General features: G+C 33.2%; 5 protein-coding genes across 5 annotated transcripts in view; 3 read left to right on the top strand and 2 right to left on the bottom strand.

The window, feature by feature from the left end:
* Nucleotides 1–17,607: 17,607 nt before the first annotated feature.
* LOC111396141 (UDP-glycosyltransferase 74B1-like) lies at nt 17,608–19,331 on the top strand. The gene is made up of 2 exons (XM_023022454.1): nt 17,608–18,355; nt 18,498–19,331. The coding sequence occupies exons 1-2, from the start codon at nt 17,699–17,701 to the stop codon at nt 19,221–19,223; spliced, it is 1,383 nt and encodes a 460-aa protein (XP_022878222.1). The 5' UTR covers nt 17,608–17,698; the 3' UTR covers nt 19,224–19,331.
* Nucleotides 19,332–35,117: 15,786 nt separating this feature from the next.
* On the top strand, nt 35,118–35,618 carry LOC111395268. The gene has a single exon (XM_023021253.1). The coding sequence runs from the start codon at nt 35,118–35,120 to the stop codon at nt 35,616–35,618; it is 501 nt and encodes a 166-aa protein (XP_022877021.1).
* An 11,324-nt stretch (nt 35,619–46,942) lies between these two features.
* On the top strand, nt 46,943–49,232 carry LOC111396140 (protein PLASTID REDOX INSENSITIVE 2, chloroplastic-like). Its single transcript, XM_023022453.1, has 3 exons — nt 46,943–47,250; nt 47,346–47,441; nt 48,670–49,232. Exons 1-3 carry the CDS (start codon nt 47,011–47,013, stop codon nt 48,853–48,855), a joined length of 522 nt encoding a protein of 173 aa, XP_022878221.1. The 5' UTR covers nt 46,943–47,010; the 3' UTR covers nt 48,856–49,232.
* Nucleotides 49,233–49,594: 362 nt separating this feature from the next.
* On the bottom strand, nt 49,595–58,640 carry LOC111396139. Its single transcript, XM_023022452.1, has 9 exons — nt 58,443–58,640; nt 57,457–57,823; nt 56,209–56,367; nt 55,295–55,378; nt 50,935–51,027; nt 50,707–50,850; nt 50,280–50,387; nt 50,031–50,082; nt 49,595–49,814 (listed from the first exon to the last, which is right to left on the bottom strand). The coding sequence occupies exons 2-9, from the start codon at nt 57,796–57,798 to the stop codon at nt 49,774–49,776; spliced, it is 1,023 nt and encodes a 340-aa protein (XP_022878220.1). The 5' UTR covers nt 57,799–57,823; nt 58,443–58,640; the 3' UTR covers nt 49,595–49,773.
* A 6,471-nt stretch (nt 58,641–65,111) lies between these two features.
* Nucleotides 65,112–72,089, bottom strand: part of LOC111396138 — a 10,703-nt gene continuing 3,725 nt past the window's right edge. Inside the window, exons 2-4 of the mRNA XM_023022451.1 lie at nt 66,702–66,909; nt 65,531–65,959; nt 65,112–65,405 (exon numbers count right to left, since the gene is read on the bottom strand). Coding sequence (XP_022878219.1) covers nt 65,318–65,405; nt 65,531–65,959; nt 66,702–66,909 — 725 coding nt within the window. The 3' untranslated portion in view covers nt 65,112–65,317. The remainder of the gene's footprint in view (nt 65,406–65,530; nt 65,960–66,701; nt 66,910–72,089) is intronic.

The raw sequence follows: 72,089 nt of genomic DNA, 5'->3' as shown, positions 1-72,089 counted from the left end.
TTAATTACAAAATTGATTATACCATATATTGTAATGGATTGCATTACTTGGTGTTTAGCTTAAGCTTAGCACTTACGCAATTTCGTATGGTGATGAGTTACTTAAGGATTTCAAGGAAATATTTCAATTGTGACCAACAAAATCATCTCCAATATACTTTTTAAAAGTAGAAAATTTCCTTCAAATCATTCACCATATATTCTTTAATATTAACAAATATCTTCAAATCACTATTTTCAACATGTAATCTAAGATGCACGGAAACAGAAATATGGTAATCGAAAATGTTGTTTCTTGAATAAATGATACGCTAAATAAAGAGAATAGCATGAAACCGACATAATTAGGAAGTGCGATATGAATGTGATAAGCGAAAGATCATCATTTTTTTTTATTTTTAAAATTTAAATGACGCTAAGTTTTGTTGTCAAATCTAAAAAAGGAATGAATTCTGTTGTCTTGTGCAATATTAATGATAGAATTATGCTATTAACATCAATTTAGATGATGCTAAGTGATAGTAGGCTATGTTTGAGTCATATTTTTTTCAAAAAAAATATATTTTTAAATGGTGATTTGATATCATTTCAACTACATATTCTTCAATAAAATAATATTACATTTAAATTTAAAATTTTTCTTTATTTTTTAATCACACATTTTTCATCATACAATTTTAAAATACATTCTTAGAAATATAATGGAGCTCAAACAAGGGCTTACTCTTAATAATAAAGTTGTACTGCCACCTAGATATGTGTTTTTACACCAGTGGTGTTAAATAGCATTACGCTTAAAAATAAGGTTGTAATGTATAATCCTATCCATACCAGGTGGCACATGTTTAAAATCGTTGATAAACAATTTATAGTTAAATAGATAGAAACGAATGATGAATAAACTATTAATATTTTGTGAGTAAAATTAGTGGCCTATTAGCTCATAAAACATGAACCAAATATAGACTAATCAATGGTGTTTGTGATGACAGTCGGAGTCCACTAGGCCCTTGCAGTTGATGGTGTTTGTGGTGTGGTGGTGTATTGAAGTTACTGGTGTTTTGTGGTGGTGTGATTGTGCAGTGATTTTGGGTGGTGGTAGCGCCTTTAGTTGTGGTTTATCAGGCTACAATGATAGTTTTCATGGTGGTATGGTTGTGGTGGTATTGATCGTCGTGGTTTTGGGTGGTGGGTGTTTGTTTTGAGATGGCAGACATGGTGGTGTTGCCCGTTGTCTTGTGACAATGATGTTGGCTTTGGCGACAGTGGTCACAAATGGCAGTGGTGGTTACACATTAATTGGTTAATTGTGACCAATAAATTGGTTAATGTGTGACAAATAAGCAATTCATGGTTAATGAAATAGATAAATTGTAATCAATAAATAACTCGTGACTTAAAAATTTGTTAATTTATGATAAATAATTTAATAATTTGTAAAGGTATAATAAATTGTGACTTATAAAATTTGTGATTATGATCAATAAATAAAATGTGAAGTATAATTTTTTTTTTGATTTGTGAGCGATGAACAAATTGTGACCTATAAATTTTTTTATTTGTGACCGTGAAATAATTTATAACATTTAAGACTTTTTATTTGTGATCAAATTATTAAGAATTGTGACCTTAATATATTTAATTTATAAAATATATTTAATTAGTTATCTCATAAATAAATTTTAATTAATATATGATTTTTGAAATTTTAAACCTTGTTTCTTAATTTTGAAATGAGTGATACTTATCTATTAGATAAAAAAATTTCCCCTTCTTTAATTCAAGACCGCATCTGAATTTTAACCTTGATTATTTAAGAGCCCAATAAGGTACAGCCCCATCCAATATTTGTGGGTTATTGGGCTTCAATGTTCTCCTAGACGTAAACTAGGAGAATGACACTAAAATTTGGAACAATTATATTAGTGAAAATTAGAACAAGCAAACCATGTTTTTATATTTTTCATTTTCACAAATTAAGATATAAATTTTACTTTTCATAAATAAGGTATTTATTATTAAAAAATATTTAAAAACTATTTTTAGAATTTGATTTTTATTTTTCCAGAATCTCATCAATGGTGGTAGTGTTATCTGATTTTTAATTTTTAAAATTCAAATTAAAAAATTAATATCAAGGTTATGACTTTCAAAATGACAATGTGTGATGTGGCATTAAATTTTTTTAGACTTCATCTTCTACACGAAGGTTGTGACAAATATGTACAAATGAATGTATTGTCTGGTATATCTCGTCTTCAAATATGTGTGAAATTTGACATTTAATGTTACCTTGAATATCTTTGTCTTCGCAATTGTGTCAACTTCATAAAAAGTACAGCCAAACAAGTGAAATTCAGTAATTGTAGCATATAATTTATCTAGAATATGGAAAAGTCGTGTATTTGATTCTTTGTTAAGAGTTGGGACCCATAATAGACTGAACATTGAGTTGCAAATTGTTATTTGTGAACGAAATCCAACCGAGGAAAATATTAATCAATGGAGTACAAATTTGTGCTTATGTTATTCGACACAAACGTATGAATGGAGAGAGTATGATTGCCTCACTTAATTTTAGGGTTAGTATGGTGAGAGTGCATATATAGGGGTTGTTCGAGTTCCATTTTTGTCGAAAAATGCATTTTGCAAATAGTGTTATGATAGAGAATGTATGATTATAAACTAAAAAAAAAAAAAAAATGGATTCACGTGTAGTATTATTTTACTAAAAAATGTTGTTAAATCACTGTTCAAAAATACATTTTGATGACACACGCACGTATATAAATATATAACATCATTATTACATAACCACCAATTTCACTCGCATTCTTATTTTATATAATTCTATCATCATCATCATCAATTTTTTTTAAAAAAATTGTGAATGTTGACTTGTTTTATGCAATACATAATTCACTGACTTCTCTATGCCTTCTTCTTCTTTCTTCACTTTTATAATACGTTATCAGCACGATAACTTAATTTTTCATAATTTAGTGAATGTAATAATTTTTTTACAAGTATAATCATGTATCACGTGTACTAAAATCAATTTGGTGAAATGTGAGTTATTTTTATATACATGCGAAACAAAATCAATTGTGTGTACGTGTCTTTCCTGTCTTCCATAATTCTGTGTATATCAATTTGTAGTATCTTGCTGTAAGCTTTGTTATAAACATCTTGATGTTTAATCTCCTTGGATACCGTGCTTGAAATGAAAAAAAGAAAAAAAATTATCCACAGATAACACGTATTTTCTGCCAAAATTTGCCTGTAAAATTGTACGTGTAATCAGTTCCACCAATGTAATTTATATCAATTTGTGCCACCATAGTTGCCATCATTGTCTGCCACCTTCAAATTTGTCCAAATTGGTTTTCATTTCCATGGACACGTTTTTCTATGTCATTAATTTATCATTGTGTCGTACCTTTATTCAAAATTTTGGTTAATTGAATGTATATTTTATAATTTATAATTTGAATTACAAAACAATCTGTTCAAATTATTTACTGCAAACCGTGCCGTGTTTTGGATCTGCTTTGTTACTAACGTTTTCAATACCATCATGAATTGTTCACTGTATGCTAGATGTATAACATAAGCCCTATTTGCATATTTATTTTTTATCGTTTGAATAATTATCATGTTCTCTTGCACATATTATAATTTATTAATTTTGTACCTATGAACATGTTTTAAAAAAAAAAAAAAAAAAAAAAAAACAGCCGTGTTTTGGATCTGCTTTGTTACTAACGTTTTCAATACCATCATGAATTGTTCACTGTATGCTAGATGTATAACATAAGCCCTATTTGCATATTTATTTTTTATCGTTTGAATTATTATCATGTTCTCTTGCACATATTATAATTTATTAATTTTGTACCTATGAACATGTTTTAAAAAAAAAAAAAAAAAAAAAAAACCAACCTTAAGGGTCCCCCAGGGCCCTGCCCCTAGAGCATCGTGAGAGAGGTTAATCGCGGGATGTGTTCCAACAGGTTAGGGAACAAGAGTTGCATGTACACTGGTATCCATAAAGAGTCCCAATTCATATTTCAAGAATCGAACCTTCACGCTACGACTGTCAGCAAGGCTGAGTATACCTCACCCTTGTCCTTTGCACCACTACGATATGCCCCGGAGACACCTACAAACTTGTCTATTATAAATAATTTGTTGTTGCTCTTGAAGTAGCACGACATTGTAATTTATATTCTTGAATAATATTATTTGCTCATAAAGAGCATAAATTATATTTCAATATTTTAGAGGAATATTGACATATTGTTCTTAAAGAAGTAGTAGTAAAATACGTGCTCCTGAAAGTAGCACATGTTTCAAAAAATATATTATTTTAAATTATTATTTATTCTTAAAAGAAAACACATAACTTATGTCATGATTAACTATTATGTGATGTCTAATCATATTCTTTGAAAGTAATTGTATCTTCTCTTGCTTTATTTTTTAGTTAATCAAATGACAAACATCACAAAATTTGAATTTGCTGCACTTGATATCTCTGACAAAAAACTATCTATCAAGGGTACTTGACGTTGAAATCCATTTTGTCTCAAAAGGTTTGTGAGAGACAATAAGAGAAGGAAACAAAGAATCCTTGTAGGATCGTGCAAAAGCACCCATATTCTTTCGCCATTATCTTCACGATGGACTAAAAATTGAATATCTCACTGAGAAAGATTCACAGTTTCTTTGGAAAAAATTAACTAAAAGATTTGATCATTAAAGGATTATAGTTTTTTTCAAAGCCCGCTATGAGTGGACGCACATTCATTTGCAAGACTTTAAAACTGTTAGTGAGTATAATTCTGAACTGTTCAGAATATGTTCAAAACTGACATTGTGTGGAGAAAAATCTCTGATGAAGACATGTTGGAGAAAACATTTTCTACCTTTACGCCACGAATGTGCTTCTGTAGCAGCAATATCGCAAGCGTGGTTTCAAAAAGTACTCGAAATTTATATCTTACCTATTTGTTGCTGAACAAAATAATGAGCTGCTGATGAAAAATCATAGGTTACATCCAACTGGTTCTGTACCATTGCCTGAAGCAAATGATACTGTATTGTCTGAAGCAAATGCAATATCATGACAAGGACAAGGACGTGGAGTGTGGACGTGGACGTGAACATGGACATAGATTTGGACGTGGACACAAACGTGTACGCGGAGTAAATCATGTACAAAATAATCAACAGAGTAATCAATAACAAAATAACAATTTTAAAAGGCACAAAATAAACGAAAGTAGCGCACCTAAAATGGTACACGAAGAAAGTTGCTTTGGATGTGAAATGAAAGGACGTTGGACACGTACCTGTTGCTGTAAAACACCTTGTAGATCTCTATTAAAAATCAATTAAGGAAAAGAGAAAAGTAGAGACAAATTTTGTTGATTATGATGATCCAATTGATGTGACTTATTTGGATGTCTTCGATTTCATTGCTAATCCAAATGAAAATATTGACCGTTTTATTGTGGGTGGTGTGATGGAAGATGTAAATCAGTATTTTTTTTTTTTATACGTTTCTAGTATTTTTCTTTATTTTAGAAATTTATTTTGAAATATATTTTTACTTTTCACAAAAATTTTGAACTTTATTATGCATCATTAATTTTACAAATGTTCATTATATTATCATTTTGAATTTAAATTCAAGTTTATATATATATATATATATATATATATATATATATATATATATATATTGTTATATTGATATATTCATGATGTATTGTTAAGACACTTACTTGATTGATAGTGCAACTACACATACTATTTTTCAAGACAAAAAATATTTATTGGACTTAACATTGAAAGAAAATAATGTTAATACAATATCATGTGCATCAAATATCGTTGAAGGCTCCGAAAATACTTGTATTATTGACAATGCACTTTATTCTAGGAAATTTAAAAGAAATTTGCTTAATTTTAAAGATATCCGCTGCAATAAATATCATATTGAGACGATACAAGAAAATAATATTGAATATCTTAGCATAACTTTTTTTGTATCTAATCAGAAGCGAATAAAAGAAAAATTTTATGCACTCCCATCTGACATGTATTATATATTTATAAAAATGGTTGAATCAAATAATGTCACGAATCAGAAGTTCCTTGACCCGAAAAAATTTATACTTTGGCATGATCGTTTTAGACATCCAGGAGCTATAATGATGCGTTGTTTATTTGTTCGTTGACTCAAAAAATTTTATACTTTGGCATGATCGCCTTGGACATTCAGGAACTATAATGATGTGTCGAATAATAAACAACTTAAATGGATATCCTTTAAAGAACTAGAAAATTCTTTTATTAAATAATTATCTATGTGTAGCTTGTTCGCAAGACATGCTAGTTATTAAACCTTCAACTACAAAGGTCAATATTACACAAAAGTAAAATAGAAAAGAAAAAGTTCCTCTTTAATTTTTCATATTTTTTCATTTTTTACAATATTTTCATTCTTTAAAAGATTTGGAACGTACCTAAACAATACGGACATCCAAATACATTGCAATAATTTATGTCCATATTAATTCTATAAATTTAATTGTACAATCCTCTAAAAGTTATAATTCAATTTCAATTCTTATTTTCAAGTCATCGAAGGGACCTAATGGGATACAATTGATTTAACCTCCAATTAATTAATTGTTGTACCGGTCAACTCTTGACCATTTAAGAGCAATTAATTATTTTCTACTATAACAACGAACGATTGAAATTGCACTCTTAATTCAATTGAAATTAGTGAAGCCTTTCAATAATTAATTCCTTTTGACACGTCGTTAACATTTTTTGCCCAGTCAATAGTTAAAATAATTATAAGCGACTATTTTGATTAGTTAGTCACTTTTTAAGTATTTATATAAAATATCACAATTTCCATTTTTCACATTTGCAATTTATTGTGATCACATTAAAACATTGAGTTTAATAATCTTATTGTTGAACTATTGAGCTCAGATTAAATTGTCCATTAGAAATATACTTGTGTTAACAATGTATATAAAAATGGGTGACAAATTCCATGTTATGAAAATATATTTGTTAATTTGTTCATTTTATTTCTCAAAGTAACAAAATATTGATTTTGCAATTAATCTCATTCTTTGTTACCTCAAAGATCTTGAATTAATAATTAACATTCATAATCTATTCAAGATTCAGATGAATTTTTTACTATGAATAACATTTAATTCTCCATTATCATTGCAGTATTAAACGATACTTGATCCTATCCAATAATCTTTACTACTGAAGTCTAGACAAACCTTAATAAAAATAATACAACTTTAACAAAATAAAGTGTCCGACTTTATTTAGTAGGCGCAAAAAATTATTTCTGATCACTTCTAAAAATTGAATATATTTGTACTTAATAACTTAGGTACTCCGTGATCATGGGGCATTTAATTATTTGCTCAAATATTAATGTAACATATAAATCAAATGTCATAAATTAATATTTATTTGTTCAAAAAATAATGTTGAATAATATATGTGGACATATATTCAATAGTTGACACAATCAATTCAACAAATGTGTACTCGTATTTTCATCTTACAGTGAGCAATGCTCATAAATTTGTGAAAGACAACAAAATAATTGAATGACTACATTTTTTTCTTTTTACAAATGGTTCAAAAATGTACAACCAACATATGTCTGTCAATTTTCAACATTTTTCTAATCTTATTATGAAAGACCTTATCATTTTGATATTTTCACCTGAATACGTGACATTTTAAAACTAAAAAGTTAGCGGTTTTGAGAAGTATATCCACACGAAATGTGTAAATTTTTCATTATAGACTTACAATATCTTTAGTAAGTTCATAGTTTCGCGTGATTTGAATTCCAAAGATAAGTAACATGGAAGTTAGAAGTTTAGGATATTTAGTTGTTTTAGCAACAAGTATGAAAGAAAAAATTGGAAATCAAACAAAATGATGAAAATAAATTATTAATATACTGAATGCGACTCTAAATAAAAATTGTATAACAACGCAAGGAACATAAATCATAATCATTTCGAAGGATTATGAAAGATTTTTGAACCACGAATAAACTATATTTCATGAAAATTAAGGTAACATTTTGATGAAAACAATGTTAATACTACACGACATTCACATGTGCCACAAAAATGATACAAGCAATATGATGTAAGATATCTTTCGTGAGCTTCCAACCACATGTCGATTTTGATATTCCTCCTTTCATCTTCGAACCACATGTTGATTTTGATTTTTGATTTTTTCATTTATCAACTTCGAACTACATGTTGAGTTTTGATTTTTCTTCACATTAAAGGTGTAATTTAAATAAATATCTGTATTCTCTAACAAATCAAACTATTAAACAAAATAAATGAGTATCAATTCTGCTCCCTTACTTCGTCATCAACTTAGCTGTCAAGCAATAAAGTTTGCCACCACATTCGACATTGTCAAATCCATCCGCGCTTCCATTGTGGTGGCGGAGCCTATCTCCGAAGGCTTCGACAATGGAGTCTTTGCTGAAGAAAAGAAAGAAGATACCTCTATCAACTCATTCAGACTAATTAGATCAAGAATGTTATTACAAATTGTGAGGATATGGTTCAGCTAACACTATCAACTTGTGACTTGATGGTATTGATGTTGACACAATAAGGTCTTCCCACGTTTTTGGCAGAGGCATGGTCTTTCCTTCTTATGTAGACTTACCCTCTACCATTTTAAAAAGGTGCAGCTCTCGGTTTCTTTTCTCCCAGCAGAGAGGAGCTCTCGGTTGGTTTAGCAAAGGGTTGTGATTCTTCATTGGTTTTCCCCTCTCTCTTGGAAGGTAATTAGCAAGTCATGGAAGGCTGTTCCTGAGCCTGAAAAACACCCATAAATCGAAGAAGAAGCTGCTGAAACGATGAAGGAAAACTGCAGAAATTTCCGGCCGAACACAGGTTGTATTTTTCCATCCCCTTTTTCATTGTTTTGCCTTGAATCTTGTCTATGGGTTGATGTTTTGGTTGATTGAACTCCTAGGATCCCCAACAAACTGGTATCAGAGCTAGGAGGAGTGATATTAGTCCAAAATCGATCAAAAACCAGCAAGGAATCGCCATTACCATTTTTTAACCGAATATGAAAAACTTGATTTCCGGCCAACCTATTGACTTTCCGGCGAAATGAACCATGGAACCATGACCAGCAGGAGGAGGCGCACCCTGTGGTGGGGCGCGTGACCGGCGGCGGCGCGTGGCCGGACCTCCGGCGAGCTCTTTTCGGGCAGTTTACTTATTTTGACGTCCTGAACGCACTGATGTCGTTTGTTTTCTGTTTCAGATTTTACAGAAAAAGTTGGACGATTTTGCCCCTACCTTGACGTCTACGGCAATTTGGTTCAGAAATTTGTTGGTATATTTACTGTTTGTCAACAGTAGTTTGGTAAGATTATTCCAAACTCTCCGTTAGGTTAGGTTTGGTATCCTTACCGGTTTATGCATGGTTATTGCTTGGTTGCTTATTTGTGAATTCTATTGATTAAATTCTTGTGATTAATTTGTAACCTGGAAGCATATTTACCTGCTTTATATACCTGTGTTTCGTGAACGGATTATTTCACTGTTATGCTTCATTTATAAAAAATTGTTTTTAAACTCGGTACTCAGTTTTATATTAATCATCTGGAAAAGAATTTTTCAAAACCTTTTTTGTTGTGTCCACGAGTAGAGGCCACTCTTTTATAGAATCTATAATGGGTTCGAGGGTCGAATTATCGCAATTCGATGGAAAGGGGGATTACTCGATATGGAAACAGAAAACGAGGGCCATTTTGATCCAACAGAGAGTTGCTAAAGCTCTTGATGATCCCGCTACATTTTCTGATGAGTTAAAAGCTAAAACAACTGAAATTGAAGACATGAATGAAATTGCTTACAGTTATATAATTTTGCATCTATCTAACAATATTGTGAGACAAGTTGATAGTGCTAAAACTGCTAGAGCTTTGTGGATTGCTTTAGATGCCCTGTTCTTAACTAAAACTTTACCTAACAAAATATACCTGTTGGAGAAGTTGTTTAGTTTTAAGATGGACCCGGGGAAGGATGTCGAGGGGAATTTGAGTGACTTTAGCATAATTGTTAAGAGTCTAGCTCATAATGATAAAACATTTGATGATGAGGATTTAGCTGTCATATTGCTAAACTCTTTGCCCGAATCTTACAGAGAAATGAAAAATGCCATAAAGTATGGTAGGGACACTCTCACTCAAGCTATTGTTTCTGATGCTTTAAAATCAAGAGAACTTGAATTAAAAAGAGAGAACAGAATTCATTCTCGTGAAGAGAGTCTATTTGTTAGGGGAAGATCTGAAAAGAAAACAATAATTCTCAAAATGTGATTGGAGTTGGTGACATAGCCATCAGGATGTACGATGGGGCCGTCACGCAACTTAGAAATGTTAGATATGTCCTAAATTTAAAGAGGAACCTCATTTCCTTAGGTTCTCTGGAAGATGAGGGATATACGTTCAAGTCTGGTAACAAGATTTTGAAAATTATGAAGGGTTCTCTTATAGTTATGAAGGGGCCCAAGAGGAATGGGCTGTACTATCTTGAGGGTAGAACTGAAATACCATTTGATTCTAGCCTTCTTGCTGTGAGTAAAGACAAAACTGAACTTTGGCATAACAGAATGGGTCACATTGGGTTTAAAGGTCTAAAATCTTTAAGTAATCAGAAATTACTTGGAAAAGATGACATTGAAACTATGGAATTCTGTGAAACTTGTGTTTTGGGTAAGTCTCATAAGGTGAGCTTTGAAGCTAGCTCTCATAGGACCAGCAGACCATTGGACTATGTCCATGCTGATCTATGGGGCTCGGAGAAGCACTCCACATTTGGTGGGAGCAAGTACTTCTTGTCCTTAGTGGATGATTACTCAAGAAATGTTTCGATTCATCCTTTGAAGGCTAAGTCGGAAACTTTTGGAAAATTCAGGATTTGGTTAAAGTCTGTTGAGAATCAGTTAGATAAGAAACTTAAAACGTTAAAAACTGATAATGGGCTTGAATTCTGTAATAGAGAATTTGACAATTTCTGTAAGCAGAAAGGTATAACAAGACACAGAACTGTTAAATACACACCTGAACAAAATGGGATCGCTGAAAGAATGAACAGGACCATAATGAACAAAGTTAGGTGTATGTTGATTAGCTCTGACCTTGCGAAAGGTTTTTGGGCTGAAGCTGCAAGTACTGCAGCTTATCTGATTAATAGGTCTCCGTCCAGCAGTATAGGGTTTAAGACCCCACAGGAGTTGTGGACGGGAGAGCCTCCAAATCTGGAACACTTGAGGGTGTTTGGATGTACTGCATATGCACATCAATCTGAAGGGAAACTTGAGCCCAGGGCTGTCAAGTGTGTGATGTTAGGGTATCCCGAGGGTGTGAAGGGCTATAGGTTATGGGTTTTAGGGTTCCAAGGCATTAATATTATTAACAGCAGGAATGTAGTCTTTAATGAATCTGAGATGCCATGTCTAAAACAGCAAACCGAAGAAACTAACAAATCTGAAACTGAGAAGAGTATTCAGACTGAGGTGAAGCTGACTAGGCTAAATTCACCTACACCTGGGAATGACGAAAATGACCCTATACATCATGAAAATGAAAATGAAATTGAAATTGAACCTGAACCTGAACCTGAACCTGAACCTGAAGAGGTGACTAAACTTCAAGATAACATTGAACCAGTTGAAGTTGAACATTTTAATGATCAGCCACCTAATCAAGATTATCAGCTTACTAGGGATCGGGGGAGGAGGCAGATCAGGCCAAATCCTAGATATGAATCCCCAAACTTGACTGATTTTGCCTTAGTTTCAGGTGAAGCCCTTGAACAGATAGAACCTGCTAGTTATGAAGAAGCTGTTAATGGAAAATGTTCTGAAAATTGGCTAAAAGCTATGCGGGAAGAAATGGAATCTCTAATGGAGAATAAAACTTGGAAGTTAGTTAACAAACCTAAGGATCATAGGATAGTTCAATGTAAGTGGATTTACAAATTGAAAGAAGGAAATAATCCTAGTGATCCTCCTAGGTATAAGGCCAGATTAGTGGCGAAAGGGTTCACTCAAAAGGAGGGGGTTGATTACAATGAGATATTCTCTCCTGTGATAAAGTACAAAACAATCAGACTGGTTCTTGCATTGGTTGTTCAGTACAATACTTGTTGCTGTATGTAGATGACATGCTTCTAGCAAGTTCAAGTAAGACTGAAATCACTAAGATGAAGAACCTTTTAAAATCAGAATTTGATATGAAAGATTTGGGGAGTGCTAAGAAGATTTTGGGGATGGTTATAAAGAGAGATAGGGCTGAAAATAGACTAGTCATTTCCCAAGAAGCCTATCTAAACAAAGTCATAACCAAATTTGGTATGAATGGATCAAAATCTGTGAACGTTCCCTTAGCAGCTCATATGAATCTTTCTGGTGCACAATCTCCTAAGACTGAGGAGGAATTTAGAGAAATGAGGAACATAGCCTACGCTAATGCTATAGGTTCCGTCATGTTCTCTATGATAACAACCAGGCCTGACTTAGCCTATGCTATAAGCTTTTTGAGTAGATTTATGTCAAACCCAGGAAAGCCTCATTGGGCAGGTTTGAAATGGTTGTTAAGGTACATTGTTGGTACATTAAATCTGGGTCTAGTGTATGAAAAGAGATCTGAAAAACTTACTCTAAAGGGATATGTAGACTCTGATTTTGCTGGTGACAAGGATAGCAGAAAGTCTACCACAGCGTACTTTTTTACACTAGGTGACAATTGTATAACATGGAAGTCACAGAAATCTGGATCTAGTGTATGAAAAGAGATCTGAAAAACTTACTCTAAAGGGGTATGTAGACTCTGATTTTGCTGGTGACAAGGATAGCAGAAAGTCTACCACAGCGTACTTTTTTACACTAGGTAACAATTGTATAACATGGAAGTCACAGCTGCAGCCTTTAGTTACTTTGTCAAGTACTGAGGCAGAATATGTTGTCATAACTGAGGCGGCTAAAGAATGTACTTAGTTAAAAGGAATTTTAAAAGAATTGAACTTCATGCATGATACACCTGTTATGTTTACTGATAGTCAAAGTGCTTTATTGCTTTGTGAAAATCCTGTTTACCATGAAAGAACTAAACATATTGAGGTAAAGTATCATTTTATACGTGAGAAATTGTCTCAAGGTGAAGTTAATCTTGTTAAAATTCACACTGATAGGAATCCCTCTGATATGGGAACAAAAATTCTACCTGCAAGTAAATTTAGATTGTGCTTATCTTTATTACACATTGACACTGGTTAATTTTCTTGCACGTGGTGGGCGATGATGATGAACAGTTCTTCCATGTGCAAATTCGCAACCAAGAGAGAGTGTTAGGAGAACCAAGATGAAGAATGTGAGGATATGGTTCACCTAACACTATCAACTTGTGACTTGATGGTATTGATGTTGACACAATAAGGTCTTCCCACGTTTTTGGCAGAGGCATGGTCTTTCCTTCTTATGTAGACTTACCCTCTACCATTTTAAAAAGGTGCAGCTCTCGGTTTCTTTTCTCCCAGCAGAGAGGAGCTCTCGGTTGGTTTAGCAAAGGGTTATGGTTCTTCATTGGTTTTCCCCTCTCTCTTGGAAGGTAATTAGCAAGTCATGGAAGGCTGTTCCTGAGCCTGAAAAACACCCATAAATCGAAGAAGAAGCTGCTGAAACGATGAAGGAAAACTGCAGAAATTTCCAGCCGAACACAGGTTGTATTTTTCCATCCCCTTTTTCATTGTTTTGCCTTGAATCTTGTCTATGGGTTGATGTTTTGGTTGATTGAACTCCTAGGATCCCCAACACAAATCATTGAAAAATACTAAAAATCTGATTTTCTAGTTAATTGTATAATTTACGATTCGCTATTGCCATGGGCTCTTGATGTTGCTAAGGAACATGGGAATTATACCTTGATTTATTCTATTTTTTTTGTTGATAATATGTTAAGAATTGATATACTAAACAATAAATTTAATTTCATTGAGTTTCATCATTTAATTAATCGATGTGCCATAGTATATGATTCAATTTAAAAACTCCTCATCATTGTTTGGAAACTTTAAACCTTTTGATTTTTCCTACAAATCAATCTGAAGACTGAATTACTCTAATGTGACTCAATTTAAGGATAGGAAACAAAAGAATAGGCAAAGTTTAAATACAAACAATTTTGTATGAATAATGGATGACGCATGTGGTGCTATCGTCACTCTCTTTACGTCTGCAATTGTTGTCATCTGCATATGAACATTGCATGGTCACATTCACACCTTGTTATTCATTTTCAACTTGTCTTAGATAAATAGGATAATTAGCACAAAACATTTCTAAAGGTTCAAGACGATAGGGATGATTTAGGCAATGGAGACAATTGATAGAGATATTTTGTTTAGCGAAGGAATTGAAGGAATGAGACGGAAATGATCAACTCTACGAGAAAATTATGTGCAATAAGTTTGACATTAATTTCCTTTTTATGCCATCTTTTACTCATTAATATATTTATTGAAAAATTAAAATAAATCATGTTTGAATTTATGTACAAAGATAAGATCACGTTTGAAGTTGTTTATTGGCGGTTTAAATTGTAAATAGATGAAAATAAATTATGAATAAGTGGAAAGTATTTATATGTATGAGATATAGAGGGTAACCAAACATGAGTAATTTATGATTCAAATTCTCTTCCACGATGGTTTTTCAATTTAATTAAATGAAAATTTTGGGAACTTCAATTTCAACACAAAAAGCAACTCTTGAACAAGAATGAAGACTTTAGCCTCGGTATTGCTTGCTTCTATTGCCTTTTTGTTCGTCCAATCCTGCCACCAATCAATACAAAGGGACATTTTTTTTTTTGAATAATGCTAGTGGTACATCATGGTATCCAACATGGTGTACAAAATAAACACACGACACCTCGGTATTGGCCGAGGTGCCGTGGGCCCCGATGTGGCAGGCACCTCGACCAATGCCGAGGTGCCGTGTGTCCGTTTTGGACACCATGTTGGATACCATGGTGTACCACAAGCATAATCCCTTTTTTTTTTTTTTTTTTTTCTCTCTTATGACATCTTTTCTTATCAAGCCTGTCGTTGGGAGGGCTTCTAAGCAAAAAGATGACCGTTGGCAACAAATTTATTACCGTTGCTAGCCAACATTTTTGACCCATCCTCTCAAACACGGTCATAATTGCAATTTTAATCAGGCTAGAAAAATTTGTACCAGACAGTCCTCGATAAAATGAATATCTTAGGTTTGGATTTTCAAGCTGACATATTTTGAAGAAAAAGAGGAAACAGGAAATTTTTTTGGCTCAAATTATTTAAATTAGAACGAAAATTTGCCATTTTTTTCAAAATACATTTTTCTCTTTTTTCTTTTCCATCACACATTTTTTATTAAAATAATATTACACATAAATAAAAAACTTTTCCTTATTTCTCAACCACACATTTCACATCAATTTACTATTTTAAAATACATTTTTACATTAAAATACCTATCAAACACCCTCAAAGTCATGAAAACAAACATGACACATATGGCTAGGACAACAAAATAATTGAATGGCTACAATCCTTTTTTTTTTTTTTTTTTTTTTTGGCGAGTCAATTCAAACATGCACCACATACCAACATATATCTAGAAATTTGCTATCACTTTGATATTTTCACCTGAATACGTGCCGTTTTCAAACTATGAAATAGCGGTTTTGAAAATTATATCCGCGCAGAATGTGTAAAATTAATGAATGATATAGAGGGTATTTGGGATTGATTTTTCACCCCGAAAAATTGATTTTTTAAGTGTTATTTCATTATTTCAGCCGTAAAGTTTGACTTCTTTCTCACATGTGACCCCCATTTTTCTCCTAACGGTCAAAAAAATTAATTCTCAAAATCACTCTTGAACGGGGCCATAGACTTATAATATCTTTAGAAAATTTATAGATTCGCATTATTTGAATTCCAGTGATAAGTAGTATCAAATATGGAAGTTAAAAATTGCAGAAATAAAATGGTATGTGTTCAAGATTATTTTAGGATTGAGCTGTTTTAGAGTTTTTTAAAAAGAATTTATGTAGTTGAGATGTTGAGATGCACCTGCTTATAATCCTCAATAGAAACAATTTTTTTAAAAAAAATAAAAATAAAAATAGGAAATCAAACAAAATAACGAAAAAAACGTGACTTTGAAAACAAAATTGTATTCATGTGAAAACGTGACTTGAAAGCGAAGTTGTATTTATGTGAATCAAAATATTTTCCGAGGATTATGAAATAGTTTTGAACCAAAATAAACCGTATTTCTATTAAGAAATATAGGATTATTTATTATTTATTAACGGTAGAATAGTCATTTTTAGTTTTCTTTGTTTAACTTATATATATTCTCTTTGTATTTAGGTTAAGTCATCTTTTAGCATTCAATTAATTACGTAGTATCAATGAAACCCTAACCTCCTCCTTTTTCTACTTTATTTTCTTTGGATTGTTCAACAATTTCATGTCATGAAAATTCAGGTTATATTTTGTTGAAAACAATGTCTGATTCTTCGAGAGATTCACATGTGACACAACCAAAAAAAATAAAATGATGTAAGCAATGTGATGTAAGATATCTTTCATCAGCTATGAACCACATGTTGTCTTTAGATTTTCTTCTCTAATCATCTTCAAACCACATGTTGATTTTGGATTTTTATTCTTATTTATTGACTTCAAACCACATGTCTCTGGTTTGGACTTTCTTCCCATTGAAAACATAATTTCAATAAGCATAATGTCTAATGTACAGCCCTGTTTAATATCAATTTAGATGATAATACTAATGATATTAAGGGGGTTGTATTTAATTGAGATTGTGATGAATTTTAAATATCATTCTAAATTTAGGTGTTTTCAATTGAGATTTTAGTGAAATTTAATGAAATTCTTTAAAAATTTATGTATCATCGATATCTAGTGGATTTATAAAAGATTTCATTATTAGAAGAATTTTAAATAATTTGGATGGATTTCAAACTTAAAAATAAATATAACCAAATTTTTTTGAAAGTCCACCTTATTTGATGAGATTCTTATAAAATTTGTAAAAATCTATTCAAATCCACGAAATTCATTAGAATTTATAATCTTTTAAAATTCATTAAAATTTAAGTTGACAACACCTCGCAAATTATTGGTTCAATTAAATATATAGAATCATAACTCATTTACCTATGATATGTTGTTGACACCTAAATTAAATTAATGGTGTTCAATACCACCAGTGTTAAATGAGTAATGCTACGTTGCCCCACCGGAATTGCAATTTTAGTCTAGGTTACGTTAGATGATATGTTAAATAAAAGGTAGAATTAAATGATCTATTTAATTCCACATATTATTTAATGGTACATTAAGATCATCTAAATTGGAGCATTAATCAAAATTATGTCAAAGATATCAATATTGTGGTGGAGGAAAGAGAGAGCTTTTGCTCCTATTTATATAGCCGTTCCATCAAACGAATTTGATTCATTCATCACTTTCAGTTTTATATTATAACTAGAAACAACATTTCAAAAAATGGAAGCTGCAGGCAATGAAAAATCTATGAAAATTCCTCATGTAATAGCGGTTCCATATCCAAGCCAAGGCCACATAAACCCTCTTCTGCAATTTGCAAAACGCCTCGCCGCAAAAGGCGTCAAAGCCACATTCGCCACCACATTCTACACCGTCAAATCTATCCACGCCACCAATGTGGTAGTGGAGCCTATCTCCGACGGCTTCGACGATGGAGGCTTTGCTGAAGCGAAGAAAGAAGATATCTACCTCAACTCATTCAGAGAAAATGGCTCAAGAACTTTATCACAAATCATTGAAAAATACGAAAAAACTGATTTTCCAGTCAATTGTATAATCTATGATTCGTTTTTGCCATGGGCTCTTGATGTGGCTAAGGAACATGGGATTTATGGAGCTTCGTTTTTCACCAACTCAGCCGCGGTTTGTGCCGTGTTCAGCCACATACACGACGGCTCGTTGACTCTACCAGTGGTGATTAAAGACAAGCCGTTGATTTTGCCTGGATTGCAACCATTGAGCGACTGCGATGTGCCGCGGTTCATCAGGGCACCGGAAAGCTATCCTGCTTATTTGGCTATGAAAATGAGTCAATTCTCAAACTTGGAGAAGGCTGATTATGTGTTTGCTAACACTTTCGAAGAATTAGAAGGCCAGGTGAGGCTGCAGTTTTTAAGTTACTTATTTTGTCAACCATGATTTTCAAAACTACATTTTTACTTGCAAAATTTTGTATAATTAGACAATAATTTATAGATTCTATTAACTTTTGAATTGTTTACTTTTCTTCTTGAAAAAGGAGGCAAAAAGTGTTTCAAACATCTGGCCTGCAAAGTTAATAGGTCCAATGGTGCCATCAGCATACTTGGACAGCAGAATTGAAGAAGACAAAAGCTACGGAGCCAGTTTATGGAAGCCCCTAAGTGAAAATTGCGTTACATGGCTCAAAAACAAGCCAAACGAATCAGTGATCTACATTTCCTTTGGTAGCATGGTTTCATTAACATCAAAACAGATGGAGGAAATGGCAAGTGCATTAATGTGCATGAATTCGTATTTCCTATGGGTCGTAAGAGAAACCGAACGCAATAAATTGCCCGCCGGATTCTTCGACTTGACCAAAGGAAAGGGTTTGGTCGTGTCATGGTGCAACCAACTCGAAATGCTAGCACACCGAGCCATTGGTTGCTTCGTGACGCATTGTGGATGGAACTCGACAATTGAAGGGTTGTGCCTTGGCGTGCCTATGGTGGGAATGCCACAATGGTCGGACCAGATGCCCGATGCTAAGTACATTGAGGATGTATGGAGGGTCGGGGTTCGGGTGAAGGAGGACGAATTCGGAATTGTGAAAAGAGAAGAGCTCTTGCATTGTTTAAAACAAGTTATGGAAGGAGAGAGAGGTGAGGAGATCAAGAGGAATGCAAGAAAATGGAGAGAATTGGCCAAGGAAGCAATTGATGAAGGTGGTACCTCAGATAAGTGCATCAATGATTTCGTAGGGAAGTTAAAGAGTGGCGACTAATTTTTTGTCTTTAATAATGTTAAATATTATTTAGGCTTCCCATTATTTCCTCGCTAAAATGAAAAATATGATTATTATTCATCATATCAAGTCATTATATTTAACTTTTTATCTTAGCTCACAATGGCGATATTTTTTATTCTAATTTTTATAATAATGTGGTTCCAACGGGGGCTTAATCTATCGTATCAATAATATGGAAAGTCAATATTATGTTTGTCATGATCATATCATTAGCATTTTTTACACAAATCGTCCCAATTATTTCAATTTTTATATTTTCATTTTCGGATTCATCAAATGCAAACGGTCCCTGCTATTCTTTTCCTTGTTAAAACCTTGTAAAATGACGAATTTACTCTTCTTTTTAAACAAACAAGAGAGAGAGAGAGAGAGAGAGAGAGAGAGAGAGAGAGAGAGAGAGAGAGCGCGCAAATGAATCGATGCCAAAGTCTTAAATCTTTTTAAAAAGTACAAATGAGTACCACTTAAAACAGTTAGATAAATAAATAAATAAATAAATAATATATATATATATATATATATATATATATATATATCCTCCAATCAACTCCACCTATATACCCTCCCCTCGAATTCCATGCCACCATAGCCATTAGGGGTGGGCGCGAGTCGATTCGGTTCGGTTTTAAGGATAATCGAATCGAACCAAAATTTTCGGGTATCTAGTAAATGGAACCGTCGGGTCCAAATATAATTATGGAACGGTTCGGGTTCAGTTCCGTTCGGTTCGATTCTGTACTCTAATTAAATTTTTTAACATTTATAACAACATTATATAAATACAACTAATGATACATTCAATGGTTTTGGAATGTCAGAGACTAGTGGACTATCTTGTTCAAATGATCACTACGATCAAAGTTTCGGTCGGCGGAGGTTACAGTTTCGATCGGAGGTCACAGCGTCGGTCGACGATTGTATAGGTTTTGGAATGTTAGTAAGGCTGGGAGAGTGAGTGCGAGAGTCGAGACAACGTTATGCACTTTAGTGTAGGTGTTTAGGGTTACTTAGTGAATTGGATCTTGTTGAGCTAAGAAATTAAACAATGAAATGGGTAATTGGGCCAAAAATTAAAAAAATTAGAAATAAAACAAATTATTGGGCCAAAAATTTGGATTTAGAAATTTTTAATTTGTTTAGAAACATTAAAATTAAAATAATTTGATTTATTCAATATAAAAAAAAATTAGAAAGATTCGGTTCTTATTCGATTTTTCGGTTCTTGGTCTAGAAGCGAGAACCGAACCATACCCGTCGGTTCTCAATTCAGATACTCGTTCGGGTATTTAATTTGACAAGAACCGTCGGGTTCAGTTCGGTTCGGTTCGGTCGGTTCGGGAGATTTGCCCAGCCCTAATAGCCACCTTCCAACTGTTGGATAAATAGGTTGAGTGGTTGACATTGGCATGAAATTTGAGTGGGACCCTATTGGTTATTTTGAAAGTTCAAGATTGATTTGTGTTATTTCCGTTAGAATATCGAAATTGTCTATTTATTTTCCAAAAATAAGGTTGGGATGAAAGAGAAATTGGAGCTCAAAGTGTGCCTTTTATGTATTGAAGAGAAACCAATTAAGGTTTGTCCCTCGTAGGAAAATTATGAAAAGCAAATACTACTTTATATAGGATTGCACTTTGAAAATGTGTCATTATGTATAGCATATAGGCTCTCTACGTGGAGAGCAGGAGGGCATATCGAACTGAAATAGGCTTCGGACCTGCAAATTGACCTCTTAGGAGAACTTATTATATACGAATTAATGGCATTCATGGGGGTTAAGCTTATATGTTCAACCTTTTTTCTACAATTCTAGACAAGAACAAGAAATACAGTATACAGTTTCTACATAGTCATACAATCCCTTGTTCTGTCTGGTATTTTTTTGGTGATATTGTTCTGACACAAGTTCCGTTCGCTTGAGTATCATTGGAGGGCTCAAATTCTATTATTCCTTCGTTGTATCCTAGGAGATAGACGTCCGAATTAAACCTCAAACACTTTCGGTGAGATAACGAATCTATTTTAAGGAAACTGTGGTCACACAGACCTCGGTTCAAATATATTTTTTTTCTTGTTTTTGACTAATTAGTTTCATTCAATTTGTTTTATTGAAATTTAATCTACTATATTTTGGCTAACTAGATTAATTTGTTCAGTTTATTGTAATTTAATATGCTATATTTTGAGTAGTATTCAAGTTCACTACACATATTATATATGCAAATTCGGTATTTAAGTTCATTGCATATACGATAAGTTGCATATATGGTTTGGGTCAATCTAGTAAGTTGTATATATGGTATGCGTCAATCCGATAAGTTGCACATATGATATACGTTAATCCGGCAAATTGCAAATTTGGTATATGTCCATCCGATATTTGTTAGCCTGGTATTCATTCACTAATATTTAATCCAACACCGACTACCACCACGGGAAAACTGCACATAAATCTCACATCTGTTATATTCGAATCCCCAACCCTAACATGTGTGTGTCTCTGGTCGGCATGGACCTTGTGGCTACAGCAATTTCCAAAAAGACAAGAATTCGAGGGATATGGTTAGCTCACAAAAATAACAAGGACAATTATTAATGAGGTTGTCCTCGGATAGAGAATACTAAGGAAGGAAAGGCGCAAACGTCATTTTCTAAAGCGGAATCAAACAGTATGAATAGTGAAATTGTGGTACTTGATGGCTTGCACATGTTTCATGTGAGAATATAGATAAAGTAAGGCACTATTTGTTGGAATAAGAAAGTAGAATTTTCGAAAAATTAAACAATTTCTTTTATCATCTAGATATTCAGTTATGCGTTGTATCAAAAATAAAGGATTCGAATGTTTGCCTAAATTCAATGGTTCATTCGTAAATTAATTTTGAATGACGAACTTTTAGCTTTTTGGATAACGAGTTTCTAGTTTTTTAATTCCAAAAACTTAATGTTCCAAACATCCATGTATTTTATGGTATTTTTCAAAGTTGATACAATACCAATAAGTGAACACCTTCTTTTAATTAAATCTAGAAACCACTTCTTAGACTGAACAATTGAATGAAGTAAGAAAATAATATTCTCTCTCTAAATTTGAACACTATGAAATTCTTACATTATATTTTGTTATAGTATAGGATCTCTATATACCATCTAGTCTTTGTTTATAGAAATAAAATGGTATCAATCCATATACGATAAGAATTCCACATTCAAATTAGAGTTTTAATTAAAATCCAAATAGGAGTTTTAATTAATATCTAAATCCAATTAGTTTATATTAAATTACATGTGTAGTCCTAGAATTTCATTTACAATTACAATTAAGTTTACCACTTTCATAGTAATTATAATTTAAGTCCTAAATTTTATAGTATTACAATTAAACCAAAAACTTTTATAATAATTCTAATTAAGTTTCAATAATTTACAGAGCTACAACAGGCACCTGATTGGATATATATTATCCAATCTCCATTAAATCCTGACTAGTCGATTCTAGTTCATCTAATATAATTATTAGTCTTTATTTTTCACTAAATGCAAAAAAATTGCACTCTTAGATTATATAAAATCACAAAAGCTAATGGTTCTATAATACTTTCTTCTAACCTATCTTATATTTACTTTATTTTCATTCGAGATTCAATATTAGGTAAAAGCATAAATGATTGTTTTGCCCTCTAATTATTCTTATTGACTTGATCATCATTCTCCTCAACGGTCCTGTGATCTAATTACTTATATTGACGTTTAGCTATCGCTAAATACTAACCTCAGATGTTAACCATTCAACATAAAATATATAAATAGTCGCTCCACCTATCTTTCAGAGCGATAATTCCTAACACTATTTTATATTTTCTACTTCGTTCATTTTCAAACTCTCAGTTCACCAAAATATTTGACCAATGAAATTGATCTCATCCATAGGCTATTCAAATAGCCATTAAACTCATGAAAAAATATCCATGACACTGTCAAGGAATTAAGATGAAATACTCGACGATCAAGTAAAATTTAATTCTTTGTAAGATCACACAATAGAATTAATCTTGACAGGTGGTCCATTTAATATACTCAAAGTATGCTAGTGTCACTTCTAACTATTTATATGATAAAGATAAATCACAAACCCGAATAATGTATCGGTCAACACTACAATCTTTCAGTATAATGTGTTAACCCTTATATATTGATTGTGAACAATTATTTATGATCAAAATATAAATTATGTAACACTATACTTTTTGACGTAAGCACCCGCTTATATTATCACAAGTGATTATCTGCATTTTAATTCAAATGCTCAATAATAATAAGTGCAATAAATAAATAAAATTACAATTGATTTATAATAAATTATTATTTTAACATTAAAAATATAGTATATGAACAAATACAATATTGTTATCATAAACTAGTTCAGAGCTGAAATCACCTCAGAATTTTGAATCCCCTCTTAATTGGAAAGGTATTTGAAATCCTACCACAGGCAGAAGGGTTGCATTGGGGATTATGGCTTGTGCTAAATGTTTGAAATAATTGGATTACGATCGCAGTAAATAAACATTCAAGGATGAAGGTTTCTCCAAGCCTAGTTTTCAATGTTTCTGATGTGTGCGCGCGTCTGTGTCGAGGAGGAATTATTAATGTTTATTGAAGACTAATCGGAAGTGACTTGTCAAAATATGAATAGAAACTATAGAGAGAAAGACTAACACCTTCTTCAAGAACTAAGGCGGGAAAGACTAGTATTTTCCATCAAGTGTGAATGCCTGGGAATTCTTTCCGTAGAATTTGTAATCATTGGAAAGAGACATGGAGTTATGTCCAAATCAACCTTCTGGTTGAAAACCAATAATTTTGGGAAGTTATCAATCATCCTCTCATCTTTCCCAAACATAACTACCACCACCGGCTAACGCGAGTTAGGGATAAAGAAAAGTCGAATAGATTTTGTGGTATTGGTGGTTCGCCTAAGGTGGTGGCCGCATGGAAGGGGTTAAGCAAGGGTAGGTGGGGTTAGTTGTAGAAGAAAGGGATTTTTTAACTTTTACATCTTTTAAAATTATTTTAAGTTGGACTCAATTGCATTTTATGAAAAGATTTGAGACTTTGACTGCAATTATTTCATTTTTTTTTTTTACATTTTTATTTTAAACTTCTTTTTTAAATTATTTTAAGTGGGGCTTGTTTGTGCTTTCGAAGTGAAATCATGGCTGCAATTTTATTTATTTATTTTATTTAAAGAGGATAGTAAAACGATCATTTTACAGGACTTTAATATATAAAATGGAAGACATGAACGATTAGCACAAAGTTTGATGATGAATTTGAGGGTTAGAAAACACTTTGCACTAAACATACCAATGATATGGACCTGTCTCAATCATCCTTCAATAAACTATAGCATCAACAAGAGAAGCTGCATCCCGTAGGGAAAGAGCCCCGTAGGCCCTTCGGGAAAGATTTTAAATTGTTCAAACTTTCAAATTTATTGTTTCTTAATTTTAAGTGGAAGTTTTCGTCTAATGTTATAGCCTCTTTAAATTTAAATTGATAAAAATTAAAATCAAATAATGTCTACAATTTAAAACAAACAAAACAAAAAACAAAAAACAAAAGAAAAGAAAAGAATAGAATAGTAACCACTACTCGGTCCCCACCACCCAACCAACTCTCTTGGCCATTTCACACTCCTATAGACGACTAACACCTTGTTTGCTCCAATCCCATCATCCTCGTTTGGGTTTCCGTGATCAACGCCAACCAACTACTTCAATCTCATTGGTTTTATGTAGGAGTGTTAAGTGGGTGAGCAGCAATTTGGCCATGTGAGCTATGTTAGGAATTTACCTATACATGTATTACGGGATTTAAAATATATTTCAATTTATTTCAAGGATCGTCTTTATGTTTAGATCGAAATTATAATTAGAATTATACTTTTAGTAAATTCTTCAAACTCCTTTAAGAATCCTAATCAATAACAATCACAATCTTTACTCACTTGGTCAAAGATTTTTATATCAACTTAAGTGAATGAAATATAAATAATAATTTCTTACTAACTAAAAGTGACGAATTCTCTATTGATCATTCAAAATCATCATATGATTTTTGATATATCCAAATGATATTGTATTAACAACTCTTGATTGAGCAACATCTAATATCGCCAATACATGATGATCCTCATATAATACTATAATAACCTCAAGTCGAATGATCAATTTCATTACTGAATGTTCGAGATTAATCATAGATATTGATAGTTATTCATGTGAAATCTCTATACTGAGTCTCCAATATTTTGTTCTCTTCACGAAATATCTAAGCGTCCATTTAAATGTCACTACAATTTTAACTTGTTAGATCAGCTACGTACTTTATAAGTGAAAAATGCCATGCGTGCTCCTTGTTGGTATATTCATAATAACGATATTCGTATCTCGTTATTACCTATGATCGTGAATAATCTAAGATTGCGTCTTATATAATTTATATCTGACAATCACAACTCCTTGTGAGTAACAAGTTACCAAAACTAGAACTACATACTCTATTAATTTAATTTATCATAATAATTACAATTCAATTAAGTAATAGATCTACCTTATCTAAAATGCAAATGTTATATATTAAAAGTAATTACACCCAAAATTGATTGAACCAACGGTACAACACTTACAAACTTCACTTATGTATCTAATAGAATAAGAGTTTACATGACGATCATGTTAATACAGCAATAACTTTTTGTCAATGGATCTCCAATATTATCACTTATGGAAACTCATTCTTTCTATGATCTTTTTAATGAGATTATACCGCCTTAACACATGTTTGAATTTTTGATGAGATCTTAGTTCTTTCACTTGAACGATGACTCTATTTTTATCACAATATAGAGGTTTGTAATCAACAATATTGGGAACTACTCCAAGTTCAATAATGAACTTCTAGATCTAGACCACAACTCTTGTTGCTTCTAAAGCAACAATGTATTAGACTTTTGTTATTGAATCTGGGTCGTTTCCTATTCAGAACATTTTCAACTAATCGCTTCATTATTAAGGGTAAACATATATCCCGATTCAAACTTACTATCATCCTAATCTAGCTGGAAGTTAGTGTTAGTGTATCAATGAACTCTCAGTTCATATTCTGCATATAGTATCATCTTGACACTACACACACACACAACACACATATATTAGGATGAGTCAAACAATCTTCTAAATCTTTTTATAAAGATTAAGATGTTTCTTCCATATCTTTCATGGAGAAAATCTTTGAAAATCATGCTTTCACCCATTGAAGCATAGAGATGTAATTTTCCATTAATAATATATCATATACACATATTATTAAGAATACAATGAAACCCTTACTTGTCTTCTTGTAAACATACGATCCATCTTCATTTTTTATAAAATCAAACTTTTTTATTGTTTCATCAATAAAAATATTTCAGCTCTTAGAGGCTTGTTTCAGTTCAAATATGGATCGGTCAAGTTTACATCTTGTTATCATCTTGAATTCAAAACCCTAGAGTTGTGTCGTGTATAATTCATCTAGCAAGTATGCATTAAGGGATACAATTTTAACATCCATTTTACCTTATCTCATAGTCATGATATGCAACTATTGTAAGAAAAATTCAAATGGACTTAAGGATGGGTACATGTGAAAAGATTTCATAAAAGTCAACTCCTTGTCTTTTTTGTAACCTTTTGTTATAAGCCTAGCTTCGTATGCGTGGATGTTTCCATCCTTGTCGATCTTTTTCTTATAAAAACCATTTGTAGCCTATGGGTTTTATCACTTTAGGTAGGTCGATCAAAGTCCAAACCTTGTTTACATCGAGTTCATTTTAGATACCTTGACTTTCTACCATTTCTTTGAATCAACGCTTGACTTTGTTTCTATGTAATGATTGGATTCATCATTCGTGATTAATAATGATTGATTAGTATTCGTGAATTTAAACCTTCTAGGAGGTCAAATGATCTTACTAGACTTACATGGATCAGAGCGTCTTTAGGAGTGTTTACCTTTTTATCAATAGTTTGTCCCTTAGCAAATGTGGGAAAGACTCAAGTTCATCTAATTTGTCACCTATTTTTGTAGACTCTTGAATCTTTTCAAGTTCTAATTTACTCCAACTGTCATCTCTTATAATGATCTCTTTCACTAGGAAGATGGCATGTCTTGAAACAAAGACTTTTTTCTCAATAAAATTGTAGAATTGACATCAACTTGTCTCTCTTAAATATCTTACAAATATGTAATTATCAAACTTAGACTTTAGATTATTCGATTCGGTGCACTTCACATAAGCGTTGCAAGTCCAAACTTTTATTTAAGACAAGTTGGGCCTTCTACCTTTTCCATAACTCGTATGGAGTTTTGTCATTTGATTTAGATTAAACACAATTTAGTGTGTAGCATAAGACCGTCAATGCATGACCTAAAAATAATTTTGGAAGGTTTGCATAGCACATCATTGATCATATCATATTGTTGTGGTATATGTAGCGAAGTTTACTGCGATAGAATCTGATTCTCCTTTAGATAATCTAATAGTTCTCATTTAAGATATTCTCTATCTTGATCAAATCTTAGTCTGAGAATATCTTTATTTATTTGTTTCTTTACTTCAAGTTTTAATTCTTTGAACTTTTTAAGAGTATCATGCTTGAATTTCATCAAGTATATATAACCATATCTAGAATGTTCATCGATAAAAGTGATAAAATAAGAGAAATCTCTTCTAGCAGTAACTGACATTAGCCCACATATATCAGTGTTTATTAAGCCTATAATTGTGCAGCTCTTTTTCCTTTTCCAGTAAAAGGAGGTTTGGTAATCTTGTCGAGCAAGCATGATTCGATTGTCAAATGATTCGAAATCAGTTGACCCTAAATATTCATCTCTATGTAATTTTAAAATGTATTTTTGATTTATGTGACTTAGTCATACAATGTCAGATATAGGTATTATTTAGATTGTCGCTTTTATACCGTTTGTCTTTTGTACTCACAATACAAGACTTTGTGTGTTTTTGTAATTTCCCATGATCATAAAATATTTTATCAAGATAAAAGGAACAATAACTACCCTTAGTATTAATTGAAAAATAATTCATATCAGAACATTAAATTGAAATAATATTTTTCATACTGACGGGAAAAAAATAACGTTTCTCTAATTCTAATACTAGGCCTGAAGGCAATGATAAAAAGTATATTCCTAAACATAATATAGCAACCCTTGCTCCATTTCAAAGCGTAGTTCAACTTTTCCCTTCCAATGGTCAACTTCTCTCTAATTTATGAATATTTATACAAATATGAGATTCATATCCAATATCTAATTTTCAAGAAGTTAATGAAGTAGAATATTAACCTCAATAAAAAAGATACCTGAAATAGAAGATTTAGAAAACCTTTTACCTTTCAAGCTCGCAAGGTTAGTCTTGTAGTTCCTTTTCCAACAACCTTTCACTTCGCAATGATAACAAGGGTCATTAGACTTTGTATGGTACCATCTTTACTTGGACTGCCTTCTTGTTTATCTTAACCTTCTTAGATGTTTTCTCAAAGCCTCTTTCAGACTTTCTCTTAGTGCCTTTAAAAGAATTGACGACCAAAACTTGCCCACTACCTACACTTGATATTAGGCTAAACAGTCTTAAGGGTAATCAACAACTTGGGGAGAGAACACTCTAGTTTATTTCATGTTAATATTCATGATAAATTGTGAATAGCTATTTGTTAGAGATTGTAGAATCAAGTCAATACTTAATTCATGATCTATGACTGGATACAATTAAGTAATTTCTCAATGAAGCATTCATCTTCAATATATGAGTATTGACTCAAGATCCTTATCATATGTTTCACTAGTATAGTTGTTTGAAAGTCTCATATCTTTTTGCATGTGATTGCTCATCATACAACTCATTGAGATAAAAAATCATATTATTAGCAACTCTAGTAATATAGTAGTAAACATCACACATGTTACAATACCATCGTCATCATTGTGTTTATTCTAAGAAGTCATCTCTTCCTCAGTAAAATACTCAATTGGTGTATCTAAAAAGGGCCACTCAAGAACATAATCAATTTTCTCATGCTTCAGAATAATTCTCAAATTGCGATGCTAATTAAGAAACTTCGGCCCAATCAATTTGTTGGCATCTAGCATGCCTATTAAATTCATATGGTTACTAATGATTAAAAGCTTTAAATGGCGAAAAGTAAAGAATTAACATATATAAAAAATGTATCAATTAATTTAACCCTTTTTTTGTTAAATTAATTGTGCTCATACTATTTAATTTAAAATTTGACCATCTGACATAAATTTACAGTAAACTTACTTGACTCCTAGTGGGTTAAGATCATATTTGATATGTTAAGACTTTTAGTATACTCAACAATCCTTAATAAAATATTTGATAGATACTATTAGAATTGTATCTCCACACAACTTTTGAATCTTTAAAATGACAACTCTTTGTCTTCACACATATCATGTATTAGCACTACAACAAAAGTAACTTTTTTAAACATTCATTTAGGACGTGCATATTAAGCATGTTGTAAAATAGACTATTTATGAAATGCTTTAAATGTATGTGTAAGAATTCAATTACTTGAAGTATTTATGACATACATTTATGGCATGTCATAAATAATCTATATTTACGGCATGCCTTATATGTAAGCATTAAAATGTTACAATTGATAACGTATATTCTTGCATGTTGTAAAATGTTTTCATGATTAAATATGTGGGATTTTTTCTCACAACAGAATTTTTTTCCCTTAATTTTTTCTTTTCTTTTTTCCTTTTCCTTCTTTATTTTCTTTTTTTTTTCCATTTTTTCTTCTATTTTCCAATTCTTTTTCTCTATCTTTTCTTTCTTCCCACTTTTCCACTTTCCCACGTTTTTTTCTCTCTCCTTTTCTTTTCTTTTCGTTTATTTCTTCTCATCTCCGTTAATCGATTCTCGTTTCAAATTTGAGCGGGAGGCATCATAATTAATCATCTGTTCATTGCAGTCCAAACTCTTTTCTCTTTTTGCCAAAAATCTTTTCTTCCCCTTCTCCACTGAATTGATCTCCATTACAATTTTCTTGAAATCAGACTACAAACCTGCATTTGTTGATTTTGGTGTTGGGTCAGGAGCCTTTTTGATCTATGGGCAAAGGGACTGGAATAAATCCATGGCCATGAAAGTGATTTCTTGATTTACTCAAGGTATTAGTATATTTCTTTGATTATATTTCGAAAATAACAATTAACAATCTCTGTTTACCCTATTTCAAAGCAACGCTTGTTTACGTGAATACTGATTAACTGCAGTTTCTTGTTCCAAATTCTAATTTAGTACATGAAATTTTGTATTTCTCCTGAAACTTTGATGATTGAGTATGATGATTGATTTCATTCTGATTAATCATTGGTTAGATTCTTGAATCTCGACGTTTAGGGATGCTTATATTTTATGAATGTTTTATTTGATATTTTCTTTGTTTCTTGGGTACAGAATTTGAGTTTCAACAATGCCGTAAAAAGTATGCTTAATGCACGTCTTTTATGGTACTCGTTACATGCCATGATGAATATAGTTTTAGCCCTACGCCGTAAACATACTATAAAAAGTAAATTTTGTATGCATCTAAAATTTATCTTCTTGAGTGTACTCAATAAATGATATATTTTAGTTAAGTTGAACCCATCATTAAAAAATATCAAATGTTTCATAATCTCATGGTTCACTATAATGATAGAAGTTAAATTATAAACCTAACTTAATATTTTTTTATAAAAGACCGGTTTAACGTGAAAATAAACATACATATGATAGTGTTTTTTTTTTAAAAGACCGGTTTAATAGAATCTGGAATTCTTTAATTTTTGCCTTCAAATTCGAACCTAAGCGATGAATTCTTTATTCTTCAATGTATCTTCTCTCTTTTTTCTCTCTAAAGTAGGCTTTCAATATCATAAGAATTAGGTCTCCTACGTTTTGGCCGGCTCTTGGTATAAATAAGGTGCCAAAAATTACACACCAAGAGTTTTCAAAACAAAATAAGGAAACGGAATTTTTTTACCATAGTTGAATCATGTGTACGCATGGTTCAATTGGTGTGTAAGCATAGTTTGCTTGAATTAACCTCTGAAGTGAAAATTTTCAACCATGCGTACGCAAGGCTTGCAGGCTCATGTGTACACGTGGTTCAATTTTTTGAGACCAATTTGCTTGAACTTTCTAAAGTGTGTGTTTTGATCATTTTCCTAAATTTTCCTTCTGTTGACTTCTCTTCAATTTCAATTGACTTTTGGTGTTTTCTGATCATCGTCTTGCAATTCAACTCAACTTTTGAATTATTACATTTTAGTCCCCAAACTTTAAATTTGCTTCATTTTAGCCCTTTTCCATTTTTTCTTTCAATTCTTCTTTGAAACATGAATTTTTCCTAATAAAAACAATAAATAATAAATTAGTTATTAATCTGTCCAAAAAATAACAAAATATCACCATTTAGGATTCCAAATAAGTATAGAAACTACACTTATCACTATTCAATCATTCTTTTGGTTAGCCTGTTTTCATTTTCCACGCAACACGTATTTTTCCCTTTCGCCAATCCATTTTGGTCACCCCTCATCCGACCTTTTCTATATCTTCATTGCATGTATAGTGCGTTTTTATGCACTTATTTAGTTCACAAATATAATTAAATTATTAGTGAAGTGTTTGATTTGTGGCTTAATTTCGTTTGATTTGTGTATTGTAGGCTATATTGATAGACATGGTGGAATCCACAAGAAAAGATTCGATAAAGGGCTAAAACAAAGCAAAGAGAAAATTTAGGGACCAAAGCACAAATACCCAAAAGATGAACCGAAGGGGGAGTCAAGCAATTGATTAAGCTAAGTACCAATCAGATGGCATAATGGAGTAATGGAATGACAAGAAACAAGAAATTAGGTCAAAATGGAAGAAAATAAAGTTTGAGGACCAAAACAGGAAAAAAATGGAAGTTTGTACTACTATGTGGTCGCATAGTGGTACTAGCCATGCAGTCGCATGACCCATGGCAGGGAATCTAGTGGCCTATTTTTGCTTAACTATGCGGTCGCATAGGTTAAAGCTATGTGGCTGTATAGCTCATTTTCGAGGCAAAATTTTTGGTTTCCTGTTTTCGATGAAATTCTTCTGGAACTTGTTCGGAACGCGAGATAAAAATCTAGAGCAGTCATATTTTAAAAAAAATGCATTGGGAGGCAAGAAAACACATCTTGGAGCGAATTTGAAGTGACAACAACGAAGGATTTTACGAAGATCTTCTTTTTTTCATGATTTTGACATTAGAATACGTTTTGATTATTTTAAATGGTTTATATGCACTTATTTTCTCTACAATTATTGTGCACATAATTTGTGTGAGTTTGTTGACTTGTTCTTGCATTTGAGAGAAGTGAAATAGGTTCGACATGGTATAAATCATTGTAAGGTCCGACAGGGGATAGAGATATACAGCTATTCCCTACTTAAAATCTTTAATTGCTTACAAAATTACAAGCATTCTTTTATATTTGCATCCGTCATAGAAATATAGGCTAGTGTTATATGAGAATAGGTTTAACACTGCTCGAAAGAGGGTGTTGGATAGATTTAGGAGCATTGATTTTTCAAAATTTTATCGTGTCGTCAAATTGTGAGATTAGGGTTAAATTGAACATTGCTCAAAAATTTGTGATCCTAGTGCAATTAACATTTATTGAATACAATCAATTTGCATTCCAAACATCAAATTTAATTCTAGTTCATTAAACCATCATTTTGCATATTTAGTTCATTCAAATCATAAACAATTGCATAAATTAGGGTTTTCTTGAGATTATGGTTTTCTTAGGTTAAAAATTCATTATCGATAATATAGTTTCGGTTAAGGCTATAATAGGTAAAATTGAACTACTCAATCTCTGTGGGACAATATTCGAAACTGTAACTTCCACTTTATTACTTGTTGTGAACCGTACACTTGCGGAAACAAATTGAAATCATTATTTCATGAACAAGTTTTCAGCACCGTTGCTAGGGATTGAGTTTTCGTTTAATCTTATTTACATTGACACTAATTCGAACATTAATCTCTAAATTCTCTTATTTTATTTTCATTACATTTTGTTATTCAAAGTTTTCCAGAATCTAAATGTCATTGTCGATTTTTCTTGTAGAATTTTTTTCTAAGATCTACTGTAGAAGACTTGATTCCAACCGATCCAAAAATAGAAGGAACTTTACATTGAATGCAGTGAGAAACTAGGAAAGCACAGCAACAAATGACTAATTTACAGAATAATCCCATCTTTCAAGCCAATGAAGGAGGGGCAATGGATGAAGGAAATATGCTTGTAGGAGATTTCATGACTCCTCAGATAATTCAAAGCTAGTCAAGCATCGTGTATCCACTGCTTGGGTAGCCTAATTTTCAATTAAAGACCAACATGATACAACTACTTCAAAATGAACATCAATTCTATCGCAGAGCTGAAGAGAACTAACATACGCACGTCTCTCACTTTTTGAAGATGTGTCAACACTTCAGATATCAAGGAATTCTAGATTATGCTATCAAATTAAGGCTGCTCCCATATATACTGCGCAACAAGGCAATAGAATGGCTAGATTCGCAACTAGCCGTCGGCATCACTACATGGAAAGATCTAGCATAGGAATTTTGCACCAAGTTTTTCCCACCTTCCAAAATTGTAAAGCTTAAGCATGACATACCTGTTTTCCATCAAGGCAACTCAGAGAACTTTAATGAAGCCTGGAATAGGTTCAAAAATATGCTGCGAAAGTGTCCACATCATGGGATTAGCAAGGGGCTCTAGGTCCAATATTTCTACATGGGATTACTTCCAGCCTTCAAGAGCAAGTTTGACTATTCATCTAACAGATCACTGTAAAAAAAAAAAATTGATCGAGCACTGAAACTATTTGAGACAATGGCTACTACATCAGCTATATAGACATCAGAAAGAGCAGCTCAGAAAAGGACACTGGGGTTTATGAAGTGGACGCATATTCTGTCTTGTCTGCAATAATTGACTCATTATTTCACAAGGTGGAAAATATGTCACAATCAACTAACACAGCACAGACAAAGAAAGTCAGTTGTGAGGAATGTAGAGCTGAACATGTAATAGCGGAATATCCTATCTTAGTACAAAGAATAGAATGGGCAGATTTTGCTCAATGGGGACAGCGCCAATAGAATAATTAGTATGAGGAAACATACAATCCGAGTTAAAAGAAGCATCCTAATTTTTCTTGGAGCAACCAAAATCAGAACAGGCCACAGCGTCAGTATCAACAGCAAGAGAAAAAGCCACATATGGAAAAGATGTTCAAAAAATTCATGGAAAAGACTAATCAATACATGGAAGACAATAATCAGTTCATGAGAAAAATCGAAGCCACTCTTCAAGATCAAAATGCCGCCATGAAAAATATAGAGACTCAAATGGGATGGATGACAGTTGCTTTGACTAGCAGAGCAATAGGTAGCTTGCCAAGTTATACGGAAATAAACCCAAAAAACATGCGAAGGCAATTACAACTTGAAGTGGGATGTAGCTACTTGAAATACACGACAGAAAGCCAAGTGTAAACAGAGAAATAACACATCCTGCGACAGAAGAGACCGTGGAGCATGACGAGCAGATAAATGAATCTACCTCAATGGAAGGTTTAGGTACATCACATGATAAAGCAACAGCAATCGTCAACCCTCATGAGCCTCCTATTCCATTTCCACAGAGGTAAAGAAGCAGAAGATGGGGAAGCAATATAAGAAGTTTTTTGAAGTTTTCAAGAAGCTCCATATAAACATCCCACTTGCCGAAGCATTAGTCCAGATACCTAGCTACGCAGAGTTCTTGAAGGACATCTTATCAAATAAATGTAAGCTTGGGAAACATGAGACAATTATGCTGACTGTGGAATATAGCGCCAGAATTCAGAAGAAACTTCCACTGAAATTGAAAGATCTAGGGAGTTTCACCGTCCCTTGCACTATTGGTGAAGTATATTTTGAAAAAACTTTATGTGACCTTGGTGCAAGTATAAATTTAATGCCTCTGTCTATATTTAGGAAACTTGGATTGGGAGAGGCCAAGGCTACCATTGTGACATTGCAGTTAGCAGACAAATCCTTGACACATCCACGAGGGATAATTGAAAACGTGCTGATCAAAGTGGAGAAATTCATCTTCCCTGCATATTTTCTCATTTTGGATATGGAGGATGACAAGAATATTCCATTGATATTGGGTTGACCCTTCTTAGCCACAAGCAGAGCTCTGATTGATGTTCATAAGAGATAGTTGATTCTAAGATTGGGAGAAGAGCTGATTTTTTTAAATGTTTTCAAGGCGATGAAGCTACCTACAGAGTCAGAGTTATTTCCAGATCGATGTGATTGACTGGTGGTTCAAAATTCATTCTTGCTACATAATTCATTAAATGCTTACGATCTTGCATTGCACACTCTCAATCAACACATTTCGATTCTGTGGAGATCGAAACATGTGCAAGATTTTTGGATACCAACCTACTTTATACACCCAAAAGGTATTTTGAGGAGCTTGGTACAGGACTAAAAAAACCACTACCATCCATTCAGCAGTCATCTAAATTGGAACTCAATCAATTGTCACCACGTTTCAGATATGACTACTTTGAGGAGTCTTGTACACTCCCGGTCATTATCTCGAACACAGTCAGCGAAGTAAAAGAGGAAAAACTGCTTACAGAGAGAATAAAACAACGATTGGATGGACTATAGTAGATATCAAAGGGATCAGCCCTTCACTGTGTATGCATAATATTTTCATAGAGAAGAATTTCTAGCCAACCATAGAGAGTCAAAGGATGTTGAATCGTAATATGAAGGAAGTGGTCAGAGTAGAGGTATTCAAGCTTCTAGATGCAAAAATCATATATTCGATATCAGATAGTGCATAGACTGGCCCAGTCCAGGTGCTGCCCAAGAAAGATGGAATCATGGTAGTGCCAAATGAGAAGAATGAGCTAATTCCTACCAAAACAGTGATGGGATGGAGGGTTTGCATCGATTACCGCAAACTCAATGCAGCTGTAAGGAAAGATCACTTTTCCCTTTTGTTTATTGATCAGATGCTGGAAAGATTAGCAGGTCACTCACATTGCTGCTTTCTCGATGGGTATTCAGGTTAAAATCAGATACCAGTAGCACCAGATGACCAGGAAAAAACAACTTTCACTTGCCCCTATAGTACCTTTACATACCGAAGGATGCCCTTCGGCCTTTACAATACTCCTGTCACATTGCAAAGATGCATGATGGCAATTTTCTCAGACACGGTAGAAAAGTTTATAGAAATATTCATGGATGATTTCTTGGTCTTTGGGTCTTCGTTTGATGAGTGTTTAGAGCACTTGAATTTGGTCATACGAAGATGTAGGAAAACTAATTTGATATTGAATTGAGAGAAATGCCACTTCATGGTACATGAGGGGATTGTGCTAGGACACCGAGAAAAGGGAATCGAAGTGGATAAAGCAAAGATTCGGATCATTGAAAAGCTACTGCTACCTACATCAGTTAAGGGTATTCGCAGTTTTTTGGGACATACTAGATTTTACTGAAGATTCATCAAGGACTTCTCAAAAATCACTAAGCCACTATGTAACCTATTGATGAAATACGTGTCATTTGAGTTTAATAAGAAATTCCTGATAGCTTTCAACACTTTGAAGTAGAAACTCACGTTAGTGTCGATAATTGTAACACCAGATTGGGAATCACATTTTGAACTAATGTGTGACGCCAGTGATCATGCCGTGTGTGCAGTATTGGGACAGCGAAGAAATAAAGTTTTTCATGTGATTTACTATGCAAGCAGAACACTGAATGATGCTCAAATTAACTATGCAACCATTGAAAATGAGCTATTAGCTATGATATATGCATTTGACAAATTCAAGTCATATCTTGTCGGGTCTAATGTTATAGTCTACATAGATCATGCTACACTGAAATATCTAATGATAAAGAAGGATGCTAAGCCGAGATTGATCCGTTGGGTATTATTGCTGCAAGAATTTGATATCGAAATTCGAGAAAAAAAAGGACAGTTATAATGTGGTAGTAGATCACCTATTGCGATTGGAGCTTGAAGAACTAGAAGAGTCAATGGATATCAATGAGATTCTCAGTGTAGAAGAAGCACCGTGGTATGAAAATATTGTCAACTATTTGGCTAAGTCCATTCTACCACCAGATTACTTAAGTCACAAAAGGAAAAAATTCTTTGCCGAACTGAAAAGCTACTTTTGGGAAGACCCTATTCTCTATAGGTACGGGACAGATCAGATTATAAGGAGATGTGTGCCTGAAGTAGAAGTGCTTGAGATTCTTGAGTATTGCCATTCATCTGCTTAAGCGGGATACTTTGGAGCTTCAAAGATTGCTGCAAAGATTTTACAGTCAGGGTTTTATTGGCCTGCATTGTTCAGAGATGCCTTTGAGTTTGTCAAGAGATGTGATAGTTGTCAATGCACTGGGAATATCTCGAGGAGGAATGAAATGCCACTAAACAATATATTGGAAGTTGAAATATTTGACGTATGGGAAATCGACTTTATGAGACATTTTCCCCCATCGTTCTCAAATTAGTATATCCTGGTCGCTGATGATTATGTGTCTAAGTGGGTGGAAGTAGTTGCACTACTAACCAATGATGCGAAGAGGGTAATTGGGTTTTTGAAGAAATATATTTTCACCCGATATGGCACAACGCAGACGATACTTAGTGACGGGGCAAACATTTCTGCAATTGTCAATTTAAGCAGTTGTTGAGTAAATATGGCATTAAACACCATGTAGCTACCCCATATCATCCACTGACCAGCGGGCAAGTTGAAGTTTCTAATCAACAGTTGAAGAGAATACTTGAACTTACAAGAAATTTATCCTGAAAGAACTTGTCTAAAAAGTTGGATGACGCATTGTGGGCTTATAGAACAACATTTAAGACACTGATAGCATGTCTTCATATCGCCTAGTTTTCGGGAAAGCGTGCTACCTACCACTTGAATTGGAACATCGTGCATACTGGGACATGAAACAATTTAACATGAATTTGAAGGTTGCCAGTCAAAAGCATCTGCTGCAACTAAATGAGTTAGACGAATTTCGGATGGAAGAATTTGAAAATGCTAAACTCTACAAAGAATGAACCAAGAAGTGGCATGACTTATATATTCAGAGGTAAGAGTTTGAAGTAGGGCAGAAAGTACCATTGTACAACTCTAGACTCAAGCTTTTCTCAGGGAAACTAAGATTAAGGTGGTCGGGTCCTTACATTATTGTAAAGGTGCTACCTTACGGGGCTATAGAGATCAATCATGAAACCAAAGGCACATTCACAGTTAATGGGCAAAGGCTGAAGTACTATTGGAAAGGTGAGTTCTCTAGGGAAAAGTCTAACATTAGCCTCGAGACACCAGAATGAAGTAGCCACGGGAAAGTCGAGCTATCAATTATAAACTAGCGCTGGGTAGGAGGCAACCCACTATATCTTTTTAATTATTTTGCTTTTTACATTAGCTTAGGAATTTATTATTATTTTTTTTCATTTCATGTTTGCATTTTTGATAGTTAGGTCATCGATCATCCTTGCATGTCAAAATAGTCTAAGCACTACCCATACAAATCCCTATGCATCAGGCATGAATTGGGATTGATTGAAGTTATTTTGGGTGATTGGGTGTGTCACGCATTTCAAGGCAAAAGTGTGTTTTATAATTTTTTTTAGGTCAAGGAGTGATTTCAAATCAAAAGTTGGTTTTGGCACTAAGTCTATGGCTTGCACGAATTCTATATGGTCTAAAAATGTGTTTTTGAAAAGTTTGGGAACGTTGAGAGGCTGGATCAATTCACCAATTGAAAACCAAGATTTTGGGGGAAAATTTGATCTAAGTCGTGTTTTTGGGGAATCAATTGTATTGTTAAATTTTTCATGTGCATACTAATTTATTAAAACCATTTGCATGTTTAAAAAAATTTAAATTTTGGCCTAGTTGGTGGTCTACGCGGTTGCATAGACCTACCAACTATGCGGACACAGTTATATAGAAGAATTCCCTGTCGTTCTAACTATGCGACCGCAAGTACTAAGGCCATGCGGCCACATAGAAGGGCCAGTTACGGATGTTAAAACCCGTAACTTGGCCACACACCCCATATTTTCCACACATAAGACCCACAAGCTAGGGCATATTTTCCCCCAAATTCACGATACCAACTCACTATTGCACACACAAGTAACCTCTCAAATGAAGCAAATCTTCGATCATTCCACGAAGTTCATTCACCCACTCCCCAAACATATCGACAACACACGACATCCACATGAAAACATATCTAGGGCTTGAGTTCTCTCACTTTTAGGGCAACATTCACTACTGCACATCGAAATCCCAACTTCAATTGGCACAATTCATCTCACAATCCACACATTCATCAATTCTAAGGTATGAATCATCCACTTTTTCACCTTTTTAATTTTTGGCTCGAGAGTCACATTCGAATTCTCTTATGAATATTGAGGAGTTTGGGTATAAGTTGTTGATGTGTTATGAAGTAGTTGTGTTATATGCCTTGTGGGTTGATTTTACTAGGCAATTACTTCAAATGATAGAATTCCACCTTAGTGCACACAATGTGTTTGTTAAATTGCCTATGTGATGATAGTTATGCATTTTGGCAAATCTTGCAATGGACATGGGTTGCAACTGAATTGGAGTACATGTTATGATGAGTTCTTGTTGAAATTGAATTGGAAGCCATAATAACCCAACTCCAGCACACATAAGCACATAGCGGTTAGGTCACCGCACCCCATCGCACGTACTTTGAGCCTAAGCCTACCTAAGCAGACGACCTCCGATGGACATGAATTTAACCGTGTGCTGGAACAATGTGAAAGCTTTTATATGCTCAGAGGTTGCTCAGAAAAATTTCAATTTTTCCCGATGATGCCCAACAGTAAAAGTCTTAGGTCTGTCATGGGTCAAAATTTCATAAAGTGCATGTTTGGGCCTAGTTTTATTGGTTTTTCTTATTTTTACAATATTAATACTATCTCAAGCCTAATTTCTTGAATATTGCACACCAACATGTTATACATGCATCTTGAAGTAAGTTTGGGGGATTTGCGGGTTACATTCGTTCTTTCTTGTTTTTCATGCCTATTTAATTACACTTTGTGGTCCTAATATGAAATTTTTCCTCTTACAGGATACTGCTCAAGAGAACTTCGAAAGAGAAAGAATAAATTGGATCATCATCTGGGACAACACGTACTAGAGCGCTTGAAGAGAGCGTACGCAGATTCTTAAACCCCGAGACCGAAGCCCAGTATTCCAACGTCAAACGCCACTGGACGATGTTCCCCTAAAGGCCTGTCAAGCTAGATGACATTCCGGCGTTCGAATTAACCACATTGGTCGCAAACTATGGATGGGAGAAAATTGTAGAGCGACCACACCCTATCTCTGAAAGCTCGTCATTGATACACCAGGCTCCGAACATCTACACTAGACATGGGTTAGGGGGAAGTGGATAATCTTTACGCCAGAAGTCATCCACGACTATTATCAGCTCTCCTAGAATAATGTGGTCCCAATCCCAGAAGATTTCAACTGGAATGAGGTGGTAGAGATTCTACTGGGAAGTGAAAATGCATGGCCTCTAGCAACAACTGAACGGCTACAGATCGAGCTTACACCATCCATAGCCATCCTATGGCTATTTATATGCCACAACATCGAGCCCACATCGCACACGACTACGTTCGCTAATCAAACAGCTGGGTTCATCTATCATTTGGTTTAGGGACACAAGATTGATCTCGCCACTTACATCTATGATCAGATATACACTGTGAGCACTTGGAGAGACCAGCGTAGCTCTCTAATATTCCCAAGCCTCATCAGCAGCATATGCATGGATATTGATATCCCTATCACATCAGGGAAGGCGCCTGAAAAACCTAGCCTCCCTATCAAGCGCCTTACACTAGAGGCTTAGGACAGAGCCAAGACAGAACATCGGGAATAAAAAGATAATAAGCGTCGTAGGCTGCAGGCAGAGCTGGGCCAGGCACCTGCAGATTCGGAGATGCCACAGGCTCCACAACCACAAGCTCCAGTCGAGATTTTCAGCACTTTTTGCAAGATTTCAGAACAATGAGGACTGAGTTCCAGATGGTATAGAGTGACGTTCAATTTTTCCTAACTTACATAGTAGACGCCAGGAACGAAGTGCAAGCAACAAGAAGAGAGGTTGACACTATGAATGGTCATCTAAATACGTATATGAACCGAGTGGATGGTATTCAGTTGAGGGTGAATGAGACGTGGGATCATATACACACCTTGGAGGTTGAGGCTAGGAAGCAGAGTAATCTGATGAGAGCCATCCAGTAGAGCTGGCCCAGCAATATGAGATGATTAGACAGCTTCTGAGATGACCTTCTTCTCCACCAGGCGATGGTACATCGGGTCTTAGTTTTCCGTCACAACCTCTATATTGATCAGGAGAGTTTTGTTTACCCGATTTTTGTAATTGTCCTTAAATTTCTGCTACAACATCAAGCCCACAACGCACAGGACTACGTTCACTAATCAAACAGCTGGGTTCATCTATCATTTGGTTCAGGAACACAAGATTGATCTCGCCACTCACATCTATGATCAGATATACATTGTAGGCACTTGGGGAGACTAGCGTAGCTCTCTAATATTCTCGAGCCTCATCAGTGGCATATGCATGGCTGTGGGCATCCCTATCACATCAGGGAAGATGCCTGGAAAACCTAGCCTCCCTATCAAGCGCATTACACTGGAGGCTTAGGACAGAGCTAGGACAGAACACCGGAAACAGGAAGAAAATGAGCGTCGTAGGTTGCAGGCAGAACATGGTAGGCACCTGCAGATTTGGAGATGCCATAGGCTCTATCACCACAGGCTAACGTAGATACACAGCTGCTGAGGCAGATATTTGCCACCACCACAAGTTCTAGCCGAGATTTTCAGCACTTCTTGCAAGACTTCAGGGCCATGAGGACTGAGTTGCAAAGGATACAGAGTGACGTGCAATTTTTCCTAACTTACATAATAGATGCCAGGAACGAAGTGCACGCAATAAGAAGAGAGGTTGACACTATGAATGGTCGACTAAATATGTATGTAAGCCGAGTGGATGGTATTTAGTTGAGGGTGAATTAGATGTGAGATCATATACACAGCTTGGAGACTGAGGCTAGGGAGCAGAGTAATCTGATTAGAGCCATCCAGACAGAGCTGGCCCAACAATTTGAGATTATAAGACAGCTTCTGGGACAACCCTCTCCATCACCAGGCGATGGTACAGCGAGTCCCAATTTGTCACCGCAATTTCTATATTGATCAGGAAAGTCCTGTTTACCCAATTTTTGTACTTGTCCTTAAAATTCTGCCAGTCAAACTTATACCTTTCACCTTGAAGACATTGTAACACATAAGTTTGGGAGGACGTGGCATAATTTGAATTGTTGCATATTGTGTGCTTAATGAGTGAAAAAAATTGCATTTTATTCATTTTGCTATATTTCCTTTTCTTGTATGCTTGTGTGAAAGTCTTGCCAGCTATGATGTGATTATTGGACCAGTATAATTTAGAAACTGTGGATATGGTGCTGAATAGATTAACTGATATTTTTTGATGTAATACACGACACTCTTTATGCACACCACTCATGATATACATGTTGAGTTAGTGATTAGGGTTTTCAACACAAGGTAAGAGAAGAATGATAACCCTCTATTGAATTAAACCGTAAACCACCTTAAGATAATTATGAATTGGTTTGGGAGTCACCAGCACAAAGCTTGCTACAAGAGAGAAAGAGGTTTAAGTCATCTGATCAAACCTTTATAATTCAAGTGAATAAGCCTACAAGGGTTTAAAATTTGGTGTCCTAAGACCAACTAGTCTGGGAGTCATCGACCCAAAGCTCGCTACAGGAGTTATATAGAAAGTAAATGAAAAGATGACATAAAAAAATTTAGAAAATAAAGAAATAAAAGACACAATAGTATGGAAGAAGCTCTCGAGCATTTGGTTGATAAAACTACACCTTTGAGGCGAGACAAGTAACTTTGTTTAATCTTAAGTGTTGAAGTAATCAAATCTAGGAAAGCCTTCACTTGTTGACATGTGAACTTGTGATAGTGAGATCTATCCAAACTGAGAGATGATAAGGACTACAGTTACCTAAATTCCAAACTTTAAAACATAACTTCGAGATAATTGAGTGAAAAAAATAAGTTTTAGGGGGTTACATATCTCTCGAGCGAAGTAAGGACATATTTGACCACTCTGGGTAAGAACTAACCCAATCATGAACTTAATATGGTAGCATGAGTTTACATACACACATCGAGCATGCATTTAACAAGTAAAAGTTGATTCATTCTTGCACTATTGAAACTTCTTATGATGTCAATTACTTAATTCTAATCCTAAGACACGACAGGTTATTAGGCCATGTTTGTGTAGAGTTAAATCACATCTTGTTTGAGGACAAACAATAGTTCAAGTTTGAGAGTTTGATAAGTGCATTTTTATACATTTATTTAGTTCACAATCATGACTAAATTATGAGCAAAGTGTTTGAATTGTGGCTTAATTTCATTTGATTTGTGTATTGTAGGCTATATTGATGGACATGGTGGAATCCACGAGAAAATATTCGAAAAAGGGCTTAAACAAAGCAAAGCAAAAGTCTAGGGACCAAAGTGCAAATATCTAAAAGATGAACCGAAGGGGGAATCGGGAAATTGATTGAGCTAAGTACCAATCAGATGGCATAATAGAGTGATGGAATGACAAGAAACAAGAAATTAGGTCAAAATGAAAGAAAATAAAGTTTGAGGACTAAAAAGGGAAAAGTGGAAGTTTGTACTACTATGTGGTCGCATAGTAGTACTATCCATGCGGTTGCATGACCCAATGGTAGGGAATTCAGTGGCCTATTTTTGCTTAACTATGCAGTCGCATAAGTTAAAGCTATGCGGCCGCATAGCTCATTCTTGGGATAAAATATCTGGTTTCCTATTTTTGAGGAAATTCTTCTGAAACTTGTTCGGAACACAAGATAAAAACTTAGAGCCATCATATTTCAAAAAAAGAAAAAAAGAAAAAGAAAGAAAGAAAACGCACTAGGAGGCTAAAAACACATCTTGGAGCAAATTTGAAGAGACAACAACGAAGGATTTCACGAAGATCGACGGAATTTCATACGATAATCTGATTTGGTGATGTTATTTCTTCCAAATATCATATATTCTATAATTTTCTCCATGCTAGGATAGAAATCTATGTACTAGGGGATCCATGAACCTTGTGATGTGATATTTAATTCTTTATTTCATGATTTTGACATTAAAATATGTTTTGATTATTTTGAACGGTTTATATGTACTTATTTTCTCCACAATTATTATGCACGTAATTTGTGTAAGTTTGGTGATTTGTTCTTACGTTCGAGAGAAGTGGAATAGATTCGACATGGTATAAACCATCATAGAGTCTGATAGGGGATAGAGATATACGGCTACGCCCTACGTAAATCTTTAAGTGCTCACAAAATTATACGTATTCTTGTATATTTGCATCCGTCATAGAAATATAAGCTGGTAGTATATAAGAATAGGTTTAACGCTGCTCCAGAGAGGGTGTTGGATAGATTTAAGAGCATTGATTTTTCAAAATTCCATCGTGTTGTCGAATTGTGAGATTAGGGTTAAATTGAACATTGCTCGGGAATTCGTGATCCTAATACAATTACATTATTGAATACATATAATTTGCGTTCCAAATAGTAAATTTGCATTCTAGTTCATTAAAACATCGTTTTGCATATTTAATTCATTCAAATCATAAACAATTGAGTAAATTAGGGTTTTATTGAAATTAGGGTTCTCTTAGGTTAAAAATTCATTCTCAATAATATAGTTTCGGTTAAAGCTACGGTAAGTAAAATTGAACTACTCAATCTCTGTGAGACGATATTCGGAACTCTAGCTTCCATTTTATTATTTGTTGCAAAACGTACACTTGGGGAAACAAATTGAAATCATTATTTCGTGAACAAGTGTCGGTAATGAATGTGAATGGATGTGAGATGTTTCTAAAAGATTTCTATATTTCCAAAATTTCTTCTCTATTTTTATAATTTGAAATAGGAAATGAGATTCAATCCATTTAACTATACACAAGAATGAAATGATTTGATGTGTTTAGTGTGTTCATGAAAGTCAACATTCGAGACTAGTTGGATTGCACTGAGATGTTACTAGCATGAAGTGGTGTGAGAGACTACAGATTTACTCCAAGCTTAGAAATTATTATATGCAATTGCATTCTTTAGTCCATTCTTCGTCTTCACCACTCTCCTCACCCAAAAAAAAAAAAAAAAAAAAAAAAAAAACCAAAAAGTTTTTTTTGGAAAAAAAAATATTTTCCATAAAAAAAAGAAAAAAATTGCATATTCGGAACTCTAGCTTCCATTTTATTATTTGTTGCAAAACGTACACTTGGGGAAACAAATTGAAATCATTATTTCGTGAACAAGTGTCGGTAATGAATGTGAATGGATGTGAGATGTTTCTAAAAGATTTCTATATTTCCAAAATTTCTTCTCTATTTTTATAATTTGAAATAGGAAATGAGATTCAATCCATTTAACTATACACAAGAATGAAATGATTTGATGTGTTTAGTGTGTTCATGAAAGTCAACATTCGAGACTAGTTGGATTGCACTGAGATGTTACTAGCATGAAGTGGTGTGAGAGACTACAGATTTACTCCAAGCTTAGAAATTATTATATGCAATTGCATTCTTTAGTCCATTCTTCGTCTTCACCACTCTCCTCACCACAAAAAAAAAAAAAAAAAAAAAAAAAGCCACAAAGTCTTTTTTGGATAAAAAATAATTTTCCATATGAAAAATGAAAGAATTAGGAGGTACAATATCCTTGATGCGTACGTGTCAAATGAATGAATTCGGCGTCGATAACTATGGGTTCTGCAAGGGAATTATAGTTTCTAATTAAATGAGTAAGGGTGCATTTGTTTGTTAATATTTTTCATCCAAATTTTTACTTTTGTGCTGTTTGATTAACATTTTTCTGTGAAGATATTTTCTTACTTTTGATCGCGTGATCATATTTTTTTCAAACTCATGGAAAATATTTTCTTTAGATGGAGTAGAATTTTATTTTTAAGGAAATCCATTCTCTCTCTCATCTATCCATTCCTTATCATTACCCACCAATAAAAAATAGACAAGTATAATATTTTTTATATTAAAAACTAAATCAATCAAACACATTTAATTAATAATTTCTATACAAATGAGTTCTAATTCATTGAATTGCCTAAAATTTATTTTATTTTCATGCAAATTCCATGGTCCTTGCTCGTAATCCAACGCATCTTAAGAGTTTCTAATTAAACTTCAAACTTTTAAACCGTCATCAAATACTAATTAAGGTGCTATCAACTAAAAATGATTATCAGTGTGTAAACTCAATAAATTAGAACTCTCCGCAGCAATTTGGGAAACAGGAGATCGAGATGGCTATTTCGGTTACACTTACTGCCCCCTTAATTCTTTATCCTTCCTTCTCCTCCTCTTCTTCTTCACCTCCCCCAGTTTCAATTGTCTCCTGCTCTACTCCACTTTCCTCATATAAAAATATAGCCAAAAACACTCGTTTCAGCACTTCAGTGACTACCAAGAAAAGGAATCGCAGCTTCATTTGCAGGGCTGCAGAGTACAAATTCCCTGACCCAATTCCTGAATTTGCTGACGCTGTAAGTTTTCTTGGTTAAATTTTGCTTAGTTAATTGGATGAACGGGCGTTTTCTTGATTTGTTTGTTAATTAATATGAAGTTATGGGTGGTTCAGGAGACTGAAAAATTTAGGACCCATTTGGTTAAGAAGCTCTCCAAGAAAGACATATTTGGAGAATCTGTTGAAGAAGCCGTAGGAATCTGTACTGAGGTACTTCTGCTGTCCCTTTTTTTCTTTTCTTCCCTCTTTATTTATTATTATTATTATTATTTTTTGGTGGGGGTGGGTCTGCTTTTATCTTTGTTCATGTAGATTTTTATGCTGGAGTTTCTTATTATCACTTATAGGTGTTTGCCAGTGGGTGTTAAGATTATAAACAATAATGCCCAAATTATAAAAGGTATAGTTTTAGAATACAGTGCTAAATAATATCCCTATTGATATTGAATTTTATATACTTGTGTTTATAACGATTGGATTGGATATAAATATAACTGCTACTACGTCTTGTTCCCTATAAATATCAGTGACATTGTTTACACTATTGATTTAATTTCCTAGAGACAACAGCAGCAGCTTCAGAATTAAATAGTGAAATGCATTTGGTGAATTTCCAATTGCTGGAATCGGCTTCCTTTTTCTTGATTTTCTTGAAATTCAAGTTTGTTTCTTGCTCTGGCATTTGAAATACTATGATCCTTGTTTCCAAAAATTTATGGTTTTGGCCTTTGGGATTACTGAGTAATTGGATAAATATTATTATGGCTGCAGTGGCTTATACTTCGTCCAAATGTTCACCCCTTAGAAGATTACTATTTTGAGAATCATACTGGTTAACAGCAACCATCTTGTTGGTTCCATTCATAAATTGTTCAAGCATGTTTTAATGGGAAATAAGTGATTATTGAGATAAAAATCTGTAAAAACACTTCTTTGCCTATTTTCTACTTTCCATGGGGATTGGAAAATTTTGAAATGCCAAACTCAATACTCCTAATTTAGTAGTTATGTTTAAGAATTTGCAACTATATACTTCACATAATGACTATTGGCTAAAGAATATATAAATGAACACTGAACATTTTCTTGTTGCTACTTCGATACAATGTTTGCGGGTCACTAGTTTTGACACCACAGGACAGCAGACCGTCAAATGCCATACTACGCCTCTTTGCCGTCTTGAGAGACAATATTTACATGGCTTAGTATTGAGATGCATTTTTTACTCTTCATGTGACATGTGAAGGTTATACTTCCAAAAACATTGGGATACATTTTATCAAGAATTCCTTATTGTTTTTAGGTGTATAGGCGTCCATTAAAATTATTATTATTAATTTTTTTTTTGGCCATTCTTTACTCTATGGGGGTGTTAATGTAACTTTTTTATTGTTCGTACAAATGCTGAGTTTTCCTACTTCAAATAATATTTGAACAGATCTTCAGTGATTTCTTGCATACGGAGTACGGTGGCCCGGGAACACTCTTGGTCATTCCATTCATCGATATGGCCGATACGCTAAAAGAAAGAGGTTTGCCTGGAGGTCCTCAAGCTGCACGAGCAGCTGTAAAATGGGCTCAAAATCACGTCGACAAGGACTGGAAAGAATGGACTAGAAGCTAGTGTTTGTTCAGCGTCGAATGCTGAAGATATCACATTGCTAGTCTGGCTGGAGCTCTATAAACTCATCTAGCAGTCTGAGATCTTTGCGGAAGTAGCGAAAAATGTTCAGCACATTCTCTGGGAATCGGGGGCTCTATAAACTTATGCAGCAGTTTTCTGTCTTTGTTAAGTTGCATGGAAAGAGAGAATTGTATGGCAAAACTTTGTCACTTTCATATGAGAATGTTCGATTCTACGTTCAATCCATATGGTAGACAAGTTGGTTTATCATTCCATGGTTTTGTATAACATTATCAAAATCCCATGAGTTGAAAAACGCTAAACAAGACTCTCTATCGAATTACTGGAATAAAACGTGTTGCTAAATTTTTACTGTCCATTATTTCATGTGAGGAAAGGTCGAACAAAAGCAAAACACTTTTTTCGCACTAGTTGCAATCCATTGAACATAGATTCAGCTTTTCAATTTTTTGGATTCCTTGGAATTTAGTTTTCGTGTACCTGGGTGGTATCAAAAGACCTCTATGTCAAGATATCTTATCGATTTCTGTGGGAAAATGGATATCTCCAAAAATTCTTTTCCCCTTTCCTGGTCTATTAATAACCAAATGGATTTCACCAATGTATAAAATAAAAATTCCAATGTCTTTGGCTACTATAACCTTAAAAAATATGTAAAATGTGAACTTTAATACACTGTTTCCCTCTTGAAAACTCTTGTCGATAGGGTAGATGCATGAACAAAACTAAACGGCTCAAAATTGCAAATGTAATAACTAACGGAACTCCAAATTTATGTGGTAGATATACGCGCAGTAGTGAAATTAAATGTTACAAGAAAAATTGGGCAACAATAGACAGACGAACTAAGAGATTAAGAACAAGCAGAGATTCTTGACAGGACTCAAAAAAATCTTCTTAATCACACTCTTTATCGATCACCTCCTGAACTTGACCCTCTGCAATATCGGAGAGATCGAAATAAACTTCCACATTTTTGGTGACTAAGCGAGCATGTTTTGTTAAGCTTAAAAATAAGAGAAAAGTTATTCCTATTTCCAAAATGATTGGATAATTTACTTTTTTCTTACTTTGAAGTAAAACTAAATTACTTCTTTTAGCTTAGCCAAACATAATTGAATATTCAAAGTTGAGATTAAGGGAGAAACTATTACCAGCAAGAACTGCAGCTAAGTTTGCCTGAGCATCAGCCTCAGAGTTTAAGTCCTCCCAGAAGAGAAAATAAAAATGTCAGCATTTACAACTTAAAAGCCCAAGGAAAAACAACATTGCCATTTGCTTAACAAAATGAATCATGGAAAATTGCACCAACAAAATCCGAGATTATTTTTGGTGGATTGATCGGGACAGGCATGTAACAAGGTTGCATTGTTTGAACAAAATGTTAACAAAACTGAGCTTACCCTAAGTACATGAGAAATCTCGAATGAAAGAAACCTATCCTTTAATTTCTTTGCCTCCTCGTACAAATTGGAGATGTTTTCGTTTTTTACCTTCCATTGACCCTGAATCTGTTCATAAAATATCCCTCAGAACGTAAACTTCACAAAGGAAAACCGCAGAGAGATTCACTAAACAATAGCAGTAAAAGATTCCATCAATTGATAACACGAGTTATGTTTACCTAATATTATCACTAAATGAAATTAGAAACATATAGCGATTATTTTCTGTAGTTATTCTTCATTGAGAATATAAAAGACTGGATCATGTCATCAAAGCTAAACTTCAGTTATTGCCCAAAGTGACAGGAAATATGCAATATAAAGCCCAAAAAGACAGTAATAAAACTGCATTCACATACACCACGTACAAAAAGCATGCATATACCTGCTTACAAACAAGTTTTGAGTCACCCCGAACAAGAATACTTGTGTACCCTTTTCCAAGTGCATATTTCAACCCCAAAATCATGCCTCGATACTCAGCAACATTATTGGTTGCTATGCCTAAACCTTCACGCAACCTACATATCTAACAAGTAAAAAAGGTAGGAAATAGAAATAATGTATCAGACAAAAAAATAGGTAAAAACCCTCAAAGGACAGCAAAGTTTACCAAAGTTCCATCATCAGATCGTAGTATAGCTCCTGCTCCAGCTTGTCCAGGATTTCCTTTTGATGAACCATCAAAGTCAAGAGTACAAAACCGCTGTAATTATTACATGGATCAGACTTTTACAAATCAAGTTGTTAAAACATCTCTTTCAATTCTTACAGTATTACTGACACAGCGTGAAATAAGGAATTCAAACGAAAATCTTAAGAACTTGAAATTTGAAATCCACCAAATTATGAATGATTAAACTCACAAAATTTTATTAATGAAAAATGATCAAAACAACCCAAATCTATTACGGTAAGATACTTTTATGAACTCGAATGGACGAATCCTACATGAACATGAATGGCCAAATCCATCGTATTACTCGTTTCATCGTTCTCCTTTTGGAATGGTATTATGCGTCCAAATCAAAATTCGAATGTTCTCTCTCCACTATTACTTTTTTTCCATTTTGATCCAATTCTCATTCTATCCATTCAACAATGTGTTCTACATCAATGACTAATAGAATATGATAAGAATTTGGTTTTCACCATTAAGTTGCATTTGAGAATTTATAGCAAAAATCAGCTCTTAAATATAGAGGCTCTTACTCATCAGAACAATACATGCACAAAAGCACTTATCTCGAAGATTACTGATTAGAACCAACCAGGGATCACTCGCTCAGGATGGTTGAGTGTGGTGAAAGTCTACATTGATTAAACTTGATGTACTTTATTAGGGTTAATTTAGCCCCTATTTGAGCCCCATTCTTTTAAAAAAAATACATTCTTAAACAGTGTTATAACATCATTTCAAACACAAAATCTTCAAGAAAATAATATTACACGCAAATCTAAAACTTTTCGATATTTTTAACCGCACATTTCTTATCAATACAATATTCAAAAATTAAATTTTCCCCAAAAATGGGTAGTATTTTCCTACTTCTATTAAGACTAGTTTAAACACTATATAAAAGAGACTTATGCATTGTAATAGATACAACTTTGATAATGAAATAAATTTGTACTTTCTCCCCCAATTTCTCTCTATTCTCTCCCTCTCCTTCGCTTTCTTCTCCTCAATCTTGTTCTTATTCGTAGTGATGGCAACGGGGCGGGGCGGGGCGGTTTTCTTGCCCCGTTTAATTTTTTTTTTTTTTTTTTTTATTTATTCCGAGTTCAATAAAATACGGATAACATTCAAATTGAACTTTTAATAAAGAATACCCTTATTTTATGAAAATTTAAGTTTTTGTTTTGGGATAAAATTATTTATAGTGTAAAATGATTTTTAGAGAATGTGTGGATAAAAAGTATGAAAAGATTATAGGTTTACATGTAAATTATGTTATTAAAAAAATTGTGATAGAAAATAAGTTTAAATAAAAACGATTTTGAAATATGTTGCATGGATGAACTCTAAATATGTTATAATAGTTATAATTAAGTATGTAAACAAATAATTAACAAACAATTAGCTAATTAGTAACAAAGTTATGAAAAATTAAGGGTTGGATGAACAAATAATTAGAAATTTTCTATCTTCATATTTTCAAGTATTAAAAAAAAAAAAAAAAAAAAAATTCACAGGGCAAGTTCGGGCCCCCCCCGGGCGCCCCGCGACGGGGCGACCATCTATGCCCCGCCCAGTGCCCCGCGACGGGGCGGGTGTTTTTGCCCCATTCGGGGCGGGGCGACGTGGGGTCGGGGCGGGGCGACGTAAATTGCCATCACTACTTATTCGTTGTATCCCGCATCAATTTGGTATCAGATCAAGTCATTTTCCTTTAATCGAACAGTTTTGTAAAGTTTTGATAGGTGTTCCAGTTCAAAAGTTTATATCAATTATCAACACCACCAAATCCTTAGCCTTCGACTCTACCATCCTCTAAATCCATAACCACCCTTAACCGATTGTTTTCCCCTTTCCAACACCAAAAATTTCCAAAATAGACAAAATTCAAACACAAGAAAAGTAAAGGGGATCAACTAGGAAAAACTATTAAAAAATTAAAGTTACTATTCATGAGGGCACGTGATCTATTTTATTCCTACTGATTGCAAAAGGCTCTCATGAGAATTCAATTCAATCAACTTGAAGATAATGATTTGGATTTTTTAGCTCTTCTGAGTCTCGTGATGTAACAATTTCTTTTATGTTGAAAAACGTACTTCTATTTTCGTGTTAGAGCTGGTCGTCTTTAAAAAAATAAAACAAAAAAATATATCATATAAAATATGAACTCATATAAAAACTCTTATAACAATACCATACCCATACTTTGTTGCCACAATAGTGTATTACCCTTACAATACAATTATTCCCAACCTAAAGACTATATTAAAGACATTCATTACCCTTCTAGAATAGCTAACTTATAACTGTGAGACTTTGATGGTCTGAGTGGTCTCCAGTCATTTCTAGATTGACTCAATAATTTAGAATTTTACTTTTACAAATTGACTTCCTTCATATTTGTCATGTTAATACGTCACTTGTCAGATCTGGTCGATTTTATTAAAAAATATTTTCATATGACATTGATCGTCTAGGTCAACATCTTGTCTCTTTGTAGGATAAGATGAATAAGTGCACCTCTGTGTATTATCAATCTCAGATGCTGAACCAATTCTTTTTGCCCTGTAGGTAAGGTATATCCACTATTAGCAAATAACCCATTTTGAAGAGGTATTCTGTAGTCTTGATATTTATAAAGCTCTCCACATTATAATATACAGGTTTCTTAATAGTTTGAATTCTAAAATCATGCATCACGACATTCATACTTTCTAATCTTTAAACGGAGCTTACCAACAAGCTAACCTATGGGCCATATCCTTCCGTCTTCACTAAGCATGTCATACACTAGGTCTCCCACCGTAATCCAGAGAGTCTCTTCCCGAGCCTGGTTGTGTTATTCATCATGAGGAAGAAAATAATGTCTTTATTATTAAGCCTATTGAATATTTAAATAGCGATGATGAGAGTTTCAACACAATAGATTATGACATGTTTGAGGATTTACCTATAGGATTACTACCTAAACAAAACATTCCACCTATTCTTGATCTCGTACTAAAATTGATATCACCAACTCCTTTGAGTGACTTTCCCATTGACTTTGTTTTGTGTTACCTTAACTGAGTAATACTCTCCAGCTCACCTCATTTTTAACCAAGGAAATTGTTTGATAGCATTGTTTTCCTATCGATAGTTGATTATTGTCTACTAGATACATTATATTGCTTTACCTCTATACTTTGATGATTTTCATGCTGAGATTAAAAGACAAATTCTTCTTGGTTATGAAACTTATGAGCATGCTTTTGACGCACAGTTTAAGCACTAATGCTTTCTTAATGATATTTATGTTTTGTCACGTGTTTTTCTGGCACATTTTCGTAACATTAAAAGAAAAAAATTGGATCACTTACTTGAACTTAATCTATTTGAATGGTCATCGCATATAAATGAAGATGTTTTTTCATTATATAGTATAAACGTCTCCTTATCGAGATCTTTTTGAGTCGTTGTTGCAATCATTTATTTCTGAAGGCCAATATGCTGTACTACTACATTGCGTTCCTCGTGTGAATTATGTGATAGTTTTTTTGAATGGGTTGCATATGTCGTTGCGTATTGAAGTTCTTTGTCCATACTTGGTTAGAAGGAAATATCATCAACTGTAGTCAGATCAAATACTTGGGAATAATTTTTAGATTTAATTGTCAACTTATGATTGGTTTAGTTACTTGATCAAAAAACCTCCTTGATTATGAAGTTACAATCTGTGTCATCGAATTTAAATTCTCTCAGTGGGAATAAATTATTGGAATCTTAGTCGAGATAGTATTTAGTCCATGTTTGATAGTGATTTTATCTAAATTTATTTTAAGTCAAAGTCAATAATCAATTTCAACCACATAAATCTTCTTCCCCCAATATCCCCCCCTCCCCCAGTCTTCTTCTCTTCTTCTTATCTCTTCTCCACAATCTTGTTTTTGATGGTTGTATCCCACGCCAGTCCTTTTAGGTAAGGTTGCAGCATACATTGTGTGAACAGACAAATCATATACTCACCCTACCCAACTTTCACGTCTAAAGGTATCTGATACCAACACAATCAAACCTCTAGTTCAAGCTGAAAAGGTCTCCAAAATGTTCATTTTTATTATGTATTTTCTGATATATGTCTTGAGGAAGAAGATTCAATCTTAAGTCTCAACGCACATCATGATACTATATACTTCATCAATTCATTCTGAAGTATAGTTTGAAATGCATGTTCAGTTTCCAGCAAATATATGCAGTACAAAAATTCAACACAGAGAATGGATCACAGAACTAGGTAATAACATTGACTTACGCCATAATCAGACTGCTGAGCTTCCTGTAACCTCTGTTTTGTTGTTGGATCGCTCAATGTTACACCTCTAGACGAACAAGGTTGCTGTAAAAAAAAGAGTCACTTATAGATCGTGAAATACTAATTTTAATAAAGACCTTATTTGACCCCATTTTATATATATATATATATATAAAGGGGGGAGAGAGAGAGAATTTTGAAATAGTGTATTGATGAAAAATGTGTTGTTAAAAATAAGGAGAAGTTTTGGATTTATGTGTAATATTATTTTATTAAAAAATGTGCAGTTGAAATGTGGTTCACTATTCAAGAATATATTTTTTTTCAAAAAAAGGGGCTCAAACAAGGGCAAAAATTAACTTGAAACTGCACTACACCAGATTGTTTTTCATTTTTGCTTTTGCTGAACACAAACAAGATTGTCTGAGTTTGTCGCGATAAATAATGTCTTATCCTACAATGTACTTTGTCGAGACTTTAACTAGCGTATTGAGTTTGTCACTTCAACAATTACAGCACTTCACTTAAGCTAATCCCAGTATTAAGTAGAGCATATCCCTTTTAAACATGACCCAGTAATATAATTAAGAGATCCAACTAATAATACAAATTACTTCTGGAAACTGAGGGCAATTGAGACAGGAAGAAATTTATTGTTCTGGAATCTAGATTATTGTGGATTTCCATTGACAATTTTTTGGCAACATAACTAGAAGCACAAATGTAGGATTGCTAAAGATACCAGAACAGCATAAACCTAGGTGTTATGATTACCTTCATAAAAGATCCAAGAGGGTCAATTGGAGCTGAAATTATTTTTGATATATTTTCAACAGATAGGACAGCTAAATTTTCCCAAAAAGAAAAAAAAATGCATTACGAGAAGGAAACCAAAAATGTGATAATTATCTGACCTGAAAAGGGCACGGTACAAGAGTGCCGAAAAGTTCCTTAGTTAGATCAGACGCTCTGATGGAATAAAGAGCATTCTTAAGCCCACAAGTCATAAGATATTTCTCGGTGTCCTTGGGCATGGAGTAACCTTTATACACGCTGACAGGAGGATCAAGAATCTGCAAGAATAAGGAAAAAGGAAAATAATTTGATTAATGCATAGCAACCATTTAGTGAGAAAAAGCATATGGTTTTCATGGAGAAATTTTTGGTAAAACGAAAAGTAGTGTCATACATCAAAGTAACATCATAAAGACTGCAATTCCAAATCTACCAATAGATAGATCATGACCACACAGTTAAGGAAAAATGCAAATGGTGAGAAATTTTTTAAATGATACAACATTTTAAATAGGTCAATAATAGCAGTTCTAACCCAGCCCCAATCCCCCACCATACTAAAAAAATAAAATAAACAAAGAGTCAACTGATGCATTAACCAGAGGAAGAAACCTTCACTTCACTGTAATAGAGAATCTGAATCTTACAACTGAAAATTAACAAGAAATGTCCAGTCGAAGGACATACTGAAGAAGAACAAAAACAGAAAAAATATCAACTCATTTCCCCTGGGATTAGTTCATGCACTGTAAAAATATAAAAGGCAAAGTGGGGGAAAGAACACGTCATAAAATTTTGGGGCTCTTTCTGAGTCCTTTAATCTGAACTACTAATTTGCAGAAAATTGGCAGTCAATACTTTCAGTGATAAAATTGGATTAGACTATGAAATACAAACGAAATATTAATCTAAAATCACTCAACACTGATCTCCCTCAAACCTTTTAGTGAAAGTGATTGATTTGTCAAAATTTCCTGAAAGTTGGAACAATATTTGAATTTTGTCAAATAATATTCATATATGGAAAATTTTCACTTAGGATGTAAGATGAGCTTCACTTTGATGAAGAGAACAACCACTTTGAACTCAAGCCATAAGAAGCCTTGGAAGGCAGAGATTAGTAAAGGATCCCCAAATTTATGCATCCATTCCCTGCACCTGTTCCCAACAATATGCATACCAGAGGACCACTTGAACACTTACCAAAATAATAATAATAATAATAATTGGAACATATTTGGCTATAAACAATAGTTTCAACAATAATGAGCTCACTTAACTTCCATAAACCCAAAAGTAGATCATTTATGTAGGACAAAAAAGACAAAAACAGAAATCATGTATCAAAATTAGAGAATGGTGATTACCGAGGATCCAACTTGAGCCTGACAATCACTTAAGCTCTTGTAAAGACCCACCAGATCGCCTTTCCGAACAACAAAGAATGCTTCCTTGTCATCCTTCAGTAACGGTTTAGGATCAGGATTTCCCTTACTAGAACTACGACTACCTCTACCAGACCTTTTGGTTGAGTAGCACTGAACTGGAAACCTTGTAGACGAAAATACCACATTTGATGTTCGAATACCGGCATATTGAAATCTTGCTCTCCATGAAGGAGGATGCAATCCACAAATTGGACTCTTCGCGACAAGTTTTCCTGTCCTTGATAATATTGCTGAAGAACACGTGTGTAACAAAATGTTCATTCCAGAGTCCTCTCCCTCCAATTCCCTAGATTTTCCGATTTAAAATGTTATTATTTATTCATAACTACAGAAAGAACAAGAAAATAATAGTTTTATAGAACTGCACTACTATCTGGTCCATATTCCATTGTCATTTCAAATGGTTGAATGCTCTAACTAGTCCAGGAAATAAATAAAAATGATCAAACTAAGGTAAATAAAAAAAAAAATGATACTTAAACTTTGTTTAACCAGCATTATTGATTATCTAACTTTTATCCCTTTTTACCACATCAAATATCAGAAAAAGGAGTAGACAAACAAAAATAAGCACAAGGGCTTCACTTGATAGCTTGATTAATTCAAATTCTTAAATTTAAACTCAAAATTTTGAAACTTTATCAATTACATTTACATGAAGTTTAAATTTCTTTTTTCCAAGATTTTATTAGCCAAAAAGGGGACCTGCAGCGGATAACTTAATTGCATTTCTATTGTATTTTGAGCTCAGCCAAACATCCTCTAAAACCTCCCATGAAGTCAATTGGAAAATATGAGAAACATCTATTGAACCCGGAAATATAAAAATAAAAACGAATTTAAAGCGTAATTAATGAAATTAGAACCCAAATAATTTATAACCTCTACAATGAGAGAGAACATACCGTTTGAATATTTGACGAAACTATTGCAAATTGAATATCTCTTTGTGTTAGTGTAGCCTGTAAGCGTGTTTGTGTTTGTGTTTGTGTTTGTTTGTGTTTGTGTTTGTGTTTGTGTTTGCAAGAGAGAGGGGTTACATACTGCCAGTGTTTGGGGGGGAGAAGTAGAAGGGTTTTTGATTGGATTCAAACGTCGAGTTTATGCCTTACACCTTAAAATACTTCTAAATCATTGAATTTTAACACATTGCCATATTTGATTAATGAGTAATGCTATTTAATCTACTCGAATTGAACTTTTAAAATGCTTTTAAAGGGATGTATTCAATTGAAATTTTTAAAAACTTTAATAGACTTTTTTAAAATAATGACTTCTATGAATTTTGTGAATCTTTCATATATTTGTATAAAATTGGTGAAAGTATTTCGCAAATTTTTATGAGCTTTCATTTTAAATTTTTTATAAATTTTTGTAGAATTCAAAAGATTTTTTGAAGACTTTCATTTGATGTAAAATTCATGTGGATCTAATGCAATAATGTAAAATTCTCACATACGAAACCGTAGTTTCCACAATTTTCCTTCCCCTTCCCCTCCCGTCCTCTTATTATATATATGATAAAAAAAAAAAAACTTAATATTAAATATTATTAATACAATATACTTTTAAAAATTAAAAAAGAAATCAATATAATCTAATTATAAGTTTGTCATATAAAATTTTATAATCTAATAACAAATAGATATTTTCACACAAAAAATAAAGAAAAAAAATATAAGAATCCAATTTATTTTTTCTCATAGAAAATAGAGATGAATAAAGAGAGAAAGATAAATGAAAACAAATATAATCATTAGAAAGAAAATTTAAAAAAACCAATTATTAATATATATACCTTTAAAATCGGGATGGCAATAAAACCCGCTCCGTCCCGTCCCGATCGGACCCCACCCCCCAAATGGGGTTGACAGGGCGGGTGGGGATGCCCCGCCCCGTGAAGGGGAAAAAAGATTAAAAATAATTTTATTTCTAAGAAATTCACCCGTAAAAAACTAATTTTGAATTTTTATTTTATTCTCTAATAATAATATAATTCAAAACTTTAAAAAAAAAAGAAAAGAAAAAAGGGACAACAAACGAGGCAAAAAGTTGCCCCGTCCCTGCCCCGCCCTACCGCACCCCGTCTAAGGTGGAGCAGGGCGGAGCGGGTTTGGGAGAAACGGGGCGGCGTGAGCGTCCGGTCCCGTTGCCATCACTACTTTAAAAAAAAAAATCAATGTATTTAAAGTTAATTATAAGTTTGTCATATAAAAATTTAATTTTTATAAGTAAAAGTCTCTGGAGACTTAATTATAAGCAGGATGTCACTACTACATAAAAAGGGCAATGTCTCACTATTGTAGAAAAAACAGTAGATTCTTCCATTTTGTCTCATTGTAACTTTTTTTTTTTATTGAGAGAAAGCAACGACGTCGTTTATCTTACATGTTTGATACAATTACTTTGTTGCTTTTTCTCAATTTATGCGGCGTGGAGGATTATGTCATAGAGCCATCTTTACTCTTTCTCCATTTTTACACGCTACAGTCATGCCTCTCTATTTCTCCATACTAATTCAAGAGCGAAAGTGTGAATTCCATAAATATATAATTGAAAATATGTTTGAAAAAAAATAAATTTTAAAAAAATGAAGGTCAAACATGTTAACAAATGACTATATTTATTTTTCGAAAAATAAGTTTTTATTATCATTTCATTTTTATCGTGAAATGATTCTAATCTTAATATATTAGATTGTGCTTCAAAATTACATAATTTATCAAATATAATTTTTAAAATTAATTTTTATAAAGTAATATGTTTTTATGAATTTTTCTTTTTTTTTTAGTAAATTAATGTTGTGGAGGTTCAAGCATGAGACTCCGTAATAACGTATGCCTCAACATGAAACCTCCAGAATTACGGAGGCTCATGCTTGAGCCTCCATAATTCTGGAGGCCAACAATTTAAAAAAAATATATATATATATATAATTTTATAATTTTTTATTTTTTTAAAATTTTTTTAAAAAAAATTAATTTTATAATATTATAATAATATAATAATAATTATAATAATATTATTATAATATTAATTATATTATTATATATATTAATAATATAATATTATTATTTATTGGCCTCCAGAATTACATGTTGGCCTTCAGAATTCTGAAGCCTCATGAAATTTTAATATTAAAATTATTAAAATTTTTAATTATATTATTATTATTATTATATCTAATAATAATTATTATATACAAGGAGGCTCAAGCATGAGCCTCCGTGTATGATGCCTCCATAATTGTTTTATAATATAAAATTAATAAAAATTTAATTATTTTTTATTTTTTAGTACTATTATATTTCACTTTCCGAAAAAAAAATCATAAAAACATATTATCTTATAAAAATTAATTTTAAAAATTATATTTGATAGATTATGTAATTTTGAAACACAATCTAACATATTAAGATTAGAATCATTTCGTGATAAAAATGAAATGCTAATAAAAACTCATTTCTCGAAAAATAAATATATTCATTTGTTAACATATTTGGTCTTCATTTTTTAAAATTTATTTTTCTTCAAATATATTTTCAGTCATATATTTATGGAATTCATAATTTTGCATTTGAATTAACCCCCTCAATAAATTATTATTTAAACGATTCGTAAATATTTTGATTGATATTATTTTTTGGTCATCCAAATGACTATTATATACCTTTTACGTTCATATATATAAAAATAATATTTTTATTTAAACTTACTTATGTTTTCAAAAATAAACTTTTTAAAGATACATGATTGATAGCGTGAGAAAATGGTGAAAGAGATAGTGTGGAGAAATAGAGAAGTATGATTGTAACATGTAAAAATGAAAAAAGAGTAAGCCTCCATTATTTTATGTATTTTTATTTTAAGAATATTAAAAAAATTAAGTTGATTAAATGAAATTAAATTATTTTATTGAGAGCCAATGAAGAAAACAGAAAGTAAAAAAATGGACGTTGAGGCCTCCGTAATTACGGAGGCTTTATCTCTATGAAGCCTCCATAATACAGAGGCTTTATGGAGGTTGCTCCATAATATGGAGGCCTTGCATTCGTAATATTTTTTTTATTTTTTTAATATATACTAAAATTATTATTTTTAAATGTTGTTAGCATGATGCATGTGTGGAAAAATATTTGTCAATTACCATAAACAAAATTTTTCACAAAATACAAAAAATAAAAATGCATAATAAATCTTCTTATTACGCTAATAAAATTACAATAATTTTCTTTTTACAAATAACATAAAAAATTATTTTTATTTTCAACAAAAAAATACATTTAAAAATTAGCAATTTCATAATCATTTTTTTTTTAATTTTTGAAAATACAATTATAAAATAAAAAATAATTATATTTTTATTAATTTTATAATATAATATGTTACTTGAGCCTCCATAATTATGAAGGCATCAGTCATTTTGAAGGCTCAAAACATGAGCATCCGTTTACTTACAAAAAAAAAAAAAATCATAAAAACATATTAATTTATAAAAATTAATTTTAAAAATTATATTTAATAGATTATGTAATTTTGAAGCACAATCTAACATATTAAGATTAGAATCACTTCATGATAAAAATGAAATGATAATAAAAACTCATTTTTCGAAAAATAAATATATTCATTTGTTAATAGATAAAAACATTATTTTTATATATGTACGTAAAAGGTATATAGTAACCATTTGGATGACCAAAAAATAATATCAATCAAAATGTTTACGAACCGTTTAAATAATAATTAATTGAAGGGGTTAATTTAAGAGCAAAAATGTGAATTCCATAAATATATGTTAAAAAAAATTCACTTAAAGTTATTTAAAAGAAAAAAAAATAAAATTATAAAAATTACTTGTAACTTAACAATATATTAACTTAAATATTTGAAGTAAATATTTAGATATATTTAATTTTTAAAATTAAATATTAACTTATATGTTAAATAGATGATCTATAAATAAAAAATCATTTAAAAAAAAATATCAAATGAATCTCTCCATATTTATTATGAAAACTTGATCTCTCCATGAGATCAAGCCTCCGTATTACGGAGGAATCAAGCCTCTTGTTATGGAGAGATTGAGACTTCCAAGCATGAATAATAAATTTTTTCTTTGAATTTGTTTATTAGTAATATTTTTATTTGTTGATATTTTTTCCTATCACTATTTTTTTTCCAACAATCAATTTTATATAAGAAATTATTAACAAATAAAAATACAGACAAAAAATATTTGTAAAATGTAAGAAGTTACTTATAAGTAAAAAATCTACAATTTTGACGCTAATAAAAATACAATAAATACAAAACTCGTGCAACGCACGTGTCCAAGACTAGTACCTATTAAAATCTCAAAAATCGTCTCTCTTTAGTAATGAGAACTTGGGAGATTTTTTTCCCATTATTTCTCTTTTCTTTTTCCTGTTTCCTTTTATAATAAACATTAGAGGCGTGATTAAAATTTATTTTTTCTGTTAATTATATTTGTTTCTATTTATCTTTTTCTCTTTGTTTATCTCTATTTTCTATGAAAAAATTAGATTGGATTCTTATAACATTTTTTCCTTTTTTTATTCATCTTTTGTGAAAATATCTATTTATTATTTCATTATAAAATTTTATATGACAAACTTAGAATTAAACTTGGAATACATTGATATATATATATATATATATATATTTCTTTAATTAATATCTTAAATATTTATTTTCTTTAAAATAATTTTTTATTATATGCGGAGGGAAAGTGGAAGGGAAATTATGGAAACTACCACCTCATATGTGAAAATTTCATATTACTGAACTAGATTCATGTGAATTCTACTTCAAATGAAAACCTTCAAAAAGTCTTTTGAATTTCACAAAAGTCTATAAAAGTTTTAAAATGAATGTCAGTAAAAGTCTACAAAATATTTCCACTAATTCTATACACATTTATGGAAGATTCACGAAATTCACAGAAGTCATTACTTAAAAAAAAGTTTATCAAAATTTTCAAAAGTCTCAATTGAATACACTCCCTTAAAATTTAAAATGTAGAATTCATCGCTCATTCGCTGTGTTTCATTAGTCATTGAACTTATATTTTCGTCACGTTTTACTCACGAAATTTTAAAATACTTTCAAGTAGTGACTAAACTTTATTCATTAAATCCAATTGTTCAAAAATTGAAAATTTTGAAGTATAAAATACCATATACGAAAACAACATCATGATGTTATCTCGAATTGCTTTGTGACAATTCTGATCGAAAATTTCATTGTTGTTTGAGATATAATTTTTTTTCACTTGATTTGGGTCTATGATCTCAATCGAAATAAAGAAATAATTTATCTATTTTTATTTTTTCGATGTAAAGAAAAATTATAAATTAAATTATAATTTATGTCAATTTGAAGCTAGAGATTTTTTTTCCATCACTTTTAATGACTGGTGAATCTTATTGATTGATATTAAAATTCTCATCTTAGATGGGGAGTCTCATTATCGATTAGATACCTATTTTATTTTATTTTATTTTATCTAGATCAAATCTCATAGAATTGTGTAGTTCACTGACTTCAAAAATATTTTAAAGTTCCATGAGTAAAGCGTGACGAAAGTATAAGTTAAACCCCCATTTGTCCCCCGCCCCGCCCCAAATTATTTAAAACAATAATTTTTGGAATATTATTTTTTTGAAGAATGTGTATTTTAAAAAGAATGGAAATTTTTCAGTTTACATATAATATTATTTTATGAAAGATTGTGTAATTAAAAATAAGAGAGAGAAGAATAAATTTTTGGAGTAACAGGGGCCAAACGAGAGCTAAGCAACTAATGAAACATGGTTGATGAACGATGAAGCGTAACGTATTAAAATTTAATAACCATTAAAAAGTATTTTAAAGTTCAATGACTTGCGAACATAATGAAAGACAGAATACAACGCGTTAAAATTTAATGACCATTCGAAGGAATTTTAAAATTCAGTGAGAAAAGTAACGAAGATATAAGTTCAATAACTAATTAAACATTTAACTCAGCCCCTGTTTGATTCTCATTATTTTAAAACTCTTTTTTTTTTAACAAGATCATTTTTAACTACACATTTACACAATAAAATATTCTGCACATAAATACAAAACTTTTCTTTATTTTTTAACCACACATTCTCCCAAAAAATAATATTCAAATCTCTTTAAAATTGAAATAATGACCACCAAATAGGAGCTTAGTCTAGAATTAAACTATTTTGCCCGAATTTTTTTGACATAATGTTGACATCCTCTCAGATGCGCGTGGGTCCCGCGTGAGTAAAAAATCCAAAAAAAAAAAAAAAAGTAGGCCTCTCCCATTATGAGTGTCAATTAGTTATTATGTCAAAAAAATATATTTCATTTTTTTTTTTTTCCTTTTTCTCTTTTGCTGTGAGTAATTCATTTCATTATATGACATGGAAGAAAGAAAAGGAAATTGACCAAGTTGACTTACTACATTTACCATCCCAAGTAGGTCGAATATCGCATCATTATCATCACCGGTCATTTCGCTCGAAAACAGTGTTTGTTATGAACAAGTTCCGTTGTGCATTAAGGTCACTTTAACTTTGTTGGTTGTAAACAAAGTTACAAGTAAATTTGATACGAGCAAAAGAATTACAAAGTTCCCATGAAAAGACTTGAAACCTAAAAATAGTTCAAAAATTCTTATCATGTACTGATTTTCCCGACAACGATTCCAACTACATATTTGCACAAATAATAATGAACCCTCAAAATAAGTAATTCCTCATCAGCTCTGTTCTTTAACAGCCATATTTGCTTTTGTTCCATATTTGGAGAACACATCTGTAAGCACTGATTTCTCTCTGATCTTTAACCTGTTCATCATAAGCAGATATTTTTAACAAAAATGAGTTCAAAAAGTAACATAGTAATTTTATATGGAAGAAGAATTCATATCGCAATGTTTTCGAAGTCTAGACTCCCAAGATTATATCATTACCTATTAGCAGATCCTAGAGTGTTTATCTTTGGAATCTTGTGTTTGCTTCCTTTAGATGCTACCTTTTTATCTTTCACCTTGAATTTTCTTCCCTTCTTTGAGGAGGATGGACTTGTTCCAGATTCTGAGGTACTCAAATTATCAAGATTTTCTGTGTTCTCCTCCCATTGTGCAGATATGTACCTTTCGTCCGCATCATAATCACTAGAGAAACTTTCTTCCGATGAAGCTAGCAAATTATCAGCCACATCTATATCAGAATCCGAAGCTTCATCCAGACTGATTGCTGCTTGCCCAGGAGCGCAATCAGTCTCATCATCGGATTGTTTATTAGCAAGATTGGCCAAGTTGGAGTTCATCACGTTACATTTAATCTGCTTCTGAATCTTACCGAAGCTTATACTTTGTCCCGAGAAATTCTGAACAAACCTAACATGACAAAAAAGTCCAGATGAAACATAAAATGAAAATTCGTGCAACTTATAACGAGCACCGACCATCTAACAAAATGCAACTAGAAGGAAAACGGAGATAAAGTTTCAGGCAAAACGTTACAAAAATAATACCTAACTTTTCATCCAAAATTTGAATTTTTTTAATTAATGCTATTCATTATTAGTTAGCGGGCCCTCATGATGATCACAACTACCAATGATGAATAGCTTTATTCTAAACTTTTTAAATAATTTTTATAATCATCGCTAGTCTTGGTGACAATGGAGCATTAGTGATTATCACAACTAATGATGAATAACATTGCTATAATGATAATCTCACCCATTACCCGATTAGCAAGTTGGTCCCTAACCCTTAAAAATGAGCAAAATCTAGCTCCATAGAATTGGACATGTGAGGGTCACGCCTTGATATATGAATTTGTTTGTTTCTGTCATTGTGGACAGATAGTACAACTATTATAAAAGGTTGGGACCAACTTGCTACTCATGCAAATAAGTTGGGGACTAATACTATAATTGTAGATCGACATGGCTTTTCTATCTTGTATCATTCTCGTTCCTTTGTTTACTTGATATGGAATGTATTATCAAATTCTAAGCTTCATGTATTAAACAACTCCCCAGCCAATCACTTGCCTCGCATTACCAAAATAAAACAAAAAGGATAAACACAAGAAAAAGTCAACAATATCATTTAAATACAGTACATATACCTTTGTGCCTCATTCTTGGACTCAAAATATATGAAAGCAACGCCTTTGCAGATAGGATCCCTGGTCTTTTTGTTCCCAGTAACACTCGGGATTATATTTAATACTCCAGGAACTCCTTTAAAAGCTAATTGTAGATCCCTGTGAATGTTCTTTTTCTTAGGGAGGTTGACCACACGTACACGAACTCCATCCTGAACATGTGTAAAGACTGCATAAATCCAGCAGGTTAATATCATATCAGACCCAATCTGGCACGAAAAATTCACGTCGTAGCAGAAGACAAAAGCAAACTCGGACAAAGAGAAGAATTTAACAAAAATACTACAAAATTTCAATTGACAAACAATTCAGCATAATCTTACTCTTAGAACTCAAGGAGCCACATCGTTTTATTGCTATCAAAACATAATCTGATCAATCTATTAAGATAGGTGAAGGCAAGCCAAATGAGCTGTCCCTGAAGATACTTTACCACATATTATCTAAGACTTTGCTATCTCTCACCTCCATCCTTCAAGTTCAATGCAAATACTAGTTTCTATTTAGGATTTGACAACAATGAGGGGTAAGATTTGGATTTAAGTTGGTCAGACTCGAAAATTTTGTTGGTTAGCATATTAAGCCCCTCTTTGACAACCATTAAAACAAAACTCTATTTTTCTCTAACTCATTTTCTATTTTTCTCTAACTCATTTTCAACCCTTTATTGTTACAATAAAATATTCAGCGCGTAAATCAAAAAATTTTCCCCACTTTTTAATTACAACCCACCCCCCCCCCCCCCCCCCCAACCAAAAATAAAAAAATTCCAAAACTCATTTTATTGGTTGTCAAATAGGGATTAAAATAGCAGGATTTTGAATAAACTAAATCATAATTTTAGTTTTCAGTTAAAAATTATCCATTTATATAATCTAATTAGGAGGGAATGACAAAACTTTGTCTCAACTCCAAAATTTCAATTTTAAATTTTCCAATCCAAATCATAAATCCAGGCACAGCCTAAAAGATTTTCGCGGCATTTTAAAGGTTCTACTACTGCCTAGAACCAACCTCAAGATGTGTAGGCTACAACAACAATAACAAGATAAGCTTTATTTCCACCAAGTTTGAGTTTTGACTATATAATCCTTTTTCACCATTTTATTTGATCCAATGCCACATCGAAATGTCCAAAGAACTAAAACATTTACCAGCTAAGTCAAAATATTTTTAGTTTTGGTCCACCTCTCTTACTAGGAACTTCTAACGTATTCTACTAAGATTGCATTATTGGTATGACTCGTGATTTTAACATCTCTATAGCTTGTACATTATTAAAATATTTCCTCTATTCTTAATTATGAGCCAATTCTTCCATTCATCAAACTTTTTTTTTTTTTTTTTTTTTTTTTTTATTTTTAAGCTCTCAATGAACAATTTAGTCACTATAAAATATGTTGTGCATGTGGCTCATATAGAGTAGAACACAGGTCTTGGATCAAATGGACCGATGCCGGTGCGGAGCGGAGCTACGGCATCAGCCTTGCACGGGTTTAATTCACTGTCTGGTTGTTAGGGACGATGAATGGGGTTGGGGTGTGGGGGCAACGCCCCCGCGGTACGGTACAGGGGTATTTTCTGTACGGGCCTTAAAGTCTTATATGGACCCAGGCTAGGGTTAGTATAAATAATATGTTGTAACCTTATTTTTAACAACTGAATAAAGAAATCTCCGCTTCGCTCTCGTGGACGTAGGCACACCGCCGAACTACGTAAAATTCTTGTGTTGATTTTCGTTTTCATCTCTTTAATATTGCGCATAAAATCCAACAACTGGTATCAGGGCTAGGTTCGGATGACGAGTTCTTTGATTGCAAAATTTGATGTGATGAAGTTTGACGGATCTGGGAACTTGGGATTATGGCAGCGAAGGGTGAAAGATTTGTTGACGCAGCAAGGGATGATGAAGGCACTATTTGGGAAGAAACCAGAGGGTACGTCAGATGCCGATTGGGAAGAGCTCGAGGCGCGAGCAGTTGGTACAATTCGGCTTTGTTTGACGGACGAAATCATGTATCACGTCATGGAAGTTGAGTCTCCGGCGCGGAGGTTTGGGAGAAATTGAAGAGTCGTTATATCTCAAAGTCTCTCACGAACAAGTTGCATCTAAAGCAACGGCTGTACGGGCTGAAGATGTTGGAGGGTACGGATCTGATTCAACACACCAATGTGTTCAATCAAATCATCAGCGATCTATTGTGACTTGAAATCAAGTTTGATGATGAAAATAAGGCAATGATTTTGTTGTGCTCACTTCCTACTTCGTACGACCATCTGTTGACCACGTTGATGTGGGGTGAAGAGACTCTCGAATTGGAGGAAGTCACATCAGCCCTGTTAGCCTACGACCAGCGGAAACTGCGTACTGGTGAAACTTCACAGGGTGAAGGGTTGATCGTAAAGGGCTACCAGGATCGTGGGAGAATGAAGGACAGGGGTGTTTCTTTTAGAGGAAACACAAGATCAAAATCTAGGAATCAAAATAAGAAAAACGTCAAGTACTACAAATGCCATTAGATGGGCCACTTTAAGAGAGACTGTCCTAATAAGAAGTAGAGTGATGAGTCCTCAAACTCAGCTAGTGCTGCAGAAGGAGACTCGGATTCTGGAGATGGAGACATGTTATCAGTCTCTACAGGTAATTCTGTAAAATTAAATGACTGTTGGGTACTTGATTCAGCCTGTTCATATCACATATGTTCTCACCGGGATTAATTTCATTCATATCGTTCTGGTAATTTTGAATCTGTTCTAATGGGTAATGATGCATCATGTAAGGTCATTGGAATGGAGTCCATAAAATTTAAAATGTTTGATAGTGTGATAAGGACCTTGGAAAATGTTAGGCATGTACCTGAGTTGAAAAAGAATCTAATTTCTTTAGACACTTTAGACACAAATGGTTACTCTTATAAGTCAGAGTGTGGGGATCTAACAGTGAAGAAAGGGGCTATGATTGTAATGAAGGGTCACAAATTAGTAGGGAATATCTACAAATTACTCAGAGATACAGTTGTAGGTGGAGTTGCTATAGCAGAATTTGAGTAAGATGACACTCTTCAATGACATATGCGACTGGGGCATATTGGAGAACGTGGCATGGTTGAGCTTCACAAGAGGAATTTGTTGAAGGGGGTAAAATCATGCAAGCTGAATTTCTGCAAGTTCTGTGTACTTGAAAACAGTCTAGAGTACAGTTCAAGATGGGAAAGCACAAGAAAGAGGGAATTCTTGATTACGTGCACTCAGATGTTTAGGGACCAGTGAGGGAGTTGTCCAAAGGTGGATATAAGTATTTTATTACTTTCATTGATGACTTCTCTAGAAAAGTCTAGGTATATTTCATGAAGCACAAGTCTGAAGCCTTTGCCAAGTTCAAATTATGGAAAGCAGAAATAGAGAACCAGATGGGGCAGAAAAATTAAGTATCTGAGGACAGATAATGGTACAGAGTATACAGATTTACAGTTTCTGAGATTTTGTGAAAAGCATGGTATTTAGCGGCACTATACAGTTCGCAAGACACAGCAACAGAATGGTATTGCGGAAAGGATGAACAGAATAATTGCAGAACGGGCAAGATGTTTGAGGCAGAATGCAGGGCTCTCGAAAAGTTTTTGGGCAGAAGCAGTGAACATGACATGTTATGTCATAAACAGATCACCACGAGCAGCACTAGATGGGAAAGTTGCAAAGGAAGTTTGGACAGGAAATGAAGTTGATTATTCTGAATTGAGAGTATTTGGTTGTCCGGCGTATGTGCGTGTATCTAGTGATCAGCGATCCAAACTTGATCCGAAATCAAGAAAATGCATTTTTCTTGGCTATGTTAAAGGTGTAAAGGGATACAAGTTTTGGAATCCAGAGGTAAGGAAGATGGTGATAAGTGGGGATGCAGTATTTGATAAAGTATTCATGCTTAAAGCTTCTACAAATAAAGAGAAGCTCAATTCAGACGAGGACAGAGGTAAGAGCCAAGTGGTGCAAGTAGAGCTAGACAATGTAAACATAGAAATTAATGCTCAGGGAGCAGATAGTTCTGGGTCAGAGGTGGAACAGTATCATAGTGTTGCCTTAGATAGACCACGTCGCACGACCAAGCCACCAGCAAAGTATGGATTTGAGGATTCGGTTTCTTATGCACTCATTACCAGCAATAGCGATCCTATAACTTTTCAGGATGCCATTGGTAGTCAGGAGGAAGGTAAATGGATGGAGGCTATGACGGAGGAAATTGAGTCACTGCATAAAAATGATACTTGGGATTTGGTGGAGCTTCCAGAGGGGAAGAAACAGATAGGGTGTAAGTGGGTGTATAGAAAGAAAGAACAATGTCAGAAAAGGAAGGAGAAAGATACAAGGCTCGATTAGTAGCAACGGGACACTCACAGAGGAAGGGAGTAGATTATGATGAAATTTTCTCTCCGGTTGTCAGACACACTTCCATCAGGATTGTTTTGGCAATGGTGGCTAATTTCGATTTGGAGTTAGAGCAGCTAGATGTGAAGACTGCTTTCCTTCATGGTGATTTGGAGGAACAGATTTTCATGGAGCAATCAGAAGGATTTTTGGAACCAGGAACAGAAAATCTTGTGTGTAAACTGGAGAAGTCTTTATACGGACTTAAGCAGTCTTCACGGTAATGGTACAAGAAGTTCGACTCTCATATGATTCAGATTGGCTACAGTCGTTGTGAGTATGATTGTTGCGTTTACTACAGAGTTCTTGAGGATAACTCATATATTTTCTTGATATTGTATGTGGACGACATGTTAATTGCTGCGAATAACATGGATGAGGTAGACAAATTGAAATCTTTATTGAGCAGTAAGTTTGATATGAAAGACTTGGGACCGGCTAAGAAAATTCTTGGCATGGAGATCAACAGAGATAGGAAAGCCAGAAAATTATGGGTGTCTCAGAAAAATTATTTGAAGAAAGTGTTAGAGAGGTTTAGCATGTCAAATGCAAAATCAGTTGCCACACCACTTGCAAATCACTTCAGACTGTCTAATAATCAGTGCCCAAAGAGTGAAGAAGATGTTGCAGAGATGTCAAAGGTACCCTATGCCAGCGCATTTTAATGTTTGATGTATGCAATGGTGTGTGCCAGAACAGATTTAGCACATGCAGTCAGTGTGGTTAGTAAGTATATGGCTAATCCTGGTAGAGAGCATTGGAGAGCTGTAAAGTGAATTTTCAAGTACTTGAAAGGTACAATGAAGTGCGGGATCATGTCTTAGAGACAACATGGTGATATTTCAGTTCAAAGATATGTAGATGCAGATTATGCAGAGGACTTGGATGACAGAAGGTCCCATACAGGTTATGTTTTCACACTCGCAG

Source organism: Olea europaea, chromosome 6, assembly GCF_002742605.1.
Source record: "Olea europaea var. sylvestris chromosome 6, O_europaea_v1, whole genome shotgun sequence".
Taxonomy (NCBI): Eukaryota; Viridiplantae; Streptophyta; class Magnoliopsida; order Lamiales; family Oleaceae; genus Olea; species Olea europaea.
The sequence above is the reverse complement of the archived record's forward strand: the minus strand, read 5'-3'. Positions and strand labels throughout refer to the sequence as shown.

Coding starts and splice junctions, on each gene's coding strand:
- LOC111396141 (XM_023022454.1), top strand. CDS start 17,699: ATGGAAGCTGCAGGCAATGAAAAATCTATGAAAATTCCTCATGTAATA. Junction 18,356..18,497: donor TCGAAGAATTAGAAGGCCAG/GTGAGGCTGCAG, acceptor TTCTTGAAAAAG/GAGGCAAAAAGTGTTTCAAA.
- LOC111395268 (XM_023021253.1), top strand. CDS start 35,118: ATGGGGAAGCAATATAAGAAGTTTTTTGAAGTTTTCAAGAAGCTCCAT.
- LOC111396140 (XM_023022453.1), top strand. CDS start 47,011: ATGGCTATTTCGGTTACACTTACTGCCCCCTTAATTCTTTATCCTTCC. Junction 47,251..47,345: donor TTCCTGAATTTGCTGACGCT/GTAAGTTTTCTT, acceptor TGGGTGGTTCAG/GAGACTGAAAAATTTAGGAC. Junction 47,442..48,669: donor CCGTAGGAATCTGTACTGAG/GTACTTCTGCTG, acceptor ATATTTGAACAG/ATCTTCAGTGATTTCTTGCA.
- LOC111396139 (XM_023022452.1), bottom strand. CDS start 57,798: ATGAACATTTTGTTACACACGTGTTCTTCAGCAATATTATCAAGGACA. Junction 50,851..50,934: donor GATCTGATGATGGAACTTTG/GTAAACTTTGCT, acceptor TTTACTTGTTAG/ATATGTAGGTTGCGTGAAGG. Junction 50,388..50,706: donor CAAAACTTGTTTGTAAGCAG/GTATATGCATGC, acceptor TTTTATGAACAG/ATTCAGGGTCAATGGAAGGT.